The sequence below is a fragment of the Cynocephalus volans genome, chromosome 1 (genome assembly GCF_027409185.1).
Source record: "Cynocephalus volans isolate mCynVol1 chromosome 1, mCynVol1.pri, whole genome shotgun sequence".
Classification (NCBI taxonomy): Eukaryota; Metazoa; Chordata; class Mammalia; order Dermoptera; family Cynocephalidae; genus Cynocephalus; species Cynocephalus volans.
The window spans coordinates 141,306,051-141,378,139 of NC_084460.1; the positions used below are offsets into that span (position 1 = coordinate 141,306,051).

Here is a 72,089-nt window from a genome sequence, read left to right on the forward strand (position 1 = left end):
GAAGATTTTTGCCTTCTGTCATTGCCTTACAATGAAAAGATTTAATGTAAACTAAAAATTCAGATTTAAGAATGGAACACAATTTTTTAGAAAATTGTTGAAATATATAATTATATTAAATAAGTAAATATAAATAAGTTATAAGTAAATAAGTGCTTAGATTTTAATTACACTAAAAAAATGTATTATTCCCAGGATTCTGGAAAAAGTGATATTGTTACTAATCCTTAAAACAAGGCTTTTGAGAGGAAGTTAGTGTAATTTATTTAAAGTTCCCTTATCTCTCAAAGAGGTCAGGAAATTTGGAACTGTAAAATGTGTCCTTTAACAATCTATGGGAAAAACAACATAAATTTTAATACCTTGTAAAATTTATCTTTCAAACTGGAAAAAATAAAAGTGGGTGATTTATAAATGACTATATTTAGACAGAAATTTATACAGGCAAAACAGCTTGTAAGTGTTTCACCATGCCTTATTAACCCAAAGGTGTTAAAATCAGGGAACAAAAGTCACCATCACACAGGCATCAAATAAATCATTATACACTCTGAGTCAAGCACTCACAGCATCACTATGGGACACCCAGTGGCCCAGACTGTTACTTCCCAAAGTTACTTCCACCTGTTCCCTCAGTAAATGTGGGCTAATCCCCTTGGATACTCCTTCCTTCTATTCCAACATTGCTTTCCTCTTTAGAAGGGACAGATGAGTTATCTTAGCACCCTAAGTAACCTCTCTCTGTGACGCAAGTGTAGGGACTGCTTTTTTATAGGGATCCTGCCCCCTTCAAGTCAACATCCCTTGACTTTGAGCCAATACTGGGGGGCAACATATGCAGCACTGGCTCATTCTCTTTGGCTCCTAGTACACTACTATGGGCCTCTGGAAGCAATTTTTAAAACAGGCAGAAAGATTGATGAAAGAACATAATTAACATTTATGTGTTTACTACATACATCTACAAACATCATCACACTTATTTCTCACATAAGAGCTGACAAAGACAGTGTCCTCTGTTCACTGCCATTCACCTGCTCCTGCCTGGCAGAGTTTGACTTTCAGTACTAGCCTTGGGCTAATAACTAACATTTTCACAAGTTCCCCATGACACAAACACTTCCCTGAATGACTAACACCATTCTAAACATCTCCTTTAAAAAAAAAACCTCCATGTCAGAGGTAAAGAGAATAAAATGTGATTAAATTTTAAATGCCAGGAATTTTTACTAAGGAAATCCATATATAAAAGTAGTAATCCAAGAACAGCCAAAGCCATTTCAAAGGACTTTTTTACAAGACATAAGAACTTCTACAAAGTAATTATTGTTCGAATGTAATAATTAAGGACAGAAGTTATTGAGGCAGTAATGTAAAGAAGTCAAGAAACTGAACTGTGTTAGGATGAAGAGATTTCAATAACATGATGTGGATTTCAAAAATCAAGATGCAAAAAAAGACATACAGTATGATAAGGAAATGTACAATATGATAACATTAAAATTGTTGTTTGGAAAGTATCCAAATGTAGTAAATTTTAAAACATGGATGGGACAAAAGCCCACCAACTTGGTAGTGATTCCTTCCGGGCACAGAGTTAAAAGAATTAGATTAGAAAGGGGGACAAAATGGACTTCAACTTACATGCAAATTTTTTCTACATATCTGGAGAAATTAAAACAAAATATGCATATTTGTTAACCCAGGGTGGTAGAACTTCTGTGGTTTTTACATTGCTCTCTGCAATTTCCTCTAAGTTTGAAAGTATTAGGAATTTAAAAAAAAAAAAAAAGATTCCAGGTATCTTTAACTTCTCTTTTATTTGGCTGTGTACTTAGCCTCTTTTCTGTTCTCAAACCCCAGTTTCACCTTTTTCTAATTAACTGAAATTGTGTGTATATCAAAACAAGAAAATTACATAAACTTCCCACTACATTGAATCTCATACCCAGAAAACAAAGACAAGATTGAGGAGAAAACCATGGGTCAGTGAAAATACCATACTGGGGGAGTGGGCCATATGGATTTGGAAACCACTATGGCAGTGACCAGGGAAATTTCTTTACTTATGCTACTATGAACACAAGGCCAAATGTGTGCACACTTCTTTAGCCTAGAAGATCTCTGTAACTGTTTATTAATTAAATAACCATACTGTCCTCTTGGTTTAATCATATTGCTCATGGTAGCTTTAAAAAGAGTTTCTGATCAAGTCCGAGGCACAAGTTATCTATGTTGATGATTAATTTGTGAAATAAGATAAACTCTCATTATATATCCATTGACAAGTTGGAAATAAAGCATTAAAGTTTTGATAAATCTTTTAGTGAAAGTGAGTGAATCACCTTAGTCCCACATTGCATTTAGAGAATGTGGTGAGATACCAAAGAGGCACCATGAATTATCATTATGGGATGCAAGAAGGATCATTGGGTTCAATTTCTCTCACAGTAGACACCCTACATCATTCTCTGCCATCCCATTTTATCAACCACAAAATAATGCTAGCAAAACAGCTTTTAAAGAACAAATTAGTTCTAATTCCTAGGTAGTAAATAATTAATAAAAACAACTATATTTCTTCTGAGGTAATTTTTCATTTTAGTCAATTTTTCACTACTATAAAAAAAAAAGTTAGAAAATTACATAAAGGAGGAGAAATAGCTCCAGGACCTGTATAACTCTGAGTCAGAGTTGCATGAAATTGTCAAACCACAACTCTCCCAGGATCTCCAGTGTTAGTTGAGTAGTCAGCCCAGCAGGATTATTCAGGAACGGTTTCTGCTTTGGGCAATGCTAACACAGCTATACCGCTGATGAAAACTAACCTTAAAATTTGGGTAACATTGCCTTTGACTGCAGCTCCATTTAATGACAGCACTGCTCTTTTCTATACAGAAAATAAAAGAGAAAATTGAGGTATGTTGCCAATTTAAGTAAAAAAAAAATCCAGATATTTGAGGCAAAGGGGAATTGAAGGTTTGATGTGTGCAGGTAACAATCTGAGTTCTCAATTTCACTTTGCCAAGAATGCAAAGCATTTTATAAATGAAGATTACTGAGCAGAGATTTCTAAATATTATGTCTAACACACATGAGCAGACACCCCCCAAATCAATCCTCTTCTTGCTAGCTCAGCAAAAAGTGGCATTAATCAAGGCTATTTTAGTTCTTCTATGTTATTCAAATATGCAGAGACTGGTGCTGTTTGCCAATAAGCTGTCAGGCAAGATGTTCTCACAAACATGAAAATATAACTTTCTTATCTAGTTTCCACTTACCTTGAGCCTCTGAAGGAAGCAGGCTGCCATCATGAGCAATGTGGGCAACAGCTATCGAAGATTCTAGGTCCTTCTAAGAAGCGACCTCTTCTCCCAGTGTCCAGAACATTCCTGTTGCATTTTCCCCCTATTATCTCTGCTACCTGTTTTACATTCTTTACTGCTTCTGGCCTGTTGTACCTGCTGATGTCATTACTCTTCTCCTTGGCTGCCAGCACCCTCAGTGTCAACCCTGGTGGATGTGGGTCCAGTGGATACTGCCAGGCCATGCCTTCTTGTGCCCAGTTTCTCCTAATGGTGTGGGATAATTTGGCATGACTTTAGGGTCTACCCATGGCCCTGTCTTCCTTTCATTTGATCCATTTTATTCAGCTAATATAAAAGAGGACTCTGTTCACAAACCCTTCCCTCCAGACATTAAATATTTCAAAATCACTTCAATTGTACTGTCAAATTTTAAAACATGTTTATTTATTCATTCCCTATGTCACTTAACTGATTAGGAAGTCTTCCTTCTTAGCAGTGTGATACATCCTATCAGTTGAAAGCCTGAATGGAAAAACAAGTCTGACCCTCCTGCAAGTTAAAGAGGGAATTCCTTCTGCCTGGCAGCTTTTCAAGCTTGGACATTGGTTTTTTCCTGCCTTTGGACTTGAATTGAAACATCACCTCTTCCTGGGGTCTCAAGCCTGACAGCTTTTGGACTAGAACTACACCATCAGCTCTCCTGGGTCTTCAACTTGCCAACTGCAGATTTGGGGCTTGTTCAGCCTCCATGATTGTGTGAGCCAATTCCTTATTTTACATAAATATATATATATATCTCCTACTGGTTCTTTTTTTCCTGAAGAACCTGACTAATATACAGCTCACCCTGGTATTTGTTTTCTCTTTTTTTTTTAAGCAGATGGCTGGTACGGGGATGGATCTCTGGACCCTGGTGTTGTCAGCACCATGCTCCAAGCAACTGAACTAACTGGCCAGCCCCTCACCCTGGTATTTGATTTACTACTCAAGAATTCTTTTGAATTTTTTTTCCAAATTACAAATTTGGATTGTTTATCTCAAATGTCTCCCACTTGTAAATAATTGAAGAACCTTATTCCCAAAAACAATCGATCTATGATCAGCTTATTCTTTCTCTTATAAATACGGAATGAGAGCAAATAAGTGCCGGCCCTCCATTCCATTGCAATTCTCTCCTGACATGTGCTCTGAGAATTCCTCAAACTGTGCCTCATATGCTCACAAATAAGCATCTCCCATAAACTTTTCCTGCTCTATTCTCAATTCTAGAAGTTCACTGCCTGTGAGGCTGCGTAAAGTGGCCTTACATTTTCTGCAGCTGACAATGCCCCTCATGAGCCATTATGTTTTGTGATTGCCCATACTTACTTGCCCATACTTGAGGGTTTAGAGTAGTGACCACTTCTGTAAGATTTAATTCTCCCTGAGTCAGGAAAAGGATTTTTCCTCAATGCTGTGTTGCTGCCTACCTGCCCTACCCCGAGAGAAGGGATGACAGCCAGACTGGAACTGTTAGGACAGACTGAAACTCTGAGCAGAAGCTGAGTCTGTCTTTCCAGTTTTTACTGCCCCATCATAGTTTTAAAAATCTTACACTCAATTGAGTCAGAGCTCAAGATAAAGTGTACTTCTTACCCTCAGCCGATTTCAAGGATATGTCACCCAACACAAGGCCTTAGCCAGATAGCTCAATATTGAGAGGACAGACTTCACCTAACCTGCAGAGATCACAGACCTTCCCTGTTGCGTCATGCATCTCATTTTAGACTAAATCTTTCTCAGTATTCATGGAAGTAGAAATAGGATGTTGAGAGTAAGAAGGAGACATATATTTCTATTTTAAAAAGTCAATATTTTAAAGATATTCATTTATAATTATTTTATTAAACAATCATCTTTTTTTTACATGTCATCAGACCTTACCCCTGAAGTGCAAAAAACAGTCTGAGGTATTAAAACTGAAGGAACATTTGCACATATTTTGTAAGGTTTTCACACTACAATAAATGAAAAATTCAGTATAACTAAATACTACATACAACTGCAGGTTTATAAGAACAATACTATATAGAACAGACCTGGTTTATCTCATTATAGTTCTGGTTCTCTCATTTATGATAAAAGGGTGGCAAAAAATAATATGAGACTTAAGTTGCTTCCAAAATGATATATATTCATTATTCAGTTCTATAAAATGGAGTATAGAATTTAAAAGGTCAGCAGTTGAAACAGTAACCACTCCAAGTGCATAAAAATCAAACTGACAAGCCGGCTTCAATGATAAAATGTCCTATCACAGAACTTAATCCTTGGATCAATGGCAATTCACCGAAAGTATGTGGAATAGATTTACTACAATATTTCAATACTATCCATGTACATATAGGATCACATTACTAGCATTGTCAGTTAATCATGTCAACACAGATAAAGCTCAGAATGGTCACTTCAAAGTTTTTTTGAAGTAACATAGGGAAGAGGAGATTGGCTTTTTAAGTGATTTAAACTTTTTTTATATTGAAGAAATTATCTGAAGACTTTTCAGATTCCATTTCATTTTGTGTCTACACATTGAAATTGAAAGTTGATGCAATTTTATACCTCATGATTGTTAAACCACTTTCTTCTGAAATATTCAGGCAAATTGGAGAAAAGGTATCTGACTGATTTAATTATAGACATAGTATAAACGCTCATCATATAGACACTTCATTTGAAACAAATCTAAAATTGAATAACAAGTTGCGTGTAGTGTAGTAAATTAAGTCCTGAATAATAAGGCACAACTGTTGAATAGAAATTAATTATTACAGCAATTTTTATAGATAGAATAGCATTTCTAGAAACTGCATGCTAGGTTTTGGTGTTTGTCATTAAACTGTTTTATTTGTTCAATTGTGTGGATAGTTTGAAAAAAGAGAATGTTGTCTTTTTTGTAAGAACACAGGCTGCCCAAAACTTGGCTTTTTGTATTTTTTAAAAAACTGATACAGGATTAAATGCTTCTTGCATTTTACTATTACAGGAAAATATTGTTTATTCCATGGCTATTATGACACCAACAAGAAGACACCTTAAAAAGAAGCCCTCTCCAGACTAATTGTTTTACCTGGCATCAAAAATTAGGGGGAAAAGGAACATTTTTTTTTATGTAAACTCCAACAAAGTTCTGCAAACTACGCTTAACCTAAGTTTCCTCTTTGTTCTAAGGGAAAAAAAGAAACCGAGGCTGTTAAAAACCTTATAGGAGCACTATGCTAATGTGGTGGTGACAATGTACTCTTCCCACAACTGTGGTTTGTTTTTCCATGTAATGATTCTTGAATTAAGAATAATCTTTGCACAGTTGCTTCACTGCTGGAAGCACAGCTGTGACAGCAGCTGAATTGTCTACCTGGGAGGAGAGTTAACGTGTGCTGATGCTTTCACATGAACCAAAAGGAGAAAACTGATCACAACCATTCCTATCCAAATGAAAAATGATCTCCTTTGGAAGTTAACAACTACTTTTACTATTTGCAACACAAATGGATGCCCCAGGTTAAGGTACATTTCCTAAGAGTATTTTTAAAAAATTAATGTCATCAGACATGGAAATCTGCCAAAAACACAGGAGGTCATTGAATGAGTAATTAAATCTCAGGTGTCCAATTCTCCAGTCCAATTAAAACATATCCCCAAGTTGGAAATATCTGGAATTAAACAAAAAGCAACTTTCATTTTATACCACATATGCAGTCTAAATGTTATTGCATTGGCCTTTAATGCTTAGGGGAAAAAAAATGCAACAAATCCCATTTATTTCTATGCCTTCCTTTTATCTTTACAACCACCAATCAAAAGAAAATTAAAATAAAATGAAATATAACAGATCCTATAAGATCTAAGTCCTGAATATTTTTTACTTATTGTCAGTATGCCCATTGATGCCATAAAAATAGGGCTGGCCACATACATAAGTGACAATAGCAATATTATCAAAATTATTTCACTATCATCATGCTGATGAGTTACGCTATGAAATCTACGAAACTTACAAATATCATATGTTGGCTGGCATTCAATTCAGATGGAACACTGACTGCAGTAACACATAGAATAGTCAGTGAAGCCTTCTCCCGACAACAGGGGCCTGTTAGTCAAAGACTGGGTTTCTTATGCCATTCAACACCAAACTGGTGGGTCCCTTTCTGTGTAGAAGGGCCAGTGAGCACAGGAGAAGGGAAAAGCTCATGACTCCCAGAATGACCATTCCTGATATCAGTGCACTAGTGATGGTGTTCAGCTGGAAAGGAGGCACACTTGGAGAACCTGCAAGTAATGAAACACACACAGTCATGAAGTCCCCATATCACATTTATCTCACCTTACTCCAATTTATACCTGCAAAACATCTGTCACTAGTATCTTACAGAGTAACAGCATGACACTGGATTATGCTATAATCTATTTGGCTGTAATTCAACCCAATATGCAAAGGATTGTACAGTTTAGAGGCCTGGTATCCCATGGGCAGCCAAAACCACCACCACCAACAACAAAAAAATTTAAAAACTATAAAATGCTATAAAATTGACCAACAGATTACATATGAGTTCAAAAATCCTCAAAAGCTATTATTATTTAAAATATAACAAACTTGTAAAACTAGAGCTCATTACATTTAGTTGACTACAGTTTTGTAACTGATCACCAAAAACTTTAAATATAGCACTTTTATTTTCAACATAATGTCAGTTATCTTACCAAGCTGTGAATTGTTGGTTGGAGTCTCATCTGGGGAGAAAAAACAGGAACAGGGAAGTGACATTTCTTTCCAAATATTTACCTTTGCTTATTCTGACTTTATAATTACTTTTTACCTACATTTTTACCTATATATCCCCTTATGCCTCCATCCATGAGCTCCACGGGGAAGGCAAGAATGAAAGTCCTCCTAAGCCATTCTGTTTTCCCACTCTGTCCCACATGTCCTGGATGTCATCATCTATCTGTTCCCCAAGTCCACATCCTGCCGCTGCCCTCCATATACAAATGCAATCTGAAAATACACTGTGCTGTATTCTTTCCTGCCAGCTTTGTGTTATCATCTTCTCCCCAGTCAGGCTAGTGTGGGCAGTACTTGTTAACAGCTATTACATTTTTTATGGCCCTATAACCTGCCATTTGTTATTCTGTTATACAGAAATATTCATTATTTAATGTCACTCTATTTAAAGTGTTGCCAATTTGCCCAACATAATCTGCAATAACATCATTTCAAGTTCCAAGAAGATAAATTCACACTTAATAACAAAATGAAAGGGAAACATGACTCCTGAGCTTGAGTTGTAGTTTTATTTCCATCTGTTAAGTAAAAGATTGAAGCTGTTGATTTTTCACTTTTCCTGGCAAACATCATAATAGATGCAATGAACACATTCACTTGGCTTCCCAATTTTTGTTGTAATTATGTAGCTATTAACCCTTGAGCTTGTACAGCAAGTTCATATTGCATATTTGAAATAACAATTTCACATGTGTGTTTTAATATGCAGGTGCGTTTGTTATCTGTGTTTGTTATTTGAGCCATAGAATGTGTGCAGTTGACTGTTTATTTCTGGAGTACAAATATTACAATTAATGTATGTGTGATGTCATGCAGTTTATAAAGTGCTCTTTCATATGTTATCACATTTGATCCTTACAATAACCATATGGTTTAGATATTATTGCTACCCCCATTTTACAGATGAAGAAACTTCCATTTGTCACAGACTCTATGACAAAGTAAACATATGCTTAAATTAAAGCTCAGTTTCAAAGTCCTTTTTCCAAAATAATATAAACAGCCTAAGTATGGAAAATATTTCTGGATGTAGAGATGAATATGTCAGGCTATAAAACACCAGAATTATCATTTCACGCAATTAATGGGAGAGCCTGGTGAGGTATTTATAAAATATCTGATGCCATTTCTTTTCAGACACATGAATCTTGGCAGGTATTATGTTTCTGTTGTCTGACCCAGAAGTACAATGCCCCAAATTAATACAGGATTCATTCATAGAATTGTTTAGAATGGTGCAGTGCATTGCTATAAGACAAGAAAAATAACAAGAATTTTCATTATAGGACACTCTTAAGAAAATCCTAACCTCCAACCAACACTAATTTATAAAGACATTTCCTTCTCATGGATATGGATAGAATGAATGGATTGTCACCAGTTCATCCAGAAGATCCACATGCCCTTTTCCCAAGAAAAGCTGCATCACTGGAATAAGGCAGGAGAATACATAATGCTCTAAAATTCCTTTTTAAATTTTTTTTTTTTTTTAAATCTCACTTAATTGCTTTAAAAAATGTTTTTATTAAAGAATAGAAAACTCCTTCCTACTAAGTGTCCCAAACAAAGCAAAAGTGCTATAACTGGATGGGTCCCACTACTTTCTACATCCTAAGGTTAAAAGAAATCAGAATATCTCCTCCACTCCCCACATTACCACCAACACTTCTGTAGAAACAATATTCCAGGTGCTACCCATGAGCATTTGGCTGTGGACAAAAATCTCCCTGTGTAGGAGACAAAACACCACCATTGCCAAATGAGCCATACTGGCTCCAAGTTCCAGAACTGAAAAAATAAAAGCATTCTACCTTTGGCAGATGGCTGAAATCAAAGCATATAATATTCGAATATTGTTTGGAATTGTATTTGATAATGGATAAAGGTAGAGAGAGCTGCTTTAACTGGTTGCTGTTTCTGGTTTACTCATTAATAGTCTAAATCTGTCTCTGAACTCTAAGATCCCTGACGGCAAAGTCTGTGGCCTGTACTCTATTGTATTACCAGTTGCTAACAGAGTGCCAGTCCCAATTGGGGGTGAAATATATATTCTCCAATGAATTATTAACTATACATAAAACTCAATGACACTAGTTGAACAAGAGTTATGCTTGTGCTTCTCCATACGAATTAATGTAAACAAATAGCTATTATCATTTTCCAGTGTGTGTACCTTTAAATTTCAGGAATTGTACTTTATGATATGCATTTACACATCTAAGCCATTTTAGCATTTGGGAGCTTTAAATAATAACATTTCAGGAATTTTGAGGATTTTGCATTTAGAGGATGTGAATATTTTCCTAAATCAGCTAACAAAAAGATTAACACTGTTGGGTAAAAATAACCAAAATGGATTTTATTTCATTAAAGAACAAAACGAATTAGGAGTTCTGAGGTTTAACAACTTATTAAACTTGACCTAAGCCAGATGACTCTGGGAAAGGAACGATTCAATGAGTAAATAAAGCAAAACTTCCAAGTATCAGAGGGCCTTGAAGAGAGCAAATCAAGCCTGAACTTATACTTGTCTATGAAAAATCAGCCACAGGACCTGGAGAGATAAGCTATAACTGAACTAAGATAAAAATAAAGTGAAACTATGAAAAGAGTGTAGTCCTCGTCAATAAGCCAAACATGAATTTTACGTAGGATTTGCCTGTGGATGCATATGGCTTGAGTTCTGAATTCTGTGTTCATAAGGAATTTTTTAAAATTTGTTTTGCCTGGATATTATAGTATTATAATGTAAGCATTGTTATATGGCTCTCTAAGAAGTGAGACCACAATGATCATCAAAAAGTGAAGATCATCCTAATTTTATTTATCAGAAGTCTAAAAAAATAAATCAAGAAACAGTGAGCGAGGACTCAAGGGGATCCAGAAGGTTCAAACTTGATCCTTTAAAGGTTTTGCACTGGAGAGACCTGAGGTGACTCAGAAACAACATTATTGTGTAGAGGAACAAGTGATATCTTTGAGGTAGGAACAGATCAGATCAGAAATGGGAAAGGAAGAAATCCAGGCCTGACATCAGAGGCACTGAGTTAGCTCCTTGACGTTTGAGCATAGATATTTTGGGTGACTGGACATGGGATAGGTGAAGCCTACAAACCTGGATAACTGGTTCTAGCCACGCTAGAATTAGAGACTTCTACTTGGTAATCTTTACTAGAATTTGGAATCTTAGAAATTTCTTTGGTCTTTTTAAAAATTATCTTACACTAACAAATTATTTAAAATTTGTAATGTTTAAATTCGGTTTGGCCCAGGTATGAAGGAAGCAAGAAGGCTATTAAGGAGGAAAAGCCATCTACGCAAGATGGACAGAAGAAATGTCACTTTCAAGGTTCTTCTGTTATAACAAACTGATTCTAGATATGTTCCACAGAAATACAAACATTTTTTATTTTGCCTACCCAACTGACTCTGGTTGTCTCCGGGTTCACTCTTACTTAAACCTATATTCCTTTGCAGAGTGTGTATGGATGTACGCATACGCACAAATATTTGTATACGTGAGGATATATGTGTGTAAACAGCTGTGTCTGCTAGATCATATAAATTCATAAGCATGAACAAGTACACTGCATGAGGGTATGTAACACACAAGATCCTGCAAGGAAGCAAATGGTACTCAGACCAGGCAATTTACGGAGCGTTTAATAATACTATGTACAAACATATACAGAATTCACAAGAGGAAGTCAAGTTGCCTAGGTTACGGGGTAAGTTGCCTAGGTTTGGGGGTAAGGCAAGGGTTTCCAGAACCCAGAGAGAGTAGTTTTATGGAGAGAGTTGTCTGGCAGGAGCAGTGTTGCTCTCCCATCCTCCGACAGCGCCGCCTATTGGCCAAGCCCAACCAGAAACTAGATGGCCAGGGAGCCAAAGGACACAGTCCATGTAGGTCGGTCATCACGGACAGAGAACAGGGCAGGGCAGGGTGCAGAGGATCCAGAGGGGTAATGAAACACGTCCAGCATGGTATACGTGTGTGTGAAAAGGGAAATGTGCTAAGGACAATATTGCCCTTGGTGTGAAAGATGAGTAAACAGGAAACTACTGTGAAATTAAAGTTGCTTAGTGGTTCATCTTGTCTGACAGTTAATTGGTGGTGTGCAGGAACCACTTCGAATTCTCTTTAGAAGCTAAGTGATGACCAATTTTGGAACCATCTATTACTACATACAAAAGGAGAAGCGCTCCTACCACTCCGAGTGATGATGGGACCGGCAGAGAGGACGGCGTTTCCAGAAGCGCTCTGGGGGCTCCAAGTTGTCCTCCCTGCATCTCTCCTTTCTCTGTGGCTGCAAATCTGAGGTGTTAATGAAAACAAATGAAATTCCACACCGGCACAAAATTGTTTCTTTATGGCCATTTGGAAAGCAGATTCTTTTGGAAGAGATACCACATGTTTAATTTTATTCATTTCCTTCTGTGCATTTATTTAATTACTTTGTATATAACTGCTACAGTGTTTCTTCCCCTGCTTGGGCCACATTTCTTATTTCCTCGCTGTAATTGTGCACTGCCTCATTAATTTACATAGCTCAATGGCTCTTCCGAAAAAGAGCTGTGTTTATCAAACTTTTCTACTTTTATTTCTCTCAAGCCTGTAATAAATCCTTCCCTGAAATGTCGGTCAGCACAGACCCAAGGTCACGTGGTCTCTCCATTTACCCCATCTGAGATAGCTAGTTAGGACCAAAGAGATCAATGCTAGTGAAAAAATAGCTTGCTGTTTATGCATGAATTGAGCATAAATATAAACATATTAAAGCTACTTCAAATAAAAAAATCTTGCCTGCATTTTTCTCAGGTTATTGATGTGACACTAGGGGGCCTGTCAGAATAGAATTTTCTTTTATTCACTACTAAATGGATCTGTATTTTAATGGTGGCTGCATGTGATTCAGATTTACACATTTCATAGATTTTAACTTTTAATCCAAGGGATTCCCGGCCATCTGGTCCCAATTTACCTTTCTAGTAACAGCCCAGCCCCTTCTCCAGGTTCCCCCATCATCCTCTACTCTGCTCCAGAGCCTTCCTAAATGACTATATGCTCCCTGATCACCCTGTCTTATGTCCCTGTGACTTTAACTATCCTTTGGTATGAAGTATCTCTCACACTCTTGATTTTACCCTTTGAGATTCATCCATCTTCAAAGTCATAGCTGGGGTTCTTCTGCTCCACCAATCCTCTCAACCTCTCCAGCTCCGTCTCTCTCACAACAGTGAATACTGCCTCTTCCTACAGCCCATATATTTGTCTGCCTTTGCACTGTAAGATTTTTGTCTTCCTTTCTTCCATGACTATTTCATGATCCTAAAGGATAAGCTAATTGAATTCAAAATCCATGTACACTTCATTTCTGTATCCCCAGTACAATGCTTGGCACATATTATGGATTGAATTGTGTCCTCCCAAAGTTTAATGTGTTGGAGGACTGGTCCCCACTGTAACAGTATTAAGAGGGTGATAGGTCCTATTACGGTAATTGAAAGGTGGGGCCTTGAAGAGGTGATTAGATTGTGAGGAGCATGCCTTAATAAATGTATGAATAAGTTGACAGCTTAATGGTCGTAGGCATGGTCAGAGAGTTTTAAAAGGAGGAGTTTTGTTATAAGCAACAGAAATGGACTAATACAGCTGACAGTAGGCATTTAACAGATCTCTGCTGGATGAATGAATAAATCCTATTTCAAACTATTTGATCTAATGCATATCCACTTTCTATACAGACATTAGTTCCTGACATTTGATAACCTTTCAGCTTAGATCAATTCAACAACTTAGAATAAAGTTGCTTAAAAACATACCGGCATAAGGAAGGGGCAATCATCCGCTCTGCAGAGCTTGGTAACACAGTGCAGGAAGACAGTGGACATTTTCTGATTCTTGTGTTTCACAAATCTGAACACTTCAAATGAAAACCGGCCCTGCTGGCTTCTGCCATTTTCAATGACGGTGGTCTGAGGATCTTTGTCACAGCTATATGTTAGTGAATGTGAAAATAGGACATCACTGAAAAGTACCAACTCACTGGGACTTGTAAATTAATTTCCACAGTATTAAGGGTACTCCATCACATTAAGAGCTAACAGAACCATGCCATGCTACAGATATTTAATAAGAGCATAAGCTAATTCAACAGATATAACAAGAGTAACCTGGATCATAAAATTTAAACAGATCAGTTTCTGATTATAATATTACCATCAAATTTTAGGGCATTAAACTTTCATATGATTCAAAAATCTAGATAATGTAAAATGTATACAGTGAAAACTCTCCCTCCCATCTTTACCCTTGCCCACACCATTCCATATCCACATACAAACCTGCCAGGGTGATGTCACTTATTTTTGCATCCTCCCAGGGTACATAAAAATAGAAACAGAAACAATATATACCTATTGTTCCCTACTCCTTAAATGATAGCATACTGTTTACACTGTTTTGTATCATGCCTTTTTAAAATTTAGTAGAATTAGAGATCTTAGAGATCCTTCCATACCAATATTTAGAGAATGTCCTTGTTCTTTCTCCACAATTGTATAGTATTCCATAGTGCACATGTGTGAGTTTATTTAAATCAGTTATATGTATTTATGTACACTTGCATTGTTTTTGAATATTTTTTTCCTTAAAAACAAAGCAATGATAAATAGCCTCATAATGCATAATTTTGAACATGTACAAGGTTATCTATAAAATGTATCTCTAGGATCATTCACTAGAATTGCCACATTGCCTTCTATAAATATTGTTCCATTTGGGACTTCACCAGCAATATATGAAAACAACCCTTATTACCCCAGAGCTACATCAACAAAGTACATGGATAAAATTTTGGATTGTTCCCTGTTTGATAAGAAACTGTCACCATATAATTTTAATTTACATTTTTCTTAGTATGAATGAAATGTACATTAGAGCATGTATGTTTCTTTATCTGAAAATTGTTTACGTCCTTTGCCCAAATTCTATTATGGTGTTGGCCTTTTTCTTTATGATTCTTACAAGTTTTTTATGTATAAGGAACAGTGGCTCCTGGCACACTTTTTTAAGTTGCAAATGGCTTTAGTTTGTTGTTTGGCTTTGGATATTCCTCTGTGTATGTGTGCGTGGGGGGGGGGGGGGCAGAAGTTTTATTTTTATGTAGTTAAATTTTCAATATTTTATTTTATGGCTTCCAGTCTTTGGGCTGAAGACAGAATTTTAAATATATTTCATGTGTTTTATTCTACCACTTTTAAAGCTGAGATTTTACATTTAAATTAATTATCTAAAGTTTATTGTGGTGTATTGAATGAAGTATAGATACAATACTATTTTATTCTCTTACAGTTATTCTTTGTCCGGCACTGTTTAAAAAGTCCCTGTTTATCCCACTGGTTTCTGTGACCACGCTCTATCATATACTAAAATCCAATGCTTTGGAATCTATTTCTCAATTTACTATTCTGTAACTTTTATCTGTGTGTATAATTTCACATAATATCACATTTCTTCAATAATTTTAGAGCTTTTATTACTATGATATCTGGTAGGACCATACTTTCCTCATTTCTGTGTTGATTCCTCACTTTTTTTTTTTTTTTTTTTGTATTTTGTATTTGTCATTTATCCCTTTTTTCTTGATTAGATTAGCTTATGGTTCTATAATTTATTTTTACAAAGAAACTACCTTTTCTTAATTTACTGGAAAATGTTGGTTCATATTTCCACTTGTGATACAAGTGTTATTTATGATTTTTTAAAATTCCAGGTGGTGAGAACTTTGTTTTCTGATGTTGTTATACATTGCTACCTCAAAATGTGTAGCTGACTGATTACGTCATTTAGATCTTCTATATCTTTACTTAAGTCTCCTGAGAAATGAATGCTCCAATTTTCATTATATTTATGAACATTATTTCTTTTTATATTTCTCCTAGTTTCCACATTATGAAATTTAATCCAAGACATCTTTTCACTATGGAGATTAAAGTTTTCTTTTAATTTAGGGAAGTGTTCCTGAATTATATTTTAAAATATTTTTTCTATTATTTTAGCTTCTTCGGGAAAGGTTCTAATTATGCATATTATACATATATCAAATTTCCTTTACATACCTTTTATTTCTTTCTTTCCTACTCTAATCCTTTTTATCTTTTCTTTTATATTGTTTTTTATTTGCATTTCTTATTTTTAATTATCCATGTTTCATACTGTGCTTTCTGTTGTGTCTATTCTCCCTCGAATGCCTTCTAATTATGTCTTTCTTTGTGTAATACATTTATTTTTTTAATTTCCATCCTAATTCTTTCAGTTCCCTTTCCACGTTTTCATAACCTTACCTTTCACTGTCCTATCCTTACTTATTTGAGTTCTTATATGTCTATATTCCTAACTATGATGACTTTTTAACTCTTTTAAGTTCATGTTGGAATCTTGAACAACAAATGTTATCTGTTCCATGGCAACATTTTTCTGCAGTTTAATTCATCTTTAAACATTTTTTTCTTGTAGTAGATTGGAACACTGCAAGAAATGCCTGCATTTGTTTACCATTCATATTTGAAAGTGTTGGATTTCCCTAGACCTGTTATTTTCAGGGAACTCCTAAGGCAATGTGGAATGATAATGACTTTCCTCAAGGGTTTCCCCAACTCAAGGGCCCCCTTCTCCATTTTACAATGACCATAGTTGACAGTTTCTTTGAATATGGTGCAACTGTGTAGCCGAGTTTTCTCTGCCTCTCTGAACTTCAAGACACTCACGAGGGTTCTACCATGAGCCCTGTACTCCCCAGGTTCATTCACCAGCCTATGCCACCAAGAGTAGGTCCCCTGCCTTTCCAGGTGATTCCTTCACCTTTAGAAAGTGTGCTTTTGCAGGAACTTTAAGGGATCTGCCCCTTCTGAGGCTCTGGGCACTCTCTACTCCTTCCTTCTCCATTCTGTATATTCCCCAGCCCTGGTAGCTATTTGATCTCAGCCTGTTCCTAGCAACTGTCACTCAGGGTGGGGCCATCTCCTTCCAGGTGTGTATAAAACTGAAAAAATTCAGAACTAACCTGCCATCATATTCATACAGATATCTGATGATCATATGCCAGATTATCATTTTGTAATCATTACAGAAATTTTGGAAAATAAGAGAAATATCAAAACAAAATAATCCATAATCCTATTTTGCATAAAGAATCACTGTGAACATTTTGGTGCTTTTTCTTACAGTCTTTTCTACCATACCAATGAGGTCCATTATACCTGTATATAAAATTGTATATGCTGATTTTTTCCCTTTGAATTTTAAAACATTTAAATTTTAAAGAATCACATATTGTCAAGGATAGAAATACCAAGGAGACAGGATGGGAGAAGGTAAAATAGAACCAAGCAATTTTTCCATTTAATTAATAACTTTGTATGATTGAAGTGTCTGTGTGAACTCTCAACTTACTGGTTCTCTATAATTCACCTAGCCATTTCCTTATTGCTGAACTTACAGTTTTTTCCCATGATAGACTAGAACATCATAAATATTTAAAAATGTATTTCCAAATTTTTAAAAATAGAATCAAAGAATATAAAATCAAAAAATGTTGCCCCAATTAACACTTCCAGAAATAGGATATATAATATTGTCAGTTTGACCATACCCTGTGAACATCATCTTAACCTTGATTAGACAATAAAATGTATTCTTTAGGTTTCCCATTATATTACTCCCATCATGTGTCAATAAGCTGCAGTGATCTGAGCCAACTGCATTTTATAAGCATGATTAGAAGACATTGCTTGACTCTCAAGTCTGTTCTGCTGTCAGATAAAAATGCTGAAAGAGAATTGGGCTGATTGAATAGTTTTATGATCAATGTCCCCTTTCCCCAAATGTAGATTACATTCACTCTATCACTGTCTGTTGTGGAATGAAGTTGAAGGTATTGGCTCTGATAAAAAAGGAGTGGTAGGCTATATTATACTTTCATATTAAATACTGATAAATGAACAAAAGTATTGAGGAATCTAAATTATCCAGACCATTACTTTAATTTTACTCTCCTTTTGTCATACTATGAGACAGTCTAGCTGCAGATAAATAAGTACATTCCCATTGCCTTTCTCTATTGCAAGTAATATCCTAACCATACTTTTCCTAAGACAGTGAAATATTCCCATATCTCCTGAACATGAATAAAACATCTCTGATGGAGCTAACTTACCTACAATCCTCATTCAACAATAGCCTTATCAGCATTTTATGATGAAAACTGTTCTCAACTTCTATCCTTCCAACTTTACAAAAACTAAAAGTTCAAAATGTAAAACTTGAAATTCAAAAGCTATAACAGTGCCCTGTAATTTGTTTATCTGACTTAGATTTTTCATGCACTTATCTACAACTGGGTATTTGGTGTCAATACAAGACTTAGACACCTACCTAAGGAAGAGATCATATCGAATATCATCATTTGGGTTCCCAGATGGGGTTGTGTAGCAATAATCCATTAAGACATTCCATCTACAAAAGAGACAAACATAATCTAGTGTCAGGATCTCCTTTGAACTGTTAGTTAGTAATCCAAGGAAAGGAAATATTGACAAACCTCTCATTGCATGGAATATAGTTTTTGAATACTCGTTATTTCCAGAGGCTACTTATTTATTAAAACTTTCTCCTAAATTCAAGGTGTTTAAAAATCTGTAACACATCAAGTGGAGTTAAGGCTAAGCCACAAAAATGAACAAACATTGTGAACAAAGCAAACTAAATGGTCAAACTCTGAAGAAACAAAACCCAAAAGTGAGCTACATACATAGACAGATGCTTATATGTTCACTCTAAACAATAGCCTTTTGTTTCCAGAAGTTACTGTCTCTAACAGAGGACAGAGAATTTTATAATACCAAATACAACAAAGGAATTTGGTGTATAAATTATATAGCAGAATCAGTGGGTGTGGGAGTGGGAGTTCAAGACAGAGATTGTGATAGGTTAAAAAAAAAAAGCCATGAAGGAAATACAGAGCCTTCTCCACAGGCCAGATTGTGCCCAGATTTATACAGTATGTCATTCCAACTATGAGTGTTATAAAAAATACTAATACATGGAAAGTGAATGCCAATAAGATGTAAAAAAAAAAAAACAAAAAAAACTGCATTTACTAAGACAATTTTAAAAGTCACATATATCCAAAAGTAGAAATATGAAGAAGACAAAAAGGGAGACAGTAAGGAAGAACCAAATTTCTAGAGTACACCAGTCTCTTCGGGATGCAAAATTTGGCAATAATATCCAAGAAACCCCAAATAATCATTTACACATTACATTTTTTAATAGGGCAGGATCAGATCTCCAGCTTTTGAGTCCTCTTTCCGTTTTGATGATTCTGAATTTTCTAAGTATCATATGACACTCAATTGCAGACATGTTTCTGGAGATCATGTCATATAATTTTGGTCCAGACCCTTATGGGGAGAATTCTTTGGTTTTTTAACAAATTTGTATGAATAGTAATATTACATACAGAAAATTACACAAAAGTGTTGACAAAATGACCACATCTGGTTAACCATCTTTCAGATGAAGATAGAACATTCCAGCATCCCAGAAGATCTCCACATGCCCTCTTCCAGTCACTACTCCTCCTCCTTTATGTGAAGACTTATTTTCCAATTAATAGCATAAAATGAATGTCACCCCTTAAACTTTGTAATTTGCTTTTCTTTTTATTAGCATGCCTAAACGGTGTGGCAATGACAGCATTTCTCAAATTAAATTTTAAGAATGAATGAGCTAACTTTATGACTCATGAGGCTTTAAGTAGCCAAAGTGTTTTAACCAACAAAAGATAAGAGTTTGAAAATACCTGCCATCCAGATTAGTGGCTTGTACAGCTGCAAATACTTTGGTTTTCAAAGGTAATCCTATACTTGGGATAATTAACTGCTGACTGTAGGTTGAATCCTAATGATGAAACAATAAAAATCTATCATTACCTCCCCAACAACAGCACATTTACCACCCAAAACAACAATGTTATAGAAAAAAAAGAGGAGGTAAATCAACATAGACCTACAGAACCAACTCCAAAAGTTGGTTTAATCCTCTGGTTTCTTGGCAGAACTGTTCTTAAACCACATCCATGTAACAAATTGACTTTCATGTATAAATCTTTCTGTTTCCACAGTTTAACAATATATGGTGATTAGTGTTCAGTGCATTTAAATTATATTCAGAGGTCAGTGGTTAATACTCAGTTTGCTTAATATTCAGTGGTCAATATTCAGTTTTCTAGAATTAATATTCCATTTATTTAAATTATTTCAATGGCTGATATTCGGTTTATTTAAGTTATACCTGCTTCAATTTAAGCCCTTAGAGTTGTAGATTTTATTTTTTTGACAATCTTTTATCAAATCACTTATCTGGCAATTTGAAATTACCAAAATTTAATTGAAAACCAAAAAGAGACCAACACATTTTCAGTATTGCCAGAATACATGCTGTAGAGTTCCTGAATCAAATTCCTTGGTGGTTACTTATAAAAGGGTGTCTCAGGACTTCATTTTAATGTCTTAACCCTTATTTGAGACCAATTCTAGAGGGTTTATTTATATCACTCTGCAATCTACAATAAATTAAAGCAGCAGATTAGAAATTAAGAAATGGAAGCTATAATTTGATAATGAAGAAAAACAGAAAAAAATGTAGAATGCAAAAAAAAAAAGACACCCCCCAAAATTTAAGCAGTCATATTATCTAACTAGAGGCCAATTGTATCCCCAAATTTAGGAACTGTAAAGATATTGCTCTTTGGCAGCTAAGAAAAGTTTTTAATGTTCATTTTGAAATCAAAGTCTTCGAGGAAAGGCAAAATATGGAGCATGATAGAAAGCTAGGAAGGGGGCCGGCCCGTGGCTCACTCGGGAGAGTGCGGTGCTGATAACACCAAGGCCCCGGGTTCAGATCCCATATACGGATGGCCAGTTCACTCACTGGCTGAGCGTGGTGCTGACAACACCAAGTCAAGGGTTAAGATCCCCTTACCGGTCATCTTTAAAAAAAAAAAAAGAGAGAGAAAGCTAGGAAGGAAGAAATATATTTTGAATTTTTAAAATTAAAACAATAATAGTTCAAGAAAAAAGTATTCATATGGAAATTTTCATTCCCAAATAAAGCCAGATAAGGGAGGGATTGTATGCTATACTTGGAAACTGTACTCTTCAGTCTATTTTCTGTATTTCTATGATAAATGAAAATGGTTCCTCTAACCATGCCTGATAGGTTATATTTTTATTTAATTATCTTTCTGGCTCTCTTTTCCAACTTCTCTAAGTAATCCACACTTCATTAACTACACAGATGTTTCATATTATATTTACAGCAGTACTGTCCTGAAGACGGCTATTTTGTATAACACTGCTGAGTCATTTGCAAATGTTGTATGACTCAGGTGTAGATCAATCATAAACCATCAATTTTTTTCTCCCAAAACTTCTTCTAAGAAGTAATTTCCTGATTTTATTTTGCATAATTGCCTTTACTCTTGTTAATACTATGTTGTTCCTAAAATTAATTATATCTATTTTAGTTTTCTTTCAATGTTTAAAAAAATTCATAATTACCATAACCCTATTTTAGAGTTGCTATTTCTATATCCCCTCAGAAGACACTAACATTTAGGTACAGTTCAAATACACAAAGGCATCCATCCTCACTTCCCATTTCCACAGAGGAAAAAACTGATATATTTATATTAGACCCAAATAAGGCCACAGTTCAACTTGAAATAACCTGCATATGTGGAAATCATAGTCATTAAAAGTCATTGTTTTTTATAAATATAATTTTCCTGAGTACACTTACTGAATCCCAGAAGACACAGAAATAAACAATCATGCTACATCCAAATTGGGTATAACTTTTTCTCACCAAATAACAAGCCAGAGAATAAGAGTAGTAGGTATATAATACAACTTTTCATCATTCCTAAGGGTTAGAAATCAGAAACTTTGCCTGTGAAATAGGAAGTAATGGTCCCTAAAGATTATAAAATGATATTTTATTTGAAATGCTACAAGAAGATAACATTTGGCTAGTTACATGATAGTGTTCCAAACAACTGAAAGATATGATTTTTGTATCAATTAGTAACAGTATACCAAATTTTTCTTCTAATATCGATTACTAACTTTTTAATGTCCTGTAAGTAACATGGCAAAATACTATAATGGCACCATGTTAAAAACTTTTTTGGGGCAGTGAAACTCTTCAGTATGTATACAGAATGATGTATGTATGAAACTCTTCTTTATTCTATACAGCAATGATGGGAGCATGTCATTATATATTTGTCAAAACTCATAAAATGTACAACAGGAAAAGTGAACCTAAATGTAAATTATCGGTTTTGGTTAATATTGGTTCATCGGTTATAACAAATGTTACTCTAATACAAGATGTAAGTAATAGAGGAAATCGTGTGCAGGGGGAGTGAGTTTGTGTGGAAACTCTTTACTTCCAGATCAATTTTTCTGTAAAACTAAAACTGCTCTAAAAATATAAATTATGGTTAATTTTTTAAAAATTAAAACTAGTTTATGGGGAAATGGTTGAGTTTTACCAAAAAACTGGTTAGTAAATAACTTTTTAAATTCACTTTAATTTTTTAATTCAACCACTAATAATACTTTTTTGCAAACTGATTAAAAAATAGAAGTACTTTGGTATCACTGATTTCATTTATAGTCTGATATCAAAAAATAGTACCTTTTTTTCACCATAAAATATTAATGTTATCATCAAATGATATCCTTTATTTAGCATTAAGATTCCAGAAACCCTGTAAAGGATTAAGTCATGTTAACAGCAGGGCTACAATGTATACCATTTCTAATGGTACAGGAAAGACCTAAATAACAAAGCTCTCTTCAAACCTGCACTTCTAAATTTTGATTTTCTGCTTCTCAAGGGAGAGAATAGTTTAATTTCACAGAAAATAATGGTATCATTAAATTCCATGTGGATAGGTTTCAAGATGGCGGCGGCTGCGGCGGCTGGCGCGGAGTAGCTGAGGTGGAAAAGGTGGCCACTGGGCCTCAGGCAGCCGGGAAGCTTGTGGACCTTCCTCTGGCCATCTCTTAAGGGAGGACTGCTGCTGCTGGCCGGTCGTGGGGGCTCAACGCCACTTTGCCCCCGGCAGGAGAGGCTGCCTCATTTACAGGCAACAGCTTTGAAGTGTGGAGCAGGAAAAGAACTGATTCTTAGCTGCAAAAGCGAGTCTTGAAACAGGGAACACAGCGCCAGGGCTGCTGTGGATGCAGCCAGGATCCCGGAGGCTGGGGCCGCACTGAAGGCAGCCAGCTGCCCTATTCAGGATTCGAGGTTTCAGGCCGGCATTAAAGAAGATTCCTGGGAGCGGCCGAGCGGCGCCGCGACTGAACAGCCCGAGGCGGCAGCGCCGAGAACACGGAAGGCAACAAACCAGAGACAGAGCGAGCGCCCGACCTGGCACAGCACTGTGAGTGATCCCTGGCACAGCTCTGTTCGGGGGGTGGATGCCCACGCGGCTCCCGCCTGCACCACCAGGCCACTCACTGCCCCGGTGCTGCCTCCATTTTCCCAGGTGCGGGCAGCTCTGCCCTGCTCCGCCATCACTGAGCCCATTTGCTTGGCCTGGCGCGGGGCTTTCCGGACCCTGCGGGCCGGCCTCCTCTCCCACTCCCTCCGCGGTTCTCTGGCGGGGCTGGGGGTGTGGGGCGTCCCGACCAGTGTTGGGAGGGCTAGGAAGTACGGGCGGGCCGACTGTCACTCCACCACACCCTGGAATCCGGCCCCGGTAAACTTCCTGTCACTGGGAGGCAGATACCATCTCTGCGACCACCAGTTTGGAAAAAAGCCTAACGAATTTCTGGTTGGGAATAGTGTGGCAGGAGAGTTCCCAGGTCCGCTTGAACCTGCCGGAGAGCAGGCTGCAGGCGGGCACTAGACTCAGTTTATACCGGGGGGATACAAAGGTGAACAAGACCCGAGAAAGATCTACACAGTGCTACAAAGGCACCCAGAGAGACCGGTCGTCTGTGCCTAGCAGAAACCGGGTAGACTTCGTGGGCGAGGCGGTGCTGAGCAGGGTCTTGAAGGCCCAGCTGATAGACGAGGGGTGCAGAAGACACACCCCAGCACAGCACAGTGTGCACAGAGGGGGGAGACGTGCGGCCAGGGAGGCGGAGACTCGACAGAAACCACACACCCGGTGGGGTCGCCACTGCACGATCTAACAGCCTGGGCCAGAGCACACGGAACGGGGAGAAGTCCTGTACAGAAAGTGAAAGCTCAACAGAGATCACACACCCTGTGGTACGTGATCCACAAGCCCAGCAGAGTACAAGCTGACCAGAAAGGTGGATCCCCGGAGAAGCCCAAGACCCGAGGCAACCACACACACAAGACACTAGAGGCCAACTGAGCAGTCACGGCGGGAGCCATACCAAATTGGCAACCACAGCAACATCCTAGTTAGTCATTAGTCTCAAACCGGTGGACTGTGAAACCCCCTGCCACAATGAATAAACACCAAAAATAAGACACCAGAAATACAAAAAATCAAGAAAGTACACCACCAAAAGTTAATAAATCTCAAACTCTAGATCCTATAGAACAAGAAGCCCTTGAAATAACTGACAAGGAATTTCGAGTGATAATTCTAAGGAAACTGAATGAGATACAAGAAAACTCAGCTAGACATCATGATGAAATGAGGAAAAGTATACAGGATCTGAAAGAGGAAATATACAAGGAAATCAATGTCCTGGAAAAAAATGTAGCAGAACTTGCTGAACTGAAGAAGTTATTCAGCGAAATAAAAAACACAACGGAGAGTTTAACCAGCAGGCTTGTCGAAGTTGAAGAGAGAACCTCTGAACTTGAAGATGGGCTGTTTGAAATAACACAAGCAGACAAAAAGAAAGAAAAAAGAATCAAGGACATGGAAGAAAATCTGAGAGAGATATCAGACAACCTCAAGCGCTCAAATATCCGAGTCATGGGTATTCCAGAAGGGGAGGAAAATGGAGATTCCATTGAAAACATATTCAACAAAATAGTGGCAGAAAACTTCCCAGGTATAGGAAAAATCACAGATCTTCAGATCCAGGAAGCTCAACGATCTCCAAACGTATTCAACCCAAAAAGGCCTTCTCCAAGACATGTCATAGTCAAATTGGCAAAACTCAGAGACAAAGAGAGAATCTTAAAAGCTGCAAGAGAGAAGCGTCAAATCACCTATAAGGGAGCCCCAATCAGGTTAACATCAGACTTTTCATCACAAACCCTAAAAGCTAGAAAGGAATGGGATGATATTTTCAAAATACTAAAAGACAAAGATTGCCAGCCAAGAATACTCTACCCTGCAAGGCTATCCTTCCGAAATGAGGGGCAAATAGTATATTTCTCAGACAAACAAAAACTGCGGGAGTTCACTACCACAAGACCACCCTTACAAGAAATCCTCAAGGGAGTACTGGGTTTGGTTCCTGAAAAATAACTACCACTGCCATAAAAACCTAAGAAAAATCTAAACCCGCTAGTACAATAAAAATGGCATTCATGAAGAGAAAACAAGCTAACAAAAACACTATCTGCAACCCAAGGAACCAACAAACAAAGAAACAAAACAGTAAATCAGAAAGCAAGGAACAAAAGACACCTAAGACAACCAAACAACCAATAAAATGCTAGCAATAAATCAACACCTTTCAATAACAACTCTTAATGTTAAAGGCTTAAATTCCCCAATTAAAAGACACAGACTGGCTGACTGGATCAAAAAGCAGGACCCAACTATATGCTGCCTACAAGAGACCCACCTCACCCATAAAGATTCACACAGACTAAGAGTGAAAGGATGGAAAAAAATTTATCATGCAAACAGAAAAGAAAAACGAGCTGGAGTGGCTATTCTTATATCTGACAAAATAGACTTTAAACTAAAAACCATAAAAAGAGACAATGAGGGACACTACTTAATGATAAAAGGACTGATCCATCAAGAAGACATAACAATCATAAATATGTACGCACCCAATGTTGGAGCAGCCAGATTTATAAAACAAACTCTATTAGACCTAAAGAAGGAAATAGACACTAATACCATAATAGCAGGGGACCTGAACACTCCACTGTCAATATTAGACAGATCATCTAGGCAAAGAATCAGTAGAGAAACACAAGATCTAAACAAGACTCTAGACCAATTGGAATTGGCAGATATCTACAGAACATTCCACCCAACAACCTCAGAATATTCATTCTTCTCATCAGCACATGGATCATTCTCCAGGATAGATCACATATTAGGTCACAAATCAAGTCTCAATAAATTCAAAAAAATTGGAATTATCCCATGTATCTTCTCAGACCACAATGGATTAAAACTAGAAATTAATAACAAATGAAACTCTGGAAACTATATAAACACATGGAAATTAAACAGCATTCTACTTAATGACATATTGGTCCAAGAAGAAATCAAGCAGGAAATCAAAAAGTTTATTGAAACTAATGAAAACAATGATACATCATACCAAAACCTGTGGGACACTGCAAAAGCAGTATTGAGGGGGAAATTTATTGCATTAAATGCTCACTTCAGGAGAATGGAAAGATGGCAAGTGAACAACCTAACACTTCACCTTAAAGAACTAGAAAAACAAGAACAATCCAAACCTAGTTAGCAGATGGAAAGAAATCATTAAGATCAGAGTAGAACTGAATGAAATTGAAAACCAAAAAACAATTCAAAAGATCAACGAATCAAAAAGTTGGTTTTTTGAAAAGATAAATAAAATTGACAAACCATTAGCATGGCTAACAAAAAAAAGAAGAGAGAAGACTCAAATAACAAAAATTAGAAATGAAAAAGGTGATATTACAACTGATTCATCTGAAATACAAGGAATCATTCGAGACTACTATAAACAACTATACGCCAACAAATTTGAAAATCTGGAGGTAATGGATAAATTTCTGGACACACACAAGCTCCTAAAACTGAACCGTGAAGACGTAGAAAATTTGAACAGACCAATAACAATAAAGGAGATTGAAGCTGTTATCAGAAGGCTCCCAACAAAGAAAAGCCCAGGACCAGATGGATTCACAGCAGAATTTTACCAAACATTCAAAGAGGAATTGACACCGATTCTTTACAAACTATTCCAAAAGATTGAAACGGACGCAAATCTCCCAAACTCATTCTATGAAGCAAACATCATCCTGATACCAAAACCAGGTAAAGATATAACCAAAAAAGAAAACTACAGGCCGATATCCTTGATGAATATAGATGCAAAAATCCTCACTAAAATACTAGCAAACAGAATACAGCAACACATACGAAAAATTATTCATCACGATCAAGTGGGATTCATCCCAGGGATGCAAGGTTGGTTCAACATACGCAAATCAATAAATGTGATACACCATATTAATAAACTCAAACACAAGGACCATATGATCATCTCTATAGATGCTGAAAAAGCATTTGATAAAGTTCAGCACTCATTCATGACAAAGACCCTCTATAAGTTAGGTATAGAGGGAAAGTATCTCAACATAATTAAAGCCATATATGACAAACCCACTGCCAATATCATCCTGAATGGGGAAAAGCTGAAAGCTTTTCCTTTAAGAACAGGCACTAGACAAGGATGCCCACTCTCACCACTCCTATTCAACATAGTGTTGGAAGTACTAGCCAGAGCCATCAGAGAAGAGAAGGAAATAAAGGGCATCCAGATTGGAAAAGATGAAGTCAAACTGTCCCTGTTTGCAGATGACATGATCCTATATATCGAACAGCCTAAAACCTCTACAAAAAAACTGTTGGAATTGATAAATGATTTCAGCACAGTAGCAGGATACAAAATCAACACACAAAAATCAGTAGCATTTCTTTTCTCCAATAGTGAACATGCAGAAGGAGAAATCAAGAAAGCCTGCCCATTTACAATAGCCACCAAAAAAATAAAATACTTAGGAATTGAGTTAACCAAGGAGGTGAAAAATCTCTATAATGAGAACTACAAACCACTGCTGAGAGAAATTAGAGAGGATACAAGAAGATGGAAAGATATTCCATGCTCTTGGATTGGAAGAATCAACATAGTGAAAATGTCCATACTACCCAAAGTGATATACAAATTCAATGCAATCCCCATCAAAATTCCAAAGACATTTTTCTCAGAAATGGAAAAAACTATTCAGACATTTATATGGAACAATAAAAGACCACGAATAGCCAAAGCAATGCTCAGCAAAAAAAATAAAGCTGGAGGCATAACACTACCTGACTTTAAGCTATACTACAAAGCTATAATAACCAAAACAGTATGGTACTGGCATAAAAACAGACACACTGACCAATGGAATAGAATAGAGAATCCAGAAATCAACCCACACACTTACTGCCATCTGATCTTTGACAAAGGCACCAAGCCTATTCACTGGGGAAGGGACTGCCTCTTCAGCAAGTGGTGCTGGGATAACTGGATATGGATATGCAGGAGAATGAAACTAGATCCATACCTCTCACCGTATACTAAAATCAACTCAAAATGGATTAAGGATTTAAATATACACCCTGAGACAATAAAACTTCTTAAAGAAAACATAGGAGAAACACTTCAGGAAATAGGACTGTGCACAGACTTCATGAATACGACCCCAAAAGCACGGGCAACCAAAGGAAAAATAAACAAATGGGATTATATCAAACTAAAAAGCTTCTGCACAGCAAAAGAAACAATTAAAATAGTTAAAAGACAACCAACAGAGTGGGAGAAAATATTTGCAAAATATACATCTGACAAAGGATTAATATCCAGAATATATAAGGAACTCAAACAACTTTACAAGAAGAAAACAAGCAACCCAATTAAAAAATGGGCAAAAGAGCTAAGTAGGCATTTCTCTAAGGAAGATATCCAAATGGCCAACAGACATATGAAAAAATGCTCAACATCACTCAGCATCCGGGAAATGCAAATCAAAACCACATTGAGATACCATCTAACCCCAGTTAGGATGGCTAAAATCCAAAAGACTATGAACGATAAATGCTGGCGAGGCTGCGGAGAAAAAGGAACTCTCATACATTGTTGGTGGGACTGCAAAATGGTGCAGCCTCTATGGAAAATGGTATGGAGGTTCCTTAAACAATTGCAAATAGATCTACCATACAACCCAGCCATCCCACTGTTGGGAATATACCCAGAGAATGGAAATCATCAAGTCGAAGGTATACCTGTTCCCCAATGTTCATCGCAGCACTCTTTACAATAGCCAAGAGTTGGAACCAGCCCAAATGCCCATCATCAGATGAGTGGATACGGAAAATGTGGTACATCTACACAATGGAATACTACTCAGCTATAAAAACGAATGAAATACTGCCATTTGCAACAACATGGATGGACCTTGAGAGAATTATATTAAGTGAAACAAGTCAGGCACAGAAAGAGAAATACCACATGTTCTCACTTATTGGAGGGAGCTAAAAATTAATATATAAATTCACACACACACATACACACACACACACACAAACCGGGGGGGGGGGGAGTAGATATAACAACCACAATTATTTGAAGTTGATACAACAAGCAAACAGAAAGGACATTGTTGGGGGGGGGGAGGGAGAAGGGAGGGAGGTTTTGGTGATGGGGAGCAATAATCAGCTACAATGTATATCGACAAAATAAAATTAAAAAAAAAAAATTCCATGTGGATATATTTTTCAGTTTTTTACCACTGGGAATTCTATTCTTTGTCTCATTCAATTATAATAAATAATATTGAATCCAAACTAGTCACCTCAATTCTACCTCAGAGAGCTTACACATATAAATCATCAGATAGAAACTTTCCAATTTAAAGTTATTTATATAAATATTGCTCACAGAAATAATAAATATCTGGACATATTGGGAATGAATATTGGAATGTGTTTGCTAAGTATTGTAGAACCAAGTAAGTTGGCAGCTTGTTTTTGCAGAAGAAAGTTTAGAAATGACAGAAAGGCAATCTTCATTCCAACACATTTTAATTTGTTGTTTAGAACTCTGTGGTGTCAGACTATAAACTTATAAACATAATTTTTTTTAAATGCCTTTGGAAAATGTCCTACTACAATATTTATAGCTCATTATATTCAAAGTATAAAGCACTGACTTTTAAATCAGTTGCATGAATTATAACTCAGTGCCATGATGACATGAATAATAATGCAAAAATCAGATTCATAATTTACAAAAATGTTGGTTGATAGATTGAAAAATTGATATTTAAATCAGGCATTTAAAATGTATGAATAAAAATTTTTAATCAACATGAAAATATCATTTGGGGGATTAATGTTACACTTATAAATAGAAATCCATGTATTTTTTTTTTGCTGCCACTTTTGATATTTACACGACAAAAGTTTAGACAATGCTTTTTAGTCCAATCCAAATTATTACAAATGTGACAGAACTGTCATCAGCCAAAACCCATACTGAAAATATTAACACATTCATCACCAAGGATGCCTCTAAGAGAAGAATCATTTGGACTTTTAATATCTATTTATCACAAAAATATTATTCCCCACATCTTGACCTTGACGATGGCTGTACACCCACACATAAATAAATATATGCATTTAAATATAGATAGAACTTGGAATAACTATCACAGAATCACATTTACAATATGAAATTTAAATCATTTATCAACTTTGAGAAAATTTCATGGAGTTCTTAGTGTACCTTTATCACTAATATATGAAAATGGTAGTAAAGATGGGTAAATGTTACTAAAGTGTAACAGGGTTAATATGGCTTTCAGTAGACCTTGATATAAAATCCGTCCCCATAAATGGCTTTTCACAACAGTGAAAGGGAAAATAACATCCTTCACCCATCAACTTACGTTATAAAGTAGCAAGTTCAAAGTGCTGACAAATGTGCCATTGTTCTCTCTCACAGAAATAGCAGCTGAGGACCTAAAAGAGATTTAGGGAAAGGAAAGCACTGATTTAATTTTAAATTAAAAGTTTTGTTTATGACGGAATGTTCGATTTAAGGCAATAGAACTCTTGAGTAACCCTGTCATACGTTTAACTGGGCCTGGAGTGGGCCCAGTTAAATCACTGAACAAAAAATAATCAAAAAGAAAGAGGGGATAAGTAAAGGCAGACTGTTCCTTATCATCTTTTTATTTATAAAATCTTTTTTTTTTCATTTTGCCTTACATATATGAGGCATTTTGCAGAAAAAATTCATTTTATAAAAACTTGAATCTGCTGCAAACATGATTTCATCAATTCCATTAGAATAGAAATTTCATGAACTCAGGGATTTTTTACTTTGTTCACTGCTAGAACATTGCATGGTAAATAGTAGGTATGTAATAAATGTCAATCAAATAAATTAATTTCCAACATTAAAGTTCAGGAAAGTGTTTATTGGGGGGCAGGGAGACAGAATGAGAGATGCTTCTCTCTACACCTATATCTTGACTCAAGGCCTTTCTTTTCTCATTTTCCACATTGAAGTCTTGGCTTTTGACCAAGGTGTTATCATCACTATGCTATTCAAACCAGCTATGAACATTTTTTAACTGAAACAGAATGTGGCCTCCGTGTTCCCTTATAACTAAGAGTAAACAATAACTATGACTTTATAATAGCAAACCCTAAAACTGGAGAGAAAAAGTTTTCACTCAATCACCCCATCTTGTCAAAAATATTTGACAAATTCAGGTGATTACATTGTAATGTGGATATAACCATGTCTTGGAGTACGTGCTTTGGGAATAATAAATGAAGACATAACCTCATTCCATACCACTTTTCCTGGGATATCACTGGCATCTGGGCTAGAGTAATGGAGACCCCAGAATCTGGAGCAGCAGAGTTCAGCAGTGAGATCATATGGCAGAGGGAGGGAAGCCAGGCAGGACCCAGCAATATAGCAACTAATTGCTCTATACACTATAAACACTACAGGGCCTTCAGGACTGCTAAAGCATGCAGGGTTCCTGGGCAAAAAAAATGAGGAGAACCCAAGGCTGACACATGACTGGTCTGAACTGGTTTTAATCTGAAATTTATGTGTGTGTGTGTGTGTGTGTGTGTGTGTATGTTTATATATATCTCAATACGAGGGCACTTCAAAAAGTTTGTGGAAAAATAGAATTAAAAGATAATACAAATCTTTCCACAAACTTTTTGAAGTATTCTCAAATATATATATATATATGTATATGTATATACATATATGCATACACACACTCATATATATTCCAAGCTGTTGATATCAGTCATAAAAATTAGATACAGATAGATGATAGAGAGATAGATGCAGATATATATTAGACTTAATATGGTTCATATTACCTCATTTGAGTTTGGCTATTCCCAACAAATCCTGCTATCTTTATAAGTCCCTCATGGATAAGAAATGCCTCAAACATAAAGACAATATGAGAAAGCAAGAATAAAATGCAAACTTACGAAGCAAGCTGGGTATTATTAACCAAGTATTCCAATGGATAACTACAACTAAATTTATAAAGAAGCCCAGGTAGATAGCTGATGATTGTTGGTGGGTCTGGAGTATCAATATATCCTGAAATATTTCCTATTTGTACTGAAGTTGCATTTCCATAAGCACTGACTCCAGGAACTGTGGATACCTGTTAGAATGGTAGATCAAGTTCAATGATTAAGTGGCTACTCGTATATAAATCTTGGCACTTTATATGTAAAATAAAACTTTAGACCAGACCATTTCTAGAGTCTGGTTCTACTGTAATATACAATGGTTTTGAAATCACACACACAAAAGGCAATTTACAAGTGATTATATGTCGTTTAACCAAAAAAAGTTCATATGTACCAAAGACATTTTACTCATACTTCGTAAATAAGAAAGGAGAGAGATTATAAAAATAGAGGGCTACAACAAGTAATTTGAAAACACTTATGGATAAAGTCCAAATTCTCTGGCATGAATGAAAAGACCCTTGTTAGTTTGACCTGGTTTTCCACTAAGCTTGTACATGTCTCCAGGCTCCCATTCTTAGTAATAATGCTCCTGCCCCAAGGCCCTGTTGCTGTGGCCTTTGTGCATACTTATTCAGCCAGCTCTCTCTCCCCCCATCTCCCCTAAACATGTGATATCCTAATCCTTCCTAGGATCGCCTCTTCCCTGGTACACTTCCCCTGACTCCCCCACATGCAATGCTTATCTCAATGATAGCAGAGGGAACAGCGCATGAGCAGCTGCTCACTTGGCAGTCCCCTCAGCTGTCATTGGAGCTCTTTGCGGGCAGGGACGCTTTCTTTCTGTCTTGTTCACCTTTGTATCCTCAGCATAGCACAGTGACCAGCATCTTGGGCCCCAGAAAAAACTGAGAACAAATGAATCATGGTCACAAATGCTCTGAGGACTGGTTTTCTCTGGGTCTTCCTCTGCGGTTCATGGAGACTCTCATCTCCTTCTAGGGTGGTAGTTCACAGATGGGTTTCAGGGGATCACGAACTCTCAGAAGTGATGTGAAAATGTTGTCTATGTGTGTATTTTCTTGGGACTGCTTAACTTTCATTGGATTTTTCAATTCTACTAAAACTGAAGAACCACCATATCAGGAATAATCAATACTTTTCTCAATCTTTATAAGATCTGAGAGGACACAGCTTCTCTTACCATGTCAAATACAATATGGTACTCAATAAATATTTTTAGCAGATATTACTGAGACCTATAATACTTCATTTCAACAGTAGAATAGACTTTATGCATGAACCTAACAGCATGTGGGCAAAGCTAAGGTTATCTAGCTAATTCATGAGTGGGGCAAGAATCTCTACAAATGAAAACATTAGGATTCTAATCCAGCGATTTCATAGTCTACTTAATTTTTCTCATGTAGGAATGCCGTTAGAGCAGACTCCAAAGCTGGTGACAGCTAAGGCAAAAAGTGAAAAATAAGCAAATCTTCCTCTCTTCCTACTGTTTGACTGACTTGGTAGCTAAACATACTAATTCCATCTGTGAAACACACACACACACACACACACACACACACACACATATATTTATGTAGCAATTTTTATACCAGAGGTATTCAGCTCTTAAAAAAAGTAAAAAGCACACACACACACAGACACTTTTCCTGGCTTTTCTCCTGAGTTGTTTTCTAGGTGGCAGGGCAAGGTGACTTAAATCCAGAGAAGAAAGACCATGAAGAAAGGGCTTCAGCATGGTAGGAGTAGTGGAAGTGCTCTGATACACACAGGCTTCCTCCCTCCACGAGGAAACACACAGGCTTCCTAATCAATCCGCAGTGCTCTCCCTCAGGCCCACTGCAAAACCTCTCCACACACAACTGAGAGAAATGAATAAATGTTTTTAATAAAAAGCGTCTGCAATACCCAAACTGCAGGTTCGGAAGCAGTCATGGGCACAGTATTCTTACTGCCCTCAGGGAAAAGATAAAGGAGATTCACAGAAACTTTTTTTTCTGTTTTCAGTCTCCCAGCAGGTATTAGAAGCCCTGTCCTCAGAATAGTCAAGCCTTCTTCCTTAATCCCAAACAATAACTTGTGAAGAACAAAAGCCAATTTGTTCTTCCTCACTGAGCTAAGTGGTCATGTGTCTTGTATCTCCTTTTTATCTTTGTCAGCATTTACTGATAAGATTGTGTTTAAACAAGCAAAATGGAAAATAGTACTAAGTGAATTTCAGTGTTACTAATACCCCCCCATCACTAGATATTCACTTCAATTAATTTTAATTCCCTGGAGAGTCAATTCCTTATTAAATTCTATTTTTGGTGTTCAATGAATTAACGAATAAATGGATGGTATAGATTAGCAGTTCTTATTCAGAGTAAAAATATTTCAAGTGGTGTTTTCATTTTCATAATAACTGGAGAGAGTGTGTTACTGGGATTTCATGGGTAAGGTTGGGTATGATAAACATTTTAAAAGGGAAAGGATAGTCCCACACAAGGAAGAATTTCACACCGGAAATACTGACAGCTGTCTTTTACAAAGCACTGGTATAGATCGTTCAATGGTAAACATGAAAGAAGATCCCACGTCTCTATCTTTTATCTTTCTTTCTGAATGAGTTCACTAAAGCAACAAGCCAAGTGATTCACTGCCAAGTTCACTAAAACAAACATTGTTTGTATGATCAAAGACTTCCATAGAAAAGTGTGAGGAATATGGCTAGTGATAAAGAAATAATCGTCAATCTCACTCACACAAAAGAATGTTGCTTAGATCTGACCTCAGGCCCCCCAACTGCCCGGCTGCCATAACCAGAACCATTATTGGAAGATGAAATTGTAAAATTGGAAGTACAAGCCTCAAACAGGCAAAAGAGAGTGATTTGTCCAGTTTTTTGGAATTTTTTCTTGAAAGATTGGGCTTCTGATTATTTCATGAAATGAGATTTTTTTTTTTTAAATTTATAACCCCAGACCCAGCACACAATTTCACACTAATCTTACCACTAAGTTGTTTCCACAGCCCTCCAAGGTGCTGAGATTGATGATGAAAATGACCACGGCTGGAAAGGTGTTGTTATTGATGAACCCCCTGCAGTGGGAATCCCCATGCCTTCCATTCAGTGCCAGATCTGTTTCAGAATAACCCGAGAAAAGTACTGTGCAAAAGTTAATCTTCATCGTAATGGCCTGCACCCCACAGTAGACACTGATGTCTCTTTCGGCTGGAATAAAAATAAATAAACAACAAATATAAGTCACAAATCAAAGAGTATATGCATAACTTTAACATCCCCTAATGTAGGAGTATTTATTCATCTGAGTCTGTTTACTTCACTTCTGTATTTGAATATATCATAATCCAACATGCAAGTTATTAAGAAAGGTAGCCAAAAAAAAAAGTCCTTAATTTAGTCACTTAGGGGAGAGATATATGATTGTAGAGATTATAGTTCATCTCTTTTTTCTTGTGCCTGGCGGTTAGTGGGTGTGCATTAAGTGTCAATTGAGTATTGGCAAATAACCAGAGAACTGAGTAGAAAAATTCACTTTACTGAGGAAATTCAAAACCAGAGTTTCTGAATAATTCAGATCATCTGTCTACAGAAGTAAAACTCATTACAAATGATGCATTTCCCCAAATATGAGGAAGAAGCAATTAAAATCCACCCTAAACAGAACTGTTAAGCCGCTTTGGTATTTGATAACCCAACTTATGCAGGATGTAGAAACAAAAGCCGTCCATCAGAATTCTATTTTATTTTGCCTATATCAAATGAGACTAGAGAGAAAGGGAATGAAAAATAGTGTAGATATTATGAACAAAAATGCATAGCTTACTCTAAGAAAATTTTGCCGATGACTACATGTTCCTCAATAAAAGGAATGAACTAGGCATGGGAATATAAAGCACCATTTGCCCGGTTCTCCAGGTTCTGTCTGACTCCATGAGCTATCAGTGATGGGATCCAGCCTACATCTGGAGAATAGAGCTTTTCATAATTCTATTTAATTATTTCTCTGAATGTAATGAAGGAAATGTGTGCAGAAAATGGAAAGTTTGGCTGGGTAAGTCTCAACTGTTAGAAGATTTTACTTTTATCAATTTTGGTAACTGTTATGGGTTGAATTGTGTCTCCCCCACCCACCAAAGAAAAAAGATATGTTGAAGTTCTAACCTCTAGTACCTCAGACTTAATTTGGAAATAGGATTGTTGCAGATTCAAGGGAGGGTAGGAGGATAGGGAGAGTTTGGTTAATGAACACAAAATTACAGGTAGATAGGAAAAATAAGTTCTATTGGTGTACAGTAGTGCTAGGCATCTATAACCAATTACCATTGTATGTTACCAACTGGCTAGAAGAGAGGAGATAAATGTTCTCAGCACCAAGAGATGAGAAAGCTTTGCAATGATGAATAGGCTAATTATCCTAGTTTGATTATCACACATTGTATACATGTATTGAAATACAACTGCACTTCATAAATATGTACAATCAATATGTTTCAATTAAAAAATAAATAAATTCTTTTATAACAAAAAATATTAAGATGAGGTCACACTGAAGTAGGATGGGTCCCTAATCCAATGTGACTAGTGCCCTTACAAAAGGAATACACTGTAAAGAGACAGAGACACAGGAAGAACATCATGTGAAGACCAGGGACTGATGCTTCTGCAAGCTAAGGCACAGCCAAGATGGCCAGCAAACCACCAGAAGCTAGGAAAAGAAAAGAAAAAAATCTTCCCAGACTCCCAGAGGGAGCCCTGATTTTGAACTTCCAGCCTCCAGAATTGTGAGACAACAAATTTCTGTGTTTTAAATCAGTAAGTTTCTGTTTTCTTAAGTCGCCTTTTCTGTGGTACTTTGATACAGCAGCCCTAAACTAATACCTTACTTTTTATCACTCAGTTTTGCCAATTAGATAAAGAATCTGGCATCAGGTTTTCAAAACGTGGAGACAAACAAAAACTGGTTATATCATTTGGAAAAATGACCTAGATGATTCAGAAAGGAAAACCAAACAAAAATGTATGTATTTTTGGTGAGTGACAGGATGTTTACCTAGGTAATATGCAAATGTCACTCAATATTTTTAGTATAGAATTAATTTGCTTAAAAACTCAGTCCTGATCTATGAGTAGAAGTGTTCAACAACATATCTCTTGGGACTATTTATTCACTATCCTAGTTTTTTGCTAGCAAAGTGAGTCATATTTCAAGGATGTGAACAAAATATGGAAATTTTTATGTTTGGTAATAATTTTAAATACATTACACTACCTATAAAGAAAGATAAAAAATCTTTTTCATGGCCAAAAGGCAAATATTTGGCTAGATGTTATAGAAAATCCCAAGCACTATTCCCTTTCAAGATGGAAAAATAAAATGAATTAATTATGAAGTACATGAGGGGTCTTCAAAAAGTTCATGGAAAGATTCATGTTATCTTTTAATTCTATTCTTCCATGAACTTTTTGATGTACCCTCAGACTTTGTTAACATAGAAAATAATAAATAATGTTTAAAATTGGGGAAATATCTCTGCAGCCTTCAGTGACATTAATTGTTTAAATGCAACCATAACTTTTAAATGATTCTCTTTCCTAAAATAATACAGTTGATTTTAACAAATGTTTCTTGAGTATCTATGAATTTCAAAATACATCTTAAATTAAGATTTTTCTTCTTCTATAGGCTATTCCTTGGTCCATGCCATCATTTTCTTTAAATGATGGAATGCAATATTTAAGAATATTGCATTAACTTCCTAGCTAGTTCCATTATTTTCACTCTTAACCTTCAAATACTACAGCTGTGAATACATTAATCCCTCTTGCTCAGATCTGCAGCAGTGACTCATTTCACTTAGGCCAAAAGTCCAAAAATTGCATGAGGTTCTCAGTGCTCTCCATGGTCTGCCTCATGCCTACCTCCACATTCTCATCTCTCTCTTCTCTCACCTTGCTCCTTACATTTGTTACCCTGAACTTCTTTCAGATTTTTAAAAGCATCACACTGAGGGATTGAAGCCAGGATAGTGGTTACCTCCTGGGGTGGAACTGTCTAGAACAGGGACACAAGGAAAATTAGAAAGGAGATAAAAATGTTCTCTACTTTGATCTGGGTGGGGGTTATATGAGTGTATATACATGTTAAAATTTCAAGCTTCACTCTGAAGATTGATGCATCTTATTGCATGTAAATTATTACTCAGTAAAGTACTGTGAGCATTTTTAAAAGCATAATGCAGGTTTATGCACAAGGCCTTCAGTCAGTGCTTTCTTCTGTTGGGAATGCTCCTCTTATCCCCAAGCTTTGCCTAAGGAAGTCTTATCATCCTTCAGGTCTCAAATTTCATTTCTCTTTCCCAAAGACTTACCTGATCCCAAATCTAAAGTATGTCACTCTGTTTTATACTGTCGTATTGCCTTGGAATCAAAAATGTATTAGTATATCTGTCTTCTCAATAAACTGAAAGTCCCAGAAGGTAGGAAAGCTATGATATTCACTGATGTACTCCAGTGAGTAATTAATTATTAATCACATAAAGTACATGAGCAATAGACTGAACTTGGGATTGGATTCAAAGAGTAGTGATCCTGTTCTCAAGTATATTACAGTCTATTGGGGGAGATAGATGCATTAACATGGCCCACATTAATAGAAAGAATGCATGGAGAACTATGGGGTGGAAAGGAAGGCCAACCTCACCCAGACCAGCTGGTTAGGTATGGCTTTCTGGAGAATGGCATTGAGCTTCATTTTGAAGTATCGGTAGGAGTTAGCTGCATAAAGAAGTGAAACAGAGGGTCACTACATACATCAGTATTTAAAATGCAAAGAATAAACAGGTACAAAACTATGCTATCTAACCTAAGTAAATCATTTTGTAGTATCTTCATGTATTGAAACAACACACTGTACCCCACAAAAATGAACAAGTAAATGTCAATTTAAAAAAAAAAATGCAAAGGATGAAATGGTAGGGAATGAGGCCAAGTTGGAGGCACAGGTAAAATCCCAGGAAACCTTCACATGTAAAATCATCTCTTTAAGGCCACAAAATGTCTACCTGCATGTCCAATCAAATCCTCAACTATCAGAGTTCACTGAGAAGTTGCTTTACGCTCGGTAATGTAGAGAGCAAGTATCCGTGCATTCATTATTTAATGTATCATATATGGACCTAAGTGAATACATTATCAATAAATATGTCACAAAAGGGAGATATCATTCTTCCTAACTTAAACCAGCTAGCCTTCAGCTTCCTCACCTCTGTCTGAGAGGATTAATTGATGCTTAGAGTACCTTAACAAATGACAATGATTTCTGTGACAAGATGTAGAGCTCTCTTCTGTCTTCTTTGTAACTGAAGACTTGTAATCCTGGCAGTGGGACTAAACTTGCTACAAACTGATCCCACTTGAAGATACGACAACAAACTAAAGGTTTTTTGCAGTGCAAGAAAAGAGATCTGTTCAAATCCATCCTAGCCCAGCTTTCTAAAGACTTTTCACTATTCTTCAGAGAAACACATTTTTTTTCCTGAATGTAGATACTAAAGACACTCATTCAGCCCAACTTTACCATTTGTGAGGCTTTAAGAGAAAAAAAAAAAGATACTTCAAGTTGCCAAGGGGCAATTTCTGCCCAAAGTACTGATATTTATTTCGAGTTACTGAATGACAGTTACTCTCAACAACTAAATTTTTTGAGCCTTTTACCGTCCAATCCCTGGCCTGAATTGTGACATCTCTTTGAATGATACTTGAGTATTAAACAACCTAATGAGTACAAGCTAACGACAAGAAGTTAAATAAATAAATAAAGGAATAAAAATCTTTAGGGGTTTGATTTTCAGTGTCTTGTGATTAAAGATACTGAGTATATTTAAATGGAAGGTCTGCTTACAGAGTTCATGTGCAGTTATTTTGCCAAAATTGCAATGTTTTTTCCCTGATATTTTAACCAAACTAAGCTTTTCATGGGAATTTTTTCAAAATACAATATTCAATTGAATTGGGCAAAAATTATGTTCTGTACTCCTCTCACCTGTCAATCAGGCAATGAGATGATCTGCCTCAGATTTTCTAAACTTATGCACATTCTAAATATATGGTTACACTGTCAACTATCTATCTCACCATGTATTAAAATCTGTCCTGATTGGGGTTCACAGAATATGGTTACCATATAAATGGGAATAAAGAGGAGATGGATTTATTTCTATATATGTATATAAAGATATTACTCAGCTTCTATACCCCCAATAAAGTTCCATTCCTAGGACATCTAATTATACCTTTGCCTTTAGACACACTTACTGACAATATATTTGCAGCACATCATTCACATATCTGAGTATATCTAACTTAGTTTTTTTTCAATGATTCCACACTTAACTTGGTTAAATCCAAAAGCATCCCATGAAGGATAAAGATTCTTGGCTTTAGATGTCCTGAATAATTTTCATCTCACAGCAATATTATTAAGTACAAGGCCTACATTTTCTTTCACTAGCATCAGAATGTTTAACACTTTCTAATTATTTTATAGAATAAGAATACAAATCAATGCAATTATTCAAATAATTTGTACACATATATTCTTCAATACAAAGAAGGCAACACCTTCAAATTTGGCTGTAGGCTGGTCCTCAGCACTACAGTGCAGTGACTCGAATGTTTCCTCACCATTGATATGAAAAAGTAAACATCTGTATGAAAAGCAATTCAGGAGGTCAGTGTATAGTGTTAAAAAAAAGGTGGGGTACACAAGAGTTGGACATATAAAATCGTTGCCATCAGTTTTGTACTAGACTAGTGGCTATTGATCCTATTTATTTTCAAGCTCTAAACTACATGCTACTTCATGTCAACAAAGTATTCAAAAAAAGCATTTATTGTATACATATTATATGTCAGTCTCTGTGCTAGATTGTAAATATAATAATATTAACAGGAGACTCCATTACTTCAAGGAGTTCCTGGTTGAATACAGGAGACAGATGAAAAGCAGACAATTACAATACAGCCTGACAAGGATAAGAAAGACCTTTGTAAACATTGCTATAAACTGTCTTGTCTTGAGAGGGAAGAGCTGTTTAGAAGGCATTGTTAGAAAGAAATGAAATAGCTCCAACTGGCTAAATTTTACAAGAAATTGATTAGACAATGGCATGAAGAAAAGGGGACATCACTGATGCTCAGGTTTCTAACTTTGGAAATAAGGTGGATTTTTCCTTGAGATAAAGAACTCAGGAAGGAGAAAGATGACGAGCTCAGTGCTAGGGAGGGTGAGCTCCATCTGGGACATTCAAGCACAAATTTGCAGCAGGCAGTTGGAAATATGAGTCTAATACTTGGGGGATAGAAAAGAGCAGGAAATATATATTTGAGAATCATCCAATACTCAGTACACCCATAATAAACAATGGTAAGTGACATTACCCATGAAAGCATTCAAGTAAGAAGAGAAATAACCTGAGAATAGAAAATGATATCGAAGTTGCCCTTTGATTAGACTTTCCATAGTTTTCCCAATGGAGTTAACTGTGAGTCTACTCCACTTTATATCTAGGAGTTAGTGTTTTCTTTCCTATTCAATAATGAACTCATTAAGAGCTCTGGGTTTTCCTAGAGTAACTAACAAGTACTCAGCAAACAAGTTTAGTTCTTTCACAAACAGCATGCATGGTTTCTAACTCTTTAATATCAAGTTCCCAGATTCACAAAGAAAATATGTGCACAATTGATATGGATTCATCTTTACTGTTCATCCAGATATTATATTTCCTATCTGTACGTTGCACCTGAAATGATGCCTGGTTTTCAGAGTTTTCAATGAACATCAAAATCCTTAATGTCAGATAATTTCTGACTTCGAATTGAGAAAATGTAACCCATTAAATAATATGAAATTAATAAATTCTTTTGCAATTTGTTTAGGTATTTTACCTTTTTAAAAATTATGTACTAACTCTCCTGATTTGATTATCACATATTGTACACAAATACTGATAAACAACTCTGTGCCCCACAAATATCCATAATCAATTATGTTTCAATAAAAATTTTTAAAAAATTCGTTTTGGTGACTAGTTAATCTTACCTCATTTTTAAAAATAAATGTCTCAGCTTCTGGTCAAGATGGTGGAATAGATGGTTGCCATTGTCACTCTCTCCCACAAATCAACCAATTTACAACTATTAAAAAGCAATGACAGCCACACTGGGGCTGCTAGAGCTCAGGGGAAGAGGAGGAGAGACCTACAGTGTGCATGAAAGCAGGGAAGCCATGATTAGAGAAAGAAAGAACTGCTCCGACCATTTCGAGCCCTGGCTGCTCCCAGGCTGGAGCTGGGAAGCGCACAGAGCAGGAGCCGGCAAAAGCCACAGCTGTGCCCTTCAGATGAAGTTGCTTGGAGGCTGCAGGGGAGAAGAGTGACTTGGTGGCCCCCAGGCCAACAAGACCACTGATAAGGTTCCCATGGACCCACACGGGAGCGAGGAGCCACAACAACTGATCAAAAGAAGCCACTCAGAAGATGGTGAGTCATTGCAGGTGACCGGCACATGGCCCATCCCATGGGGGTGTTTGGAGTGCAGGCAGTAGGGGAGATGGGTCCACTGGGAGAACACTGGGGCACAGCAAGGCCAGCTGATCTGCCCCCCAACCAGCACAGGACCACACAGAGGAGACGGGTCAGGAATATGGAACTGCAGGGGGTGCAGTTTGATGAAAAGACTCAGGCCCAGACCAGAGTTTCTACACAACCCAGGTGTACAGGATCTCACAAGTCCCAGAAGCACCTATAAAGTCAACCATTAAAACCTGAGCTGCACACAAAGCCTTCCCCAGGGAATCAGTGGCAAAACAACAATTTAGCTCAACCACAGAGCTCAAGTGCTGGTCCCTACAGGAAGTTCCCCCATTCTAGAAGTAAGCAAAGGACAACTAATTATCTCCAGTGCAGAGTTTAAGTGATAGGAACAGCAAATAATCCAACACAGAACTTGAATGAAAAACAAAAATATCTTCAGAACAGAGACAGAGTTTTATATTAACTAGTAAAGGTCTCTCATCACCAAAGAACTCCTATAAAACCTAGAAGGACCAGAAGTCCCCTGGGCTACCAAGCTACAGAGCAGGGAGGGCTGGGGGGTCTCAGCCATGCCCCACTGACACCCACAACCAGCCAGTGATGACTACCAAGCTGCTACAGGAAGCACCCCAGGCTCTGCTGAGCCAGGGTGGTGGGGGTTTGAGGGCCTGAGCCACCTCCCCCTCCATTGACACCTGCAACCAACCCAGCCATGACCACCGAGCCCTCACAGGAAGAGCCCTGGACTCCCAAGCTGGGGCAGTGGGGGGACAAGGGCTTCAGCCACACCCTCCTGACATTTGCACATAGCCTAGCAATGAACAAGACACTACTTGAAGCCCCCTGGTCTCCCCTGCAGGAATGAGGAGGGTGCACAGACCTCTACCTCACCCCTCCTTCTTCCTCCTTCTCCCACCCTATTTCCTTTCCCTTCCCCTCTCCACCTCTCTGCCAGCTGCTCCACAACAACATCATAGAATGTAAAAGAATAATATTAAATAAATAAATTTTTAAAAATTAAAAAATTAATATTTTAATTATTTCCCCTCAACAGTGATAGATTAGCTGATCACTATTATCATTAATAGCAGAAAGTGTATGATGACCAGCTGGGGTAAGCATAAGTACTGTGGCTTTGTAACAACATAAAGCTATCAAGACCATCATGAGTAACATGCTCACACCAACACTTCTTATACTTTACTGTGTAAATAAATCAGCAGAGAATTGTGTTTAAAAAATGCAAATTCTGGATACAGTAGATCTGAGGTGGAGCCTGAGTTTCTGCATTTCTCACAAGCTCCCAGGTGATGCTAATGTTGCAAGTCCCTCAGTCAACTGAGGTGCTGAATCACAGCTCTGTATTCTGGATGGACAGAAATTAATTCTTAGGTGGAGTCCACCTGGTCGGGTTAAGCATTCCCACCAAATATTTATTTGTATGATTGACATGCTTACAAAAGGGAAATGGAGGAGAGAGACAAGAATCATCAAGGGGATGGGAGTGTGTCTCACTCCCTCCCTTGTCTTAGTAATTAACTGGTTTTGAATCTCAATGGAAGAGGGCTCACAAAAGTCTCTGTGAGACAGAGCCCAAGTAAGGCTACATTAGTGCTCCAGTGGCAATGTGTGAAACAAAATTGGGAAGAGGATTAGTCTTCCTCTACCCCCATCTCTACCTTGTTCCATAAACCACCATAATTTAATAACTGAAGGAAGCAGAACAGCCCAGCTCAAAAGGCAACCATGCCAAGCGCAGTAATGTTTTCGTAAAAAGCACTTTGAGCAAAGGTAGTGCCTGCGGCACTGTGTCAAGGAATCTGGAGGAAAAGAACCTGAGAAGATTTTCTCTGGGCATGTGTGAGATGCCGCCCCGGGGACTCTGAAACAATTGAAGATGACATGAGGTAGGGTAGGTGGTCCATGTTGAGCAAGAGGAGATCCTGGGCAGTTCAGGGGCAGAGATCCATGTGAATACGATTGTACTTGTATCCATGGCCTGGCTTGTATGTACTTAAAAGTAGTATTGGTTTACAACTGATAGTGTAGATAAAAACCTATTCCCTACAACATGAGGAACATTTTTCTCTATGTTGAAGCATGCTTTGTAGGGCCACAGAAAATCTCACTTGGAAATAATTTATTTCCTGGGCTCCAATAAATATTCCAATACTAATTTATATTGTCTTAGTAGATTATAAGAGTAATTTATATATTGTTTCTACATCTATCTCTAAAATGAGAGTGGTGATATTTGGCACTACATAAGCTTACAAATTGGCTAGAGAACAGATGCTATTTATGTTGTTTTAACTCAGTTTTTGAAGTTCCATTTCCTCTTACCAAATTTTTATACAACATTGAGGTTTCGATGCTAAAAGAGCAAGAAGTTCTAAAGGGGGATTGATATTTCATCTACTCAAAATACCAGCTGCTGATGAAGAATTTAAAGTGAATTAGAAATTTAAGTTTCCTATCTCTATTGAACAGGTTTCTTACCACCTCAGTTTTCTACACATCTGTTTCTCGTTAGCAAATACAAGCTGTTGTTTCCAGTGCTGTAGGAAATTCATATGCAGTCTGAGGCAAACTTTGCAGACTTATAATCACACTTGCTGCTCCAAATCCTTTGAACTAAAAGAGTCTGATTATCCTTTTCAGACAGAAAATCCAGCATATGGGTTTTACTTACATAAACAGAGGAAGTGATATATTCATGCAATAAAGAACTTCGTTATTAAAATATAGAAGGGTAAGGACCCTGAGTTATTTAGTCACTGACCGTGCTAATTGCTCTCTCCACTGCACTTTATTACTGTAGATTAATCTGAATGTGGGGGCTGGCTGGTTAGTTCCGTTGGTTAGAGCATGGTGCTAATAACACCAAGGTCAAGGGTTCAGATCCCCATACCGACCAGCCACCAAAAAAAACTTTTAAAAAAAGAATGTGATCAACAATTGCTGTCTGGGTCAATCCTTCTGCCTCACCTGGTCTAGTAATTGCAGTCACAGGTGCAAAGTGGAAAGCGGGCATCCTCCTGACAATTTGGAGACCAAAATACTACTCCTAAATAGAAAGGCGGAAGAAATGAGCTTTCTTTTCTACCCTAAGGGCTGGAAGATATTCCCTGTGATAATTATTCCATTAACCATTCTTACTGTCTTTGAGCACAGAACAATACAAAGGTTAAGCAAAGTCCAACAAAAAATTAGTTCATTTTGCTTAATTCACTCATGAATTCTATAGATTTAATCATTGAGTTCCAATTTTATTTTCTGTGGAACATTCATATTCATTGCAATATTAGTAGGTATTACCGGAAGAAAGATCTCCGTAGTCAAGCAGGTCTTGAAAAGGCTAAACAAATCCCCCTACCACATGAGTTTTCAGGGTCTTTAACATGATAATTTCTAATATGATTCTCCATTCCAACTTCATGAATTTTTTTTTAATTTTAACTTATCAATATACATTGTAGTTGATTTCCCTGATCCTTTACCTGTTCCCCCCTCCCTCTCTCCCCTCCCCCACCCCACTACATCATATCAGTTCACTTGTTGTAACAAGTTCATGGAATTGTGGTTGTTGTGTCTTCCTCCCCCCACCCCTTTATTTGTTTGTGTGTTTATTTATTTATTTTTAGCTCCCACAAATAAGTGAGAACATGTGGCATTTCTCTTTCTGTGCCTGACTTGTTTCACTTAATGTAATTTTCTCTAAGTCCATCCATGTTGTTGCGAATGGTAGTATTTCATTCTTTTTTATAGCAGGGTAGAATTCCATTCTATAGACATACCACATTTTCCGCATCCACTCATCTGATGATGGACATTTGGACTGTTTCCAACTCTTGGCTATTGTAAATAGAGCTGCAATAAACATGGGAATGCAAGTATCCCTTCGGCATGATGATTTCCACTCCTCTGGGTATATTCCCAGTGGTAGAATAGCTGGGTTATATTATCTATCTGTAATTGTTTGAGAAACCTCCATGCCATTTTCCATAAAGGCTGCACCATTTTGCAGCCCCACCAACAGTGTATGAGAGTTCCTTTTTCTCTGCAACCTCGCCAGCATTCTTCATTCTCAGTCTTTTGGATATTAGCCATCCTAACTGGAATGAGATGATATCTCAAAGTGGTTTGGATTTGCATTTCCTGAATGCTAAATGATGTTGAGCATTTTTTCATGTATCTGTTGGCCATTCATATATCTTCCTTTGAGAAATGCCTATTCAGCTCCTTTGCCCATTTTTTAGTTGGGTTATTTGGTTTTTTGCTGTAAAGTTGTTTGAATTTCTTGTATATTCTGGATATTAATCATTCATCAGATGTATATTTTGCAAATATTTTCTCCCACCCTGTTGGTTTTCTTTTCACTCTGTTGATTATTTCTTTTGTTGTGCAGAAGCTTTTTAGTTTGATATAATCCCATTTGTTTCTTTTTCCTTTAGTTACCTGTGTTTTGGGGGTCATATTCATGAAGTCTGTACCCACTCCTACTTCCTGGAGTGTTTCCCCTCTGTTTTCTTAAAGGAGTTTTGTTGTTTCAGGATGTATATTTAATTCTTTAATCCATTTTGAGTTGATTTTGGTATATGGTGAGAGGTACAGGTATGGTTTCATTCTCCTATGTATGAATATCCAGTTTTCCCAGCACCATTTGCTGAAGAGGCAGTCTCTTCCCCAATGTGTAGACGTGGTGCCTTTGTCAAAGATCAGATGGCTGCAGGTGTATGAGTTGATTTATGGGTTCTCTATTCTATTCCATTGATCCATGTGTCTGTTTTTATGCCAGTACCATGCTGTTTTGGTTATTATAGCTTTATAATATAGTTTAAAGTCAGAGAGTGTTATGCCTCCAGCTTTATTTATTTATTTATTTATTTGCTCAGGATTGCTTTGGCTATGTGTGGTCTTTTGTTATTCTATATAAATGTCTGGATAGTTTTTCCGTTTCTGAGAAAAATATCTTTGGAAATTTGATGGAGATTGCATTGAATTTGTAGACCACTTTGGGTAATATGGACATTTTCGCAATGCTAATTCCTCCTATCCAAGAGCATGGGATAGCTTTCTGTCTCTTCTTGTGTCCTCTTTAATGTCTCTCAACAGTAGTTTGTAGTTCTCTTCATAGAGATTTTTCACATCCTTGGTTAACTTTATTCCTCAGTATTTTATATTTTGGGTGGCTATTGTAAATGGGCTAGCTTTCTTGATATGTTCACTGTTGGAGTATAGAAATGCTACTGATTTTTGTGTGTTGACTTTGTATCCTGCAACTTTGCTGAAATCATTGATCAGCTCTAAGAGTTTTTTTGTAGAGTCTTAAGGCTGTTCAATATATAGGATCATATCATCTGCAAACAGGGACAGTTCGGCTTCATCCCCAAAGCAGACAAAGATACATCAAAAATAGAAAACTACAGGCCAATATCCTTGATGTATATAGATGCAAAAATCCTCAATAAAATACTAGCTAACTGAATACAGCAACACATACACAAAATTATACACCATGATCAAGTGGGATTCATCCCAGATGCAAGGTTGGTTCAACATATGCTAATCAATAAATGTGATACACCACATCAATAAAAGCAAAGACAAAAACCATATGATCATCTCTATAGATGCTGAAAAAGCATTTGACAAAATTCAACATTTGTTCATGATAAAGACTCTCTACAAGTTAGGTATAGATGGAAAGTATTTCAACACAATTAAAGCCATATATGATAAGCCCACTGCCAGTATCATCCTGAACAGGGAAAAGCTGAAAGCTTTTCCTTTAAGAACAGGAACTAGACAAGGATGCCCACTCTCACCACTCCTATTCAACATAGTGTTGGAAGTACTGGACAGAGCAATCAGAGAAGAGAAAGAAATAAAGGGCATTCAGATTGGAAAAGATGAAGTCAAACTGTCTCTACTTCATTTTTTAAACTTAATATTCAAAGTTCATTTTTAGACATCACTTTTTGATGGATAGAGTCCTAGTTTTACATTTCTGTCAATTGCTAGCCTTGCAATATTAGACAGATTCTAATCCTCAGTTTCTCCAATTTAAAGAGAAGATTAAAAAGATTTTGTAGGTTTGTTGTAAAAATTGAAGAAAGAATTCTTCAATGTGCCTAGCACTCAGTACATGGAACCTATCATTTCCTTCCTTACTAGTGTTACTTTTAAAAGAATATCAAATGACAAATTATGAAACACTGGCTTACATCCACGTTTCCATGACTGCTTTGTTCACCATAATTCATTGTCGAGCCATGAAATTTTTGGTTACATAAGCCCATTTCTTTCCTTGATTGTTCCTTTATCATTAAAGTCTTCTTTAGAGGCCAGAAAGTTTAGCTTACCCTTCATATACTACTACTCCCATCCAAAAAACAAGCTAATTCCAGAAGATGTCCATCAGTCACAGAGGCCAAGTGCATTTATCTGTATGTTTCACTCTCACCAAATCATTCCTCAGTACTCTAAGAGTCAACTGTGTTTTGAGTGTTATTCTGGGGAGATCACAACTATAATATCAGTGGTTCATGAGTCAGCTCCTTGCCATTATCTTGGAGAGCCAAGAGTTAACTACCTCTAAAATGAAATGGTATCTCTTTAAATTTAAATGAATGAGGCCATGGTAGTTCTCTTGGCTCAAAAATAAATGCCATGGAAATTAAAGAAAATAGTTCTAATGTCATGAAATAGCAAAGGTCAGACAGGGCGAGATCATTACTCCCATCATTATTAACATTGCTTTGCATTTAGATAGCCCCTCTCCTTTGACAGACTCATTCTTATTCAACCCTATTGCTTAGGGTCTGACCAGCTTGTGAAGCTCCTGATGACGTCAGTGGTGACCCTGATGTGGAAGAAGCCAAAAGTCAAGAGGGCAGTAAGCCATTTAGCTTTAGGCCTTATCTGCTCATTCTGGTGTACAAACAACCTGCAAAAACAATGAGTATTAAATAATACCCATATAAACTTAAAGCCTCTCCTGAAACTTCTGCTTTACATGGATTTGTTTGTTTTTAAACACAAATTTTAAATTTTAAGGATATGGGTGTGTTTATGTTTATCTGCATGTACATTTGAAAAGTATGGATATTCATTGCCTAAGCCAGACAATACTAAAAGTGCTAACTTGTGAAAGGAAAACAAATTAAAAATAAGAAGCTTAATTCTCTATGTTGAAAATAAGAGAAGAGACTTTTTCTCCCTCCCTTTTCTTAGAGAATTTACTTTAGAAACCTTGAAATTCTAAGTACTTTCTGCTCTCTTTGAAATGTGTAGAAATGCTTTTGAAAACTAGGTAAGACTTTCATAAGCTTTGTTAGGAATGTCTTTCTCAAGAACCCGGGAACCATCTCTCTGAAATGTAATCATCAAGAGAGACAATACTCCTGTTTCCCAGTTTCTGTGGGAGGGTAGGAACCTAACTTTGATGTGAGCCTCCTTCCTGATTGAAACTACCTCCTGTCATAAAGACATGAAAAGTTAATTTTTTTCTCTGGATAAAGCCAATAAACTAAGATAGATGTTCACCCTACTTACCAGGTAAAGTTACAATGAACTATGCGTGACAAAGGGTGCTGTCAAGTCCTCTTACTTGAGGACTAGTTATTGTTTATCTCAAAAACATGTGTGTAATGGGTCGTATCTGCTTGGCTATATAAAAGAGTAAGATTTCTGTCTGTCTTTGCAATCTCTTAGTGATTACTCGTTATGTGCATAACATTCTGGTTTAATGCTTATTCGGTGATAAAAGTGTTTTCTTTCTCTACTACCTTGGTGGAAAGGATTTCTGAATTGAGAGAGTGTTGTTTTTAATGATATTTCCCCAACACTTGATTGCATTTTAATTGTAATAATAGACTCAAGAAAATAATATTGTACACTATCAGTTGTTCTTAACCATAAATGTACTTTAGACTCATCTGTGGGGTTTAAAATACAGATTCCCGACACTATGTTCAGAGATTCTGACAGTACATATTTGGGGTAAAGCAGGGGAGTTTGGGCTTTTAACAACTATCCCAGGCGATGTTGATGCAGGTGGTCAGTAGATACTATTGTAAATGGATTTCTTAACATAATTTTTTAAATTTACCATATGATAAATACTTCCTTTTGCTGTCCTAGTCTCTTCCTGGTTTATTAGCATGTTTTATTTTCCTTTATAAGTAAATAACCACTACATCAGCCAGATCCCTTCTGCTGAGCAATCTTTTTACAACTTGGCATTCTTATCTATCCATAACAGGGTCATGGCCTGACCACCCGTGCCAGGCCCCCCGCCAGACCTCTGGCCCCTCACTCTCAGGAGGGCCTGCCTCCCACTCCACCGAGGGGGTGGACACAGCATCTCCCACCTGCTCCGCCTGTGTCTTTATCTCTCCTTCTCTTCTAAGCAAAGAAACAGCTACCATTTTTTCAACATTAACTCGTCCATCTATACCATTGATCTCTTTCATATTTTCTTTCTTCATTTCATATTTTCTTTCCTCATTATATCAATTTTTTTTTTAGTATTTCCAATTTCTGATAATAGTTTCCTTTTACTCGTATATGCTCAGGCCTCTCTAAGTCCAGAAAACCCCTTTTCTCATTTCAATTTCTAGCTCAGGTTTCTCCTCTCTGTCCTTCATCACAAAAGTTATCTAAATAATAGTCTATTTTCATACCTTTCATTTCCCTATCCCCTGTTCATTGCTCACTCACTACACAGAGATTCAGCTCTCATGTAGCTATCTTTGGTTTTGATCCCTCTTCTCAGACCCACCTCCATATTTCCTACTGTTCCTGCCACTGTACTTTCTAAAAATGCCTCAAACCATTAGTTCCAAACCCAAACTTCCTTTCAAAAACATGCAAGTGTCCTATATTTGGGTGTCAATTAACACTGTCAACATCCAGTTGTCCCAGTTCAAAACATTCTCTAGTCTTCTCTTTCTATCATTTCCTAAATCTAACCAGTTCTCAAGGTCTGCTGAGTCCATCACAAAAATATCTCTTACTAGTTGTCTCCTTCTATCCCACCCTCCACTGCCACTCCTTCGTGATGCTTCCTCCCTGCCTCTAGTCTCTTCTAACGTGATTCCATCTTTCATACTTTTCCTGATGTCTGCTGTCTAAAACAAGATGTGACCACATCGAACCTTTAAAAAGGTGTGTTTAAAAAGACTCAATGGTTCTTCATTGCTACAAAATAAAGACAAAATGCTCTTATTACACAACGTAACATATAATGCATTCTCGCCAAATCTATTTGAATCTGAATTTCCTCAAACCTCTAGCTCTAATTGGTGTACAGGACATACAGGAAAGAAGAACATACTAAAAGACACCTCAGCCAAATCCAGAGTGTCAGAATTCTACAGATAAATGACCAAATTGTATCAAAAGATAAACAGCATTTTAAAAAGGCAAAAGACAGAGGCGAACTGCTATAAATGAAAATAGACTCAGAGACACAACAAATGTACCATGTGGATATTTTAGAGGCAACTTAACTGAGTATCAGATGATATTAAGAAATTATTAAGTTTAGTGGATGTTTACATGAAGTATAATTAATTTTTAAGTTTGCTTCCATTACATAAAAATACCCAAGCATGAATAATGAATTTATTTAAAAATATTCCAGAGATGGGAGAGGTAAGAACAGAGAGATGAAACAAAATTTATAAATGTTGTTAATTGATAATGCTGGATGGTCAGTATGAGTACTCTTTTTATTAATCTCTACTTTTGTATATTTGACATTTTTCATAATAAAAATGTAAAAAATCATTTGTGCTATTCAAAATCATTAACAATCCTGCCATAGCATACCTTTCTAGATTTACCTCTGGGAATTCCCCACCATTGCCTCTGTACTTAACATCCCAAGCACTTGAATGCTGGATCTGGGTTCACAAAGATATTCAGACACCCTGTGGTCTTTGTTCCGATGTAGAGATCTCACTTCATCTGTGTAACTACTTACTGATTGCTCTACACAGGTGTGCTGTTGTCCTGAAATACTCCAAACACAGGAGTACTAGCAGGTTTAAAGAATGTAAAACATGGCCAAACATAGTCAGTTTGCATGGCAGATTTGGAAAAGTCATTTCAGATTATCTAATATTCATTTTGTAAATGTCAAAACGTGGTTCTATAACTTTAGCTAACATAAAATGGTTAACACTTAAAAGAAATGTTGAGCACCTTCTCAGTGAGTGCAGATTTTAGAAACCTGTGGGACATGCCATCAATATGGTCAAAATCTCATGTCTGTCACAATATTGATGGGTTTTTGTAAAATTCATTCTCAAGCTGACCTGTGTACTTCGGTGGTGACCAAAATTTCATTGAAATAATATTTTTTTCTTTTAGTATGGCATAATCCACAATCATTTTCTTAAGCATTATTTCTAAATAAATCTATTAACATATAAGGGTAGTTTTTAGAAGTCTGAATTAACTTATGAGGAAAAAAAAGGCATCAATTGGGCAAATTTTGAATGAAATTAGTCTCTCCCAATTTCACTTCCCACCAGCCAATGTGTTCACATCTGTGAGCAGTCATTATAATAATATTAACTATGATGAACACTTGGTATGTTAATGTGAATATAAATTACAACTCCAGAAAAATGTCTTTTGCCATTTTCCATTTGTTAATAACCACTTAATGTAAAGAGATAGACCCCATTTTCCATATTATTTAAATGATTTACTATTGAAACATAATCACTCTTTTCAGTAGCAATTAGAGAAGAGATTAGGTTCAGACTTACCAGGAAATCTACTGTGAAGGTTGGCATCACAGTTGTAGCTATTGAACTGAGCAGACCCCGGAAGCACTCTAATTGTTAGAAGCAGCAGTAACCATATTCGTTCCATTGCAAAACCTAGAAAAAAGTTATTTGTCATGTGGACGTCACCACAGTAGAATGGTTTACTAAATGATTTATGCAAATAATTTTTCCCTTGCTCCAACTTATTGGAAACACTGAGGCTGATCTCAACTCACTGTTGAATGAGCGGTCTACATCCATACGGTCAAAACTCAGGAAAGCCCTTAGAATTACAGAAATAATTATCAGCACTGAAAGCAGAGATTTTGATTTCAATATTTCGATATTATTTTTACTGTTTGACTTTAGTTTGCTAAGGGTGACAAAGCCAGATTTTCGTAGTAGAAAAGCTAAGGTATAGGTCATAAAGTTTTCAAAAGGAAAACTCTTTATTGTAAATAGGAAGAAACTCAAACCAAGTATCTGACACGATAGAACAGCACAGCTAGGCAAACTGACCAATTTGGAGACAACTCTACACTTTGTAATACCAATACACATAAAGTCAGAGGGATTAAATACTCAATACTTGATTCTGAGAGAATTCTTCACATTCTTAATGACCAAATAATAGCAGGAAAAAAATTCCCTCAACAAAGGAATTCCAGATTGCTTCCACTTCTCAAAATCAATGGTTGGTGTATCATTTTCGCAGAAAACACAGGGATCAAATAAAAGGAAGAAAAACAAAATATTACGTGTGTGAACAACTCCACAGTTCCTCCAATGACTGCTCCTCAGTGGATAAGAAGGACCCATACAGACATAAAAACATTGAATTCTTAGGAGAAAGTAATGGAAGTGCTTTTAAAGATGTCATTGTGGGTTGAATAAACAAATAGAAGTTGACTTTAATACTTAAACATCAGTAAGTTTGCTGTTTAATAATTTTTTTTCCTGGATGCAGACAGTTAAAACATCTTCCAGAAGTGCCCAACTTAAAGCATAGTTTGTACACGGAAAAAATCTTTTGAATTGGTGATTTTGGTCTATGCACAAAAAGCAAAAAGAAAATAAAATTATAAATGGTTTACTCAAATAATTTAGTACATTTTAAAATCCTGGGTTTGGGGGGCAAAAATGATGATTTAGCTGTCCTTAAGGATCTGTCTATAGCTAAGTAATCACGACTTTAGCAAAAGGAAGGAAATACATCTTGCTTTGGAGCATAATTTTAGAATAACAAGTTTACAGTGAACAAAGTCACTTTGGTGAGGATGTGGGAAAGGAAAGCATGAGTTTACTTGTAAAAATAGACTGAAAAAAATATTAATTCAGCAGGAGCTTCCTTCCTTCAGCATTTTAACATACTACTCAGGCATAAACGTAATGACTTTGGGGAGAACAGCCACATGTCTAGTTAGTTGTGGTCCCCTGGGACAGTTCATAAACAAAAGTCTCACACAAATGACTGACTCAAACCCTGGGCTCTTTTGGCCACATCTACACCATCACTGAATAGCTTCTCAAGATACTTCAGATAGAATAATACAACCCTGCTCTTTTGGAGTCTTTGGAAGGCTACTAGGAAAGACAGTAGCTTGGTTCTGAGTGATACACGCCAGCACACACATTTATCCCATGCCCTGTCACTGCCTTCTCATGATGGGTCTCATGAACTCCCAGAAGGCATTGGAGACTCTTCACCCTCATTGTTGTCTCCCAACATAGAGATGTCTCCTACAGATTCACAGAGTCAAGAATTTAAATTGTGAGTTATTTTTATTGTTCTGCAATGCTTTCTAGCTTTTATATTCCCTCACCAAAGAAAAATGACATATATTGAATGTGCACTCTGCACAAAGAAGGCACTGTGTGCCCGATCATTTGCATAAAGTCACTCATTCATGTTCCTTATAATGATCGGGATGAGGCTGGAGCAATTACTCCATGTTCAGAGAAAAAACATTAGTCTCAGGAAGTTTAAGTGACGTGGAAAACAAGTGAAGGAACTAGAATTCAATCCCAGGTCTCACCGATAGTAAAGTTTGCTGCATGAGCAACCTGAATATCACCTGTTAGTAGATAAGTTTATTGTTTTCTTGGCTGCCATTTATCACCAGCTGTTTTCTTTAGCTTTTTAAATTGTGTTCCCTTTAATAAATGTTTGCATCTTACAGTGAATAAACAAACTTTTATGTAACTAATACAAGTTGCTTAATGGATGAATTTTATCATATGGACATTATGAGGGAGAAAATAATTTTCTAAAAAGAGGGGAAGACCTCATTTCTCATTGTAAAAATAGTGAAAATAGTATTATAGACTAAACTGGACACAAATATGTTTACCAAAAATGGGTGAAAAAACTCCTGCTAATTGCAACAGTAGATTGAGCACAGTGGTAAACTCTTCGCTTTGCAACTTTAAGTCAGATCTGAGGTTGTCCAAAAGGCATGCTACTCTCCTTCACACTTTGAACACAGCCTACAGTACTGCCATGGAGATTAAAACCCTTACTTTTTTTTTTTTTTTTTTATGAATAAGAGGTGGAGGTAGAAGGCAATTGGCTTTAACAGAAAATACATTGATTCTGATATTAGCAGGTAGAGAGTCAAATCCCTCCTTAGCCACTCCCTAGATTTGTCATTTGAATATCAAGATGATGATCATAGACTTTATAAAGTATAAGTGCATAAAGGGCATGGAGAAGGCATTGAAATTCTAGTTTCAAAGTCAGCACATATTGATGTGAAGGTTGTGCCCTGCACAAGGGCATCAATGGAGGGGGACGGTGACTAGGCCTGAGCCCCTTTGGCCAAACCATGTACTCTGGAGCTGGACTGGGATACAAAGGTGTCCCATGAGCTAGTGAGAGCCCTGATGGTTTGAATCACATTGTTGATTTACAGTGATATTTGTGCTGACCTGTGTTTTAGTATTAAGGTACATTAAACAGGGAATTTTAAAAAGATGCCCAATTTATTAAGGGTGCTTTTTCTAATCTACCACCACATCTCTTATATAAGCAGTATTTGTATTTTGAATCCCTTTAATATTGGCAGTGCTTAATGGCATTTTTAACACTTGTAGAGGCTCTTTATATTCCACCTACAAATTAAAGCAAAACAATGAACTATTAACTTGTAAACTCCCATCCTCAACCCTATCTCCACCATTTCCCCTGCACTTGGAAAACCTGAATATCAACTCACAGTAGCGCGTTTGAAGATGCTACCTTACCGCAATTCCTAAATTCTTTCCTGATATGGAACTATTTGGGATTTAGGGACTATGTTGAGACTCTTTACACTCACTAAAAAAAAGTGTCCTGGCTTCTCAGGCTCCATGGCTCTTGGACAGGTGCAATTCCGGGCACATGTATTCCAGTCCTGATCTGGCTTTAAAAGCTTAGTGGAGCTTCAGAAGGTGGAGCCTGATTTCTGTGATCTACTCTGGGATGACCCAAGATGCTTGCTGGCTGCAGGAAACTCATTAGAGAATCTGACAGGAGCAGAAGCATTTAGCATCTTTTCCACCGCATCTAAGTGCAGCAACCAACACCCCTACTTTGGTGCTAGCAGTGGTTTACAAGACTGCCTAACACAGCCAACATTACAAAATATTAACAACACATTCTTAGATAATAATTACCTTGAAGATATGTATAAACAAGAGTTTTGTGTTTCTTAGTGCTTTCATAAATATAAATTAATAGGGATAGAGGAGGAGGAGGAGGATTGTATGTAAAATGTTGAACTTTAAGAAATTCGGAGGTGTTGATTTAAAAAAGAGACACCCGCATATCTTAAACAGGAACTAGTCGGCTCTGTTTTATATCTAGCAACACAAAAGAAGTCATATGCTAAGTGATTTCCTGTCAAATATATCAATATTTCTCATATTAAATTTTCTTTGTAAAATAACTTCTTGCAAAATATGAATTTCTAATTTATTTGCTTAAGATTAAATTTGTAGTCAAGAAAATATAATTTCATTTTCAATTCTTGCTCAGTTTTGTATAAATTGATATAGTCCTGTCACAAACACTGTTCTCTAGATTTTATATATAAAATAATATTATTTGTCCTTCCTTTTATTGAGATCTGTTATACATTAGGTACTGTGCTGTGTTTAATACTCAACTACTAACACATTTAATTTTTACCCATGTAACAAATGTAAAAATAAAAGCTTAAAGTTTTTAATTGACTTTCCCAGGGTCACAGACCTAGTAAATGGCAGAGCAGAATTCAAAACTGAGCTCAGCCTTTGAAATTATTACACCACTCTGTTTGACTTAACTGGATTTGTCAAATAAATAAAATTAATGTCTTGCTAATTTTCATAAAGTAAATTATACCAATAAAGTATGCTTAAAATATACTTTGAACTAAATGATTCAAATTATTGAGGCAAAATATTTTTTAATATCTACATGATTGTCATGACTCTATTTCATTTACAAAATGAATGCATAAGTAATATCATTCTTTTCACAAATTGATAGAATGATAATACTAGTGAGTTTTAAAGGCTAACTGGGTATTAAAATGTTTTAAATACTTTATATGAGTTTTCAACCATGAGATAGTTGATTTGTTCTCCATATTCATGAAAAAAGTAAGGCACAAAGATATTCAATAACTTGCCAACGCTAAACAGAGAGCCAGTGTTAGAATCAGGATTCGTGGCCATGCACAATGATTCCAGAAACCACCCTCAACCGTCATGTAGTACACCTTCCAGAAAATGATGCATATAGCACTAAACCAAATGGAAATCTGGCAATTATTTGGTAAATTTGACGAATATGGATTTATTCTTGCATTCACTTATTAAATAATTATTAAATGCTAACAAGTGCCTGGTACTGTCCAGGGAGGCTGAGGTACAGCAATCAGAAAAAATTTTTATCTTCGTAGACCTTGCCTTCTAATAAGAAAAGTCAGAAAGAACCAAAATCTGTAAGTAAAATATAGAGTATATTTGTGCTAAGTACTATGGAGAAGAATAAAGCAAGAAGAATAATAGGAAGTTCTAGGGTGAAGAGGAAGGAATACTGACATTTTAAATGGGGTGGTCAGGAATATATAATAAATCCATGTAAATAAAGCTTGGAGGAGGAAAACCCTTTGGTTATGAACAATCAGATCTATCTTTAATTTGTACTTCACTTTTTTCCTCTCTTTTTTGCTATTTAGGCACTTTCCAAATAAAACAGACTTTTAAGTGCATAAATTACTCTCTGGGAATAACTTGGACACTTTGAAAAGCTGCATTAACCTTTTCAGATGAATAAAGGTGGCCCTTGGTGCCTGAGAAAGTAATTTATTAAATAGCACCTCTGTGACCTGAACAAAAGTGAACATGTTCGAAAGTGCCTTTATGTACTCTCAAGAAATAACTTTTGCAGAGACAAATGGACTCGACGATTAATCAAAGTTTTATACTTCCTTACTTGCATTGTCTTCATATAGGCTGTTCTGTACGGTACTGTTATAGCTGGGAAGAAAAAGAGAAAATTCAAACCAAACACCGTATCTCCAAATGTTTAATCATCAGTGTAAGATTTATGAATTTTTTTCACTAAAGTTGATTTTTTTATCATGTAGATTCACAAAAATATGAAACAGATTCTTTAGCACCAGTGATGCCCCAATCCTCTCATTCTTGGCCCTCCTCTGCACAGGCATGCAGTCCCTACAGGGGGCATGGCCTCATTCTCAGTGTTCCTATTATTACCCACTCAAGTCTGCTCTCCAGAAAAGATCAGAAATAGTTCACCAAGCTTTAAGTGACTAGAAACAGTTTTAAAAGTTCCCAGGAAAAGTGAGGAGAATAAATGTGTGTCTTTCAACACAGATCAAAGTTTAAATTAAAGGACTGAAGTGCTATTTGAGCCTCAGAAACAACCAGCAGGACCCAAGTAAGGTGGCACTAAAGCCACACAGGTGGACAACTGTCTTGCTTAGTTAAGAATCATGGTGTTGCAGTCGTCCCTCCAGGAAAAGGACATACTATCTCACCCTCCAAAATCAAAGAGCTAGGGACCATGACTCCTTAATAAAGAAACATGTTTTCTGATGGGGTATCTCGACTGAAGCTCTATAGTCTTTATTTCTGTGTTGCACTTGGACATTAGAGGCATCATAAATATTAAAAGAAAAATGAAAATATAAGATCTACATCCAAAATATCCATTATTATGTACATACACATTTCTTAACGTAAAGTGTCCTTGTCTTCCTAAACAAAGAATAAAACACACCATGTACTTTCAGAATAATGTCTCAAACAAAGAAGGAAATATGTTTGGCCATCAAGAAGACATTCAGAAATTTTATGACTCTGAAGATGCTGTTGTACACCATAAGGAAATATGAACGCTAAAAGCTGCTCCTAAGAGAAAAATCTACTCCAATTTTCTCTGACACAAAGTGAGCGTTCATTTATTTCCCTTTGCCCACCTCTCTCATTTGTCTTTCTGTTGAGGGTTTTCTTGAGTAATCTACAATATTTAAACGATCTACAGTGTTTAGTTTAGAACATTTATTCTAGTACCTTTGTTTTGGGGGAGTAAGTGAAATGACAGATTGAACTAAGTCATTTTAAAAGCTTTTTCTTAATAATTCATCAGATTCCTTTTCAAGATATTTATACATTTTAATTCTTCTGAAGCAGCTTTGACTTGTGAGTACTTTGACTTCCTCCTTTCATGAAATGTAATCATAACAAATTAATAACAAAATGATAATTTAACTATCTTAAATGCTCATTTCCCTCTAATTAAACAATTGACTATTGGTATGATTATTTCAGAATGAAAATATTTCTTTCTCAGTAGAGATGATATACAAAATATTTATGAGAAGGAACAGCATAGGAACCAGCCAGTCACAAGGAACACCGTGCTGATTGATATATTCTGGCTGAATATAGGCCCACTTGCCAATAATTAAAAGTATTTTCATGGGCACCTATAACAAATAATGGGAATACAGCTTCATATCTTGGTCAACCTTTGCCTAAGAATAAAAGAACCCCTTTCTAATAGTACTCTACTATTTGAAATTCCTGTGTTAACTCGTTTATTTATTTATTCCACATGTTTTTATTGAGTGCCAGACTCAGAATACTGGGCATCCAGTGGCAAGAAAAACAAACACAGTCTTTACCCTCATGAAGTTTACAAACTAAAGACAGAGATAGTCATTAAACTAGTAATCACACACATGAAAAAATACTTACAATATATGTTTGGTAAGTACTAGGAAAGATAAGTAAAGGGTGCTTCAAGAAAGTTTAACAGTAGAACCTAATTTAGATGGAAGGTGGTCAGGAAAAACTTTCTGAGAAGTTCCATAGTTGATAAGAATTGAAGGATTGATTCGAGTTAGTCAGGTGAAGGCTGGAGAAGTGTGCTGTAGGTAGAGCTCACTGCATAACTATAGGTTCCAAAATGGAAAAACACTCAATATTTTGTGAAATTTGAAAGAAGGTTCATGGTCCTGAGTGTGGGAGGAGAGGGCCAGGGGATAAGTCTGAAGGTATAGGGAGGGGACCTTAGATGCCATTTTTCCTAAATGGAATGGGAAGCTATTGAAGACCTTTGACTTGAGGACTAGCATTGTAAGACCAGGGATGGAGTGAAGTTAACAAATTTAGAATATTATTTTGAACAAGAAATTTTAAGACTTACTGAATTCTAGGTGCAGAATAAGTGAGAGAAAAGAGTCAAGAATGGGTCTCAAGTTTGTGCTTAAGGAATCATGGAATCAGTAGTAACATATATTGAGCAGAAAAAAAAAATGATAGCGGTACTAACTGGATTGGGGGCAGGGATGGAGAAAGACCAAGATATTAGGACCAAATGTATTGAAGTGTAATTTTTCTGTACAGAAGCTGAGGTCTCATAAAAGATGAAGCACATATTAAGAAGCAGTATAACAATCTTGTTTTAAGTTGTAAGAGCAAGCCTTTGTTATCACATAAGTTCCCTTATAAATAAAATAGGTAGTTAACACATTCAGAGGGATAGCATCGTATAGAGTAGTTAAGTTCTACAGCTACCCTATATAGTCAAAATTACCCCTGAAATTTCTAAATTTTCCATCCTTGTATCCACTGAGATCAGTTAGGACCACAAGACGGTAAATGAACTAAATACCCTCACCAATGACAGGATAATGAGAATTTTTTTAATAGCTAATTTATACAATAGTTACTATGTGCAAGGCACTATTCTAAGAGATTTAGCAATATTACCTTTCAAGCTTCACTGAAACCTTAATGAGATAGGTCCTATAGTGGTCCCTATTTTACAGATGAGGTTATTGCAGCTCAGAGGAATTAAGTAGCTTGCTTTAAATTCACTCACCTAGGAAGGAGTAGAGATGGCATGTAAACCCAGGAAGTCAGGCTCCAGGCTCTTAAACTTGCACTATACTGTATTCCTACACTCCCTTTCACAAGTGAAACATGAGAGGGTTAGGAGACTGTTGACTATGACTGATATAGTTATCTCTGAAGAAACTAAATTTTAAACCATAGTTATTTTGGCAAGATTAGGAATTTCTTGTCATGGGCAGAAAAACGTTCTCTTGCATAATTTGAGATTCACATAAAATTTGCATAATTCCCTGAGTCACATAAAAGGAAATAACAAAAACTTCATTAGGGTGTATTCAAGATGTAAGCTAATTTTATGTACAAAACCCTGTACAGGGACACACAGATTCTCTATGAGCTCTTCACAGCTAGTTTTTCTTCTCACCATCAAATGGATTACTATCTTTGGAGATAAGAGAAATATTATCAGTGTTATATTCTCAGAAGCTGGGACCAAGACAGAGTCCAACACAACCTCGATATGTGGAGATTCCCATCAGGTATTATCTTTCTCATCTTCAGTTTTACTGTCTATCCATCTATCCATCCATCCATCTGTTGTAGTGTCTGTGAATGTTGAATCATTTGGAAGTAAATTTTAGACATTTTGATCATTAATTTGTCACCATATATAAGAGTAGGACCTTCTCCACATAACCAAAATACCATTATCAAGCTCATTAAATTTACAATTAATTCATAATAGCATCCAATATCAATTCCATATTCAAATTTCCCTAATTCAACAAAAATATATTTTATAGCTGTCCCCCCCGCCATCCAGGATCTAAAAAAAAGAGGCCAAAGACATAATACAACTAAATGCAAAATTTTAGGTTGCATTTGGTTGTTACTTCCCTTTAGTTTCTTGTAATATAGAAAATCCTATGGCTCAGATATCATTTTATATCTATAAGAATTCTATGATCCTGTCAGATCAGAAGAATGTGAGAAAATGCAAGATCATGTCAAAATTAGAAATACTTAAAGCTGGATGAAAAGTCATTCAAATATCTTAAGAATAAGAAATGCAAAATTTAATCAAATTATTAAAAACTGCATGGTTGGGGTGGCAGAGAGAATTTGGTAATGTATAACTTGAATCTAAGGGACGTTATACATGTGGATTATATGAGCTAGAGGAGTTATGTGGCCTAAAACAACAAGACCAACTTCTTCTCTAATTTATCAAGTTTTTATATAGGCTACAAATAGAGTTATGTGGCATGAGGGCTGCAAATAACAATCTAGGCATTGTCCCAGCAAGAATTTTAGACTAATAAGTAATCACAGCTTAGAAGATAAATGCTTTTCAAGTGGATTAGCATCACTTAACCCCAGGAAAAGATAAGCACAGAAGTGTTTAATCAAAAACTACAAAATAATTTTTTTGTGTTAAAAAATCTATGGATGTTGGCATTTTTTCAGTAGTTCAAATGTGTTAGAGAATTAGACCTATTTAAGTAGTAGCTTAGTCTTTTTATTCTGATTTAAAATTTGTAACTGACTAAACAATTTAAACTTTTTATGTAAAATTGAAATGCTACCATATTATTGAGATATTAAGAAAATTTAACATTCAATAAATTTAGATTTTTTTATTTTCAAGCATTAGTTAAATACTTGAGATGATTTGTTTGTTATAGCAGATAATTAACTCCTTCAAATATATGAAACTGCCCCTCATAAAAATTTAGTATGTTTGATTTCTTTTTTAGTACCTCACTTTACTTTTACATATAAGATCAAACATTGATATTCAAAGACCACTTAAAAATGATTGCTACATTCTAAAATCATTAGAATTTTAACTTAAAATCTTTAGGAATAACTATGTTTAAGGATTTATAGTTTTAATTGAATATTTAATATTAATTTTAAAAATTTGGAATTTATTTTTCAATTACTCAATGTAGGGCATCAAAAATACCTCACACTAAAAACAAAATAAGTGGTTGTTTTGCTTCAAAAGCAACGTTAGATGTAAAATGCACATCTTTAAACACTAAAATCATCTGCACATGTTGAGATGCTCACACTCAGAGAGTTACATGGGAACTAAAATCAAAAGGAGGAGGTCAGTTTGATATTGTCTCTCACATTTATGCAGAATCATAAATAAACTCACTGACTTAAATAACAGGAAAACTACTCATGCTATTTATGTTAATTGCATTTCCCTTTCTTTTTTCCCCCAAAATATGTGGTTGAATTTGTTTTTGATAAATGACAGTTTGATATGGCTTCCCTAAATGCACAGAATATGTGTTTCTGCTCTCAAAATGTTTACAATCAAAAAGGAAAGACTTTAGCTTTATAGTAATTGCATTAACAACATTAAAACTTCTATAAGTTAATTTAGGGGACTATCTTTCTTAGAAAAGATTACTTAGGAAAAAAAATAGCTTTACCATCATAAATTATGGACTGGACCTCCCAACAATTTCCTTCTAGAGGCTCATTGAGAAATTTTTGCTTTCATGTTGTCCGTATATTTCATATAACACGACATTTATGTCACATACACTAATACAGCCTTGAATAAATACAAACATAGCCTTGGGCTCTGGTTCTCATTCTGTCACTAATTGTGTGTCCTTGGGGACATCACATGATAGGCCTTCCTATCAGTTACGTCATGTGTGAAATGAAGTCTAGGACTAGAAGAAAACTGAGAGGATGTCCACCTATAAAGAGCCCATGAAGCCACGATGTTTTAACAACTGCAGGAGAAAATAGTGAAAAATTCCCTGAGGTCTTCTTTCCAAAATCACCTTCTTTATCAGAATTTAGGCTTTACTGGATCAGGAGGCTTTAGAGATCTTTGACTGCGCTCTTGCTCCATCCATGACAATTGATGAGGTGGCAAATGGTGCCTCCAGAATATCCTCTTGTCATTTTATAAGAAATAAGATCAGCCAGAGGTCTCACAGCCTAATCTCAATGTTACTAAAGGAAAGCATTAGCCCTTCCACTTTTGAATGGTTTTGTCCTTCCTTCCACAGAAAGGTAAAATTAAAATGGTAAAAATGGTAAAAATTAAAAGGTAAAAATGGTAAAATTAAAATTACATGAAAAAAATAAGTTGTTATTGGTTTTATACTTTTATTTATTTTTCCTGGAGTCTACATTTTTGTTTATTTCTCAAAGGCCCATTTGGAAGCAATAATCACAAAATAAAATAGGCTACTGGTAATTTATAATAGTATTTTATTCTGCCAGAAACAGAAACACATTTTCAACCCTGTTTTCATTAACATTCATTTTTTTTTCATTATTTGTTGAGCTGTTCAAAGGAAATGTAATATTAACCCTCATGACATCAGTCTGAGAAATACATTTAAGCAACCAGAGCCACCTTTGCTTTTTAGTTGCAGGGATTGATGCCAAGTGGCTAAATGGTTTTCCTAGGTGGCTGCATGTTTTTATAAATAATATAAAAGAAGATAACTAAAAATAGTTTCTGAAATAATTTCTAATATCTCTAACTTAGCTGTTTGCTAACAACAGAATTATTACATCTACAAAATGTGATTCTTTTGGACATGATGTAATCAAATCCACAAAACATTTAGCCAGTTAGATCAAGTAGCATATATGCACAAAAGCATTAATTAAAATCAATGTTGCAAGCTTGAAGAATCTGAAATTTAAATCCTTACATTTAAATATTTCAATTAGCACCATATTAATTGTTTTTATTTTATGGATTTTTAAAATATCATTCATAGATCACTGGAGATGACCATTATATCAATTCTTACTCTGAATATCAGTAACTAAAAGGAAAGAACTAAGTATTAATCCTGACTTCAGTAGCAGCAGTATTTCTGTTTTAAAATGGCTCAACAACAAAAAAAAGTGTGTGTATGTGTGTGGAGGAAATATGACAAAATATTAAAGATTATGCTATTTCAGTTTTTGTATATTTGGAATTTATCATAATAAAAATTCAAAAACAAATGACCTATTGGTAACTTACTTTAACTGTGGTACCTTGAGTGACTCACTTTACTTCTCTTGAATTCTCTTGTTATCTATAAAATAAGGACCTATACGATCCAGGTGACTGACTATACCTAGGTTACAGAACCTTTGGAAAGGACTTCATGCTTTATCTAGCAGAGTGAGGCAAATAAGCAGAAATTAGACTGACATATTTACCGGATCAAAGTCACTGGTGTCAAGACATTAGAGAATGGGAATTTTGAAGGGGAGGAAAGTTATTACTTCTTAAGAAGTTAGCTTATGAGCTTTTGTGTCTCAGATGAGGTGAACGTAATTCTAACAAAATTATAGCCCTGCAATAGCCAGAGTTGAGAATGTAAGATATAACTCTAAGCACAACTGGGGGGAGAGGGGAGAGAGGAAGGTGAACAGAGGGATGTATTATTGTGTATGAGACTGCAGAAAGTGTTGCATTATTACTGGAAAACCAGGGCCTTTGGCAAATTTGAACATAAATTTTTACAGGCATGGAGATCCCACCTCTTCAGGAAAATTTACTTCACAATATCTTGGTAAATGTTCTAGCAAGAACAGGATGAAAACCAAGGCTTATCATGACAGAAATATCTCTACCCACAGACTTACACAAAAGATGTCACCCAGCAATATGTAACCAATTGCCAAATGAATTGCAGTGAGTGCTTTTCAGTTTGGTTCATTTATTAAACAGCTTCATGAAAAAGGTGAAATATAAATGGGACTTAAAGAAGAGAAGGGATTAGGTCTTTGAAAAACATTAAATGATCTCATTTTATCCTATATGTGATATTTGAAAATCAAAATAAATTAACTCTCTTCACTAAAAACAAACCAAAGCTGTAGAACAAAAAATGGCTCTTCTTAAAACAATCTGCACCTCCCTGGAGAGTGGTACTGATCCTCTTAGAAGGATGTTCCTTCTAAGGGGATCAGTAACATGAATTAAAATTGAAAAGCATGAATTTAGATTAGAATAATCTTTTGCAATAATTATTATGCTAGAATATCAATTAGTGGGTCCACAACAGAATTTTTCATGAAACAGAATAGGATGGGATAGTATAGAAGCAAATGAAATGGAATGGAAAGGAAAATATTAGAGTGCACTGTGTATGTACTGTTTTGTAAAATATATATGTGCTGTATATGTGTGTATAGGTGTGTGTGTATTATATCACAATGTAAAATATCTTATTATGAGTTTCATAATTGAAAAGTTTGCAAGCCACTGGTTTAGAACAAGGTACCAACAAGGTACCCATGGCTGAATCTCCCCACCCACAAATGTGTTTTGGTTGACCTCATAGAAGAAACAAGGAAGTGGAAATTAGTATTTCAAGACTAAACTAACCACAAGAACAAGGTTGAGAGTAAATATATTTTCCAAGTTTGGGTAAGGACTCAAAGTTGGACTACAGAGTCTGAAGGATTATTTGTTTATACCTTGGGAGGATGTTTGTTATGTAGTAAGGAAGTAGAAGCAATAGACGTAGGACTTGTCTGTGAATTGAAGGAGAGAAATAGAAAAGTACCTAGAAAAAAATTGGTATCTAGAGAAAACTTTTTCAAAAAGGGAAAAATTTTATGGCAGAAAAAAGAAATCCAAAGGAAAATATTCAAGAGACTAGAAAGAAGAGGACAGTTTATAACAGTAGTGTTTTCTCTTTTGCTCACTGGTGCAATGTTATAATTAATCCTTAGGGAATGGAGACTGAACCTTCTTTTACTTTCTGTTTTCTGATAGATGAGAAAAAAAAAGTCATCCCCTTACATAGCACAGATAATTAATACCTATTTTTTGCGCAAATAAAAGATTAGGACTGACATTTTTAGTTACTTTTTACATAGATCAATTAGCATTAGTACAATCGCAGTTTCTTCTGTAGCATTTTAGCAAGAAAACCCCCCATTTTCAAGGCAGCTGCCTTGGATGGGACGTGTGATCTGTAGCTAAAGCACAAAGAATGGGCTATAGAAAGCTCAGACTCCCAGCCTTTCATTTACTGCGCCATGCTTACTGACCAACCAATCACAGAGCTAGGCAGCACAAAATAAGACCTTTTTAAAAGTACACGTCACAGTTTAAAAATTCCATGTTTAAATCTCTAGTTATGTCTCTGCTACCTGAGAGAGACTCACCCAACTTGTGAATGTTATGTAAAAAATCATAGTCTAGTTCCCTCTTTTGTAATACCGTCAGAAAGCTACCCTTTGAAAGTTGGTGTGTGCTCAGAAAATGCAAATTAATTATAACTTTGAATGGAAATAAGAATGTAAGTTTACTGGAGAAAAATCTAAAAAACAATCATTACGAAGCCAAATAAAAATGGGAGATTAATATTTCTGAATCCACAGGAGAGTTCCCTGAGTCAAAATAATCCGGTGATCTTCTATCCTGACTGCTAATTCAAAATATCTGAGGAGTTTTAAGAAATACAGATGCCCAAATCTCTTCCTCGGTGATTCTATTAAGCTTCCAGGGTTGAGAAACATGGAGATAGAAGAGCAAGATTTTACTATACTTGAGATTCTATTTCTAGTGTCTTTTTTTTATTGGTAAACACATTTTCTTTTTCTTTATCATTGCTCCATAGCAGAAATCTGAAAACAGAATTTTGAAGGAAGGACAGTGACGCTTACAACCTGGTAGCGTAAGCCTGCAGGAGTCAGCCAATCAGCACATAATGTGTTTATGAACCTACTAAGAATAAATTAAGTTTTTATTTATTTGATATAGTTCTGACATGTAAAGTAAAAGGTACTGAATCAGAAGCAAACCCTTCATAGGGAAGGAAGTGTGGACCCTTCTTTCCCACTGGGAGACATTTCCTCCAGTGGCTCTTATCAAATGATATAGGATTTTGTGTTTCCTTAAATAACCATGACACTTCACTTCAAGGATGATGATTCCTATAAATGTTTATTTGCCTGATCATGTCATGTCTCTATTTGAAGCCTTACATCATTTTCAAAACTTCTCAGGAGGAAGCCTCAGTTCTGTGACATGGCAACAACATTCGTATTCACCCGCCCTATCTCAGATTTCTATTTCTCATACCCATCCCATCTACTCTACAGTTCCCAAAGATATTTGTTCACTTTGCTGCCTCAGTCTGGAAACCAGTTCTTCCCAGCCCCACCCCCTCTTCTCAGGAACATCTCTCCATTTAGCTTTTCAAGAATTAACGCACACGTAGGTCTTCCTTCAAAACATTCCTCTATCAAAACAACCCTTCTTGCTTATAGAATTGACCACTTCCTCTTCTCTACTCCCACCACAGTCTGTGCACCATTCTATAACAGCAGTTCTAAAACTGTGCTGTATTTAGATCAAGGTTTCTCAAAGTTGGCACTATTGACATTTTGGACCATACCATTCTTTGCTATAGGGTGTCTTAAAAGCATCCTTGGCTTGTACCCACTACAGTCCAGGAACTCACCCCACCAAATTATAACACTCAAAAATATCTCCAGACATTGCCCAATGTCTCCTGGGTGGAAAAATCACCCCTGTTGACTTAAATGTACATCTTTGTTCTCCCCTAATAAATCTGTAAGCTTCGTGAGAGCAAGAGTATTACATTCATCTTTGTAAATACAAAGATACAAAGCAGAGTGCCGGAGTGCCACTGTAGATTCTCAAAAAATGTTTGTTAAATGAATGATTATCTTATTACAACAAAGATAGTGCCGTACTGCCAAAATGCGGAAAATTAAGTGTATCAATATCTAGTCCTGATCAAGATGATGCTTTACTTTTTAAATATTCCATCACTAATCAAATTAAAATTTTCAATTTTATCTAAACATAGATCAGATTAAAGCACTTAAATCAACCAACCCATTACTAGAAATAATTTACATTGATTTTTATATGTTTTTAATATAAAAGGAAATGGTATTTGGGGTGTAGAAACTGATCTGAGGTAATACCTACATATGTCAAACTCATGGATTAAAAATTGCTTGAATTTAGTTGGTTAATTTGTTAGGTTTCTAAAAAAATGTTCTACTAGTATTTTTTATGTTCTGTAAATAACTTTAATTAATTGTTTCCCTTTTTTAAGTGTTCAAGTAGTACTTTTTATGCCCTGTAAAATTTTTGTAAAAATTTCAATTTTTACAAAATAAAAAGTCAAACTTAAATAATGCAATCCTTGCTAAGGATCCTTTTCACTCCATTAACAGTGATGTCACATATTTTGCTGGAATTGATAAATCAAGGAATTTTAGAAACCAGACATTTATTACCTTAATTTTAAATACTTATTTAAAATAAGTTTCAAGGCAGGGTTGCCATGCCAGAATTCGAATACATGAGCTCACATACGCATAATACAAAAATACACATAAGTTTTTAAAATGTGTATAGTCTGTGGATAATGATTTAAAATCTTTAAAAGATTAGTAATTTTTTAAAAAATTGTGCAATTATTATAGCTTATTAGTCCAAATTATGATAAATTACCTTTAAAATAGAAAAGTTTGCCATGAATTATTTCCAATTCCATAATATTTCTTATCTAAAGAAAAATAGTTTAATTTGAAAGTATAACTCATGTAACATAAAGAAGATTTATATTCTGTGGTGTGATTATGGTGTGCTCAACTGAGAGATAGTGTAGTTAGTGGAACTCTAGCTCTTTCTCACATAAGCACATTTGAGCAAGTACCATACTTTAAATTCTGATTTATGACAATAAGTTATCTTCATTCTTTCTTACACTTTTGAATGATGTAGTTTAATATTTGATGACCATAATTTTAGTGAAAGGGTCAAATTAATCTCATTTTTTAAAGAATCTTAACTTTACAAACAAATAAAGCCATTGACATTTTCATTTGGCCTCAACTACCTTTTAACTAAACTAAAATACCTTTTGTATTTAGCGTCTGGATTTTTTGCATATATAGTCATGGAAACAACAAAATCATCATACTAATATAACTAACTTTGCTGTTCTTGTGGCTCAGCAGTTTTTTGTTTTTGTTTTTCCAAAATTTGGCTCTATAATTTTTAAAGCATTTTTTTCACTTTTCAAGAAAAAGTCTGTAAAGATCTCTCCATATAATTAGAATTTTTATATTTCTTCATGTGCTAATATATCTTATTGTAAGTTCTAGAAAATTAATACTTTAAACCAAGGGGTTGGTAAACTACAGCCTGCAAGCTGAATTCTCCCCATCACCTATTTTTGTATAGCTCATGAGCTAAGAGTACCTTTTACATTTTTTAAATGGTTGAAAAAAAATCAGAAGAAGAATTAACATTTCATGAGAAGTGAAAATTACACGAAATTCAAATTTCAGTGTCTGTGAAGGAAATGTTACTAGAACACAGCTCGGTTGTGTAAGTATTTTCTATGGCTGCTTCTGAGCTGTAATGACAGATTTGAGTAGTCATAAGAGAGGTCCACAAAGACTGAAATATTTACTATATGGTCCTTTACAAAAATGTTTGCTGACTCTGCTGTAAATAATTAGTCTATGACTGTAAACACACGACATGTAAATCTGGAGGATAGGACACAATGTATTTCTAAGGAGATTTCTTTGAATAAATATCACCTTTTCATTATTTTCTCATTAATATATTTTTTCTGTAAGCACTGGTAAAGGCAATTGA

At 36.0% G+C, this 72,089-nt stretch overlaps 1 protein-coding gene across 1 annotated transcript; it reads right to left on the reverse strand.

The window, feature by feature from the left end:
* Positions 1–7,443: 7,443 nt before the first annotated feature.
* Positions 7,444–54,191, reverse strand: ZPLD1 (zona pellucida like domain containing 1). Its single transcript, XM_063079130.1, has 10 exons — positions 54,086–54,191; positions 35,696–35,916; positions 32,688–32,869; positions 31,103–31,175; positions 20,001–20,098; positions 18,572–18,652; positions 13,960–14,131; positions 12,346–12,451; positions 8,055–8,084; positions 7,444–7,619 (listed from the first exon to the last, which is right to left on the reverse strand). Exons 1-10 carry the CDS (start codon positions 54,189–54,191, stop codon positions 7,444–7,446), a joined length of 1,245 nt encoding a protein of 414 aa, XP_062935200.1.
* Between the last annotated feature and the right edge of the window lie 17,898 nt (positions 54,192–72,089).

Bases quoted from the DNA above. Each gene is read 5' to 3' on its own strand.
- ZPLD1 (XM_063079130.1), bottom strand. From the start codon at position 54,191: ATGGAACGAATATGGTTACTGCTGCTTCTAACAATTAGAGTGCTTCCG. The intron at 31,176-32,687 runs GTAAGTTTGCAT...AATCTCTTTTAG, and splicing joins AATAATACCCAGCTTGCTTC to GTCCTCAGCTGCTATTTCTG. The intron at 7,620-8,054 runs GTAAGATAACTG...CATTACTTGCAG, and splicing joins AACCAACAATTCACAGCTTG to GTTCTCCAAGTGTGCCTCCT.